We start from the raw sequence: 72,089 nt of genomic DNA, 5'->3' as shown, positions 1-72,089 counted from the left end.
TTGCAATTATAAAATAGAATTGTCAGACTTTCCTTTGTACATAAATAAAATACAATACTCTTAAAGGAACATCTAATCGTATATTGCGCACCATCTGCGGCAGTAAACTGTGATAGAATAGTGTATTATACCGCGTGGGCTTCCTTGTTGTCCTCGTGTTCTGTCACATAATCATGAAATAGTAGGTATTTCTATGTCTACACTTTACTAAATGTGTATTTATAGCATACTTGGTCCGGTTGGCTAAGACATAAGTATCTATAGTCGGATTTACACATGAGAATATTGGCCTGAAAACTCAAATTATTGGCTCGTTTACCTATCTCAAATGTCACGCTATTCTTATTTTATTACAGCGAAGAGACCCGAATTCTAAATATTACAACTGTCACTATATTTCATGCGTTAGGTCATGGTACCAAGAAATGCAGCTGGCAATGCAATTTAACTACTTTATTTTTACCATGTGGAAACTAAAATGATATAATTAATATAATTTATAATAAACATATACATAAACATTTATGAGTTTATTTCATTCTGAAAAGAAAGAACAGTAAAATCGAAATAGAATGCGTCTTTATGCCAATGTTTTACAGTATAAACGTTTATTATTTAGAGGCATATATGGGTTTTAATTATGTAACTATTGACATAAAGATCAGAAAGTTCCTTTCTTTAAAAAAAATGGTCTAAATAGCTGGTGGTCTCAATTTCGGGAGTCGTTTAAAATATGATTTTTACTCTACCAACAAGTTTCATTATAGGTTTGCAATTTGCATGCTGTCAAATATTTCATCGAACTCCCTACGAAGACATTTTATATACAAAATGTCAACGATTTCTAAACCTAAATTTAATACAAAAAAAGAAACTTATTCATGTATTGATGAAAGAGTTCGTACTTGATTGTCAGATGCAATATAAGATAAAGATACATGTTGAAATAAATATTTCACAACATAATATCTGTACCAAATAACATACAATTTACATTTTATGTAAAGATTACATATCAAGTGTAAACAAATAAATCCGATTATTTCAACTCGTACCTTGTCTATTTCTCAAGAAAAGTACGCAAGCGCATGTCAAAGGAACATGATGCTTTTCCAATAAACAGTCTGAACAAAGTAATTTAATTTAGAACCACCAAAACAATTTTCACAAGTCAACTGTACGGCGTCAGTTAACATCATCGATAAAGAATGCTATGGTGGTTTTAATATATCTTATGTATGTGACATGTGGGGCATGTTTTAAAAGATTAATACAAACCGCCGTTCAATACCGTCAACGCATCATTCACATGACCTACATACACTCGTCTCTCGGTAACAGGCTCTAGTGGCAGTACACATTCATTAGTCAAATGCCTTTTTTTTTGGCAGGACGGGACTCGATTTTATTTAACAATTCAAAGGGAGAAGATCTGGATATAGATTTTACAGTCATTCGCTACATTCGTTTTTTTTTTTTTAAAGAATTTTCCATTGTCATTGTATATAAGCCAATAGGAGGCTAACAATCGAGTAAAACCCGTTTTTATCTTAATTCTGAGTACATTTTCTTTCTTTTGTATATTTCAATGAGGACTAATTGCCCCAGTTGATGTATATTAGAACATCAGATGGTTAATACATAGACCCTTTGACCACAGTGGAGCTCCTTTAATGTGTAAACTGTCGTTGGTTTTTTGTTCTTGTTTTCTGTGTTGTTTTTATTGTTGATATTTTAGATAAAACGGTATTCTGATAACATAAAAAAGCAGCCCGAAATTACCATCAAAATAGGCATGAAGCAATCTCATCATGTTTAATTTAGAAGGTTTAAAATGTATATATACCGATGTTATTTTCCAGATATGTACGCCAAAAACAGAGAAAAACGATATCCTTAAAAAACGCCTACAACCTTGTATAAATAGAGGCCGTATATATGTATTTATTTATGGCTTCCTTCGTACATAGATAATTGATTTGAAGACATAGTAAGATATAACATCAATAATAAACAGACTTTCCTATGTTATAAATGATGATTGCACAAGCGTAAATGTTGTCTTGAGAAACATACAAACATCGTGTTTAATGTGAGATTTCTTTTAAAGATATACATAGAAGTATAATTTCAAATATGAAAGGAATTAAAATGTGACCTTTTGTAACCCCTATATAAAAATGCAATATCTCAGTCATCAAAAAACCTAATGGTATACGAGTTCTGTTTTATAAGATATTTGCACATAAAGTGACTATCGATTTCTTTGGAGATAAAGATATCATCAGACAATAACCTACAAAGTCAAAATAAGGAAATTAAAGTGATGCTATTTTACTGACAGTCTGCAGTTCTCCCCCTGAAATGATCTCTGATTTTTTCGGACATTTACCATGCTACTTTTTGGTTGTATAAAAGAAATATTGGTCCATTTGAGGGCAAGATGTTTTAAATTTCCAAAACCACGTGCGCATTTAGGTTGTATCTTAATAGACATCAAAAACATTGAAAATACCATTATGACTAACTACAATCGTTAGTGCATGTATACATACAAGAAATACACGAAAAAACATTTACATTTACATTGGTTTAAGAGCTGCTTTTGGAGAGATTGTTATCAATATTTGTAGTATAAGTTAAAATTTATAGGATTTTTCATTCATTTGGGATACTGCAATCCTATTGGACAAAAAAATAATTCCAAACACTAACTTTTTTATGTTTCATCTGAAATACTGCAATTCTGTAAGACATAATTTCAATCACTAAATAATCATTTATAAGATTTATTGTAAGAACAGTCAAAACAAAATACAACCTCAGTACATTCAAGATCAAGACCGGTTCCCTACAGTATCCTTTATAAACGAGTGATTATTTCAGTATAATACAAATTGACATGATCTAGTATTGCTCCCGTGACAGTGATTTATTAAGTGTCGGTTCATTTCCTGTAACTTCCTATTTTAATGAACGATTTCTTTCTCCCAAAGAATAAGTACGTCCGCCAGTAAAAACAAACAATTCTCGTAGAGCGATAGTAATTCCCGTCAAAACACGGTATCAATTTGTAAGGAAGCACGCAGTGATTCGTGCTGTGAATAAACGTGAACATATTGAGTTTATAAAGTAATGGAACATGTTTTCATTGAATACTGATGATTCATTATGCGGTGGTTTTTTCCTAATTCTTCTTCCTCTCTTTATTTGTCATATTCGATGTCGTTGTGCAGCCACTAAATCTGGACAAAAAATGGAAATTAAGTTTAAAGACCATTTGGTTGGAGCCATTAGCAATTCCTGTAAAGAATTGTTGTCAATAGTTAAGGTTGATGTGCAGCAACCAAACAAATAAAAAAAAACTAAGGAAATGAAATCTTAAGACCATACTTTTGGAGCCGTTAACTGTTCCTAAAATAAATTTAGTCTCTAAATATTAAATAATCATTTCATTTCTTCTTTCGTTTCGTCTTGCAATACAGTTTGAAGGCGTGCGAAGGGGGAATTTGACAAAAGATGTCAGAAATATAGTAATACTATTTTGCTGAGTAAAACTCCGCAAGTTTCCTTTTATATACCTAGAATTATTTTTTCAAGAAATGCATTAAGTCCCTTAATCAAAGTCATCAGGTAATGTGAAAACTCTTTAGCTTTACTGGTAGATAAAGACCACAGGTGCGGCTCCGTGTATTATTAAGGCACGAGCGTGCATCTGTGTAGAACCACCCCGAGGTTTTGTAATCTTACTTGATAGCTTTCTCACATGAAACAACTCTTAAGTCCTTGGTGGGATCGAATCCACAGCGTAGAAGGGCAAACGGTTTGAAGTCAACGACCTTAACCACTAGACCACAAACAGATCTGTGCCATACCAGTAATCAAAGTCCACATTGACTTATATTTCCACCAGCTACTGTGTGTGGGCAATATTAATATCTGGGCGGGGAAATGAAATTGCCTATGAACTTATGCCAATCCTAATAAAATAGTAATCTTCACCAAAAGCAGACACGTTTATGCCAACATTATTATAGTTCAATATAAAGTTTACGTCACATCAGGAAAATATATTGTCGAGAATCTAAGTGCAATCCACAAAATCATTTGTCTTTAATATACATCATGACACGTTCTACGTCTGTTAATGTTATTTAAGGCATTAAAACAAGCAAGGAATGGCGAGCTTTGGTAGAACCGAAGTCAATTAATATCAGACAACATTTCAGTAAAGGATTATCGAAAGAACTTTTGTCAGAAAACATTCCGGATAGGGAACAAGTGTACCGTATAATCAGAGTACATTGTTTATTAAGGATTTATTTTAGTTCGATTGTGTAGGAAGCTATAAGCTTGTTTGCATACTTTCGAATCTGTTCCTGGAACCATTCATTACTGGGCAATCAGTGTAATGTTTCTTGCTCAAGGAATCAACGACTTGCCTCTGACGGGTTTGAAACCCAAGCAGCTAGCAGTCATTAGACTACTAGTCTTGGACTTTAACCACTCGGGCATGCCGCCACTTAGTTCATTGTAGGGTATTGTACAATACTTGCCAAGAATTAACGCAAGATAGAGGACAAAGGGGGCTGAACAATTGTTTGCAGTGAACACCATAGTCAATTGCTTTTACATCTTACAGCTGGTAATAAAGCACTTGATTGCAAGAGAATATAAGGGCAGTGAACAACGTGTTTGTGAGATTTCGTGGTCAGGGAGCATCATGGCACAGGAAAACCTTTCTCGGGGAAACTTGCAGTTAGGTAGGGAAGGCCCTGGTCATCTCCTTTACATCTAAAGACTAGTACTTGAACTTATTCCGCTGCGGTCATATATAACGCATGCAGGAACAGCTCTCTCCATTATTTCAGTCTAATATCAGGAGCAAACTGGACACTAGTTTGAATTACTGGTTATTGATAAGCGCTAAAGTATTAACACTTTTAACGTAAAGTCAATAAATAATTGAATCAATTGTACTATTAATTGTAGCTATGCTATTTAGTAGTGCCACCAATATTTACACAACCATACACTTCTGATCCATTAAACACTTGCAATCAAGTGCTACAGAGTAGTAACATCACACACTTTAAACAAAATACCAGTACATGTATATCGATTAGAGTAACTTTCAATTTGCTAAGCTAAGCTTTCGATTATTTTAAGAATTATGTACAGTTACGCATTATTTCAATGAAATGATAGCTTAACAGGAAAAAGTGATTATTTTATCTTAGAGCAAATGAGATATCAAAATGAACATAGTACGGCACATTAAAAACAAATTTACGTGGTATATGACATCAATTCTCAGGTACCGCGGCACCATTGTATTTGCCTCGATATGGAAAAGAAACCCCCTTCAAATTTTTGATTTCTTCATCAAATATCTACAGTCTACAAATACACAATCCCCTAAAAATTGCTTCAGTCCTGAATATTTTTTTACAAAACAAATCATCTCATAACATGCGAACTTTACATGAGAATGGAATGTCGTCTGCTAATTCTAGCCATTGAGTTCCTTTCATCTGCCAAGTTTTCTGCAGATACGTTCAATCTCAGCAACATTCTGATCTTTTAATTAATAACTAATATCAGAAATATAGATATTTGTCTTAATATAGCTTCCAGCATACGATACTTTGAGCATACGATAACCCTAAAGACGTCTGCTAATACTCTTACACTGCTTTACTAATTTCACATCTGTGCTGATCTCACATCGCAATCATATTGGTTACTTGCCGCCTGGAATAAAAGTAATCCTTGTGCCTAATACAAACTGACATTATGTATCATTAATCTACTACTAGAGATTTATTATAAGCCGTCTTTGTCCCGCCGTGTCTGATGTTTAATGAACTAATTCTTTCTGGCCATTGTTGTTCCTCAAACACGTCAAGTTATGTCTTTCTCATTCCCCGTTATTGGTGTACCAATTTATTTAACAGTATAACAAAAAATATGGTTACTTTTTATGTTGAAGATTTGTTTTGACAATGGCTGTTTGTTTAAGTCATTATGACATTGTAGATTTGTCATTTAGTGATTAATTTTAGAAAGCGTTTACCTTTTCAGTTTCATTGATTCAACAAATTTGTTTGCAGTAGGAAGTCGCCATTCAAAACGAAAAGAAAATTTTGAATGGGAAAAATCTCTGGGAAAAAAATGGAAAACTTTTAAAAAATTAGAGTGGGACTTTTTGTTAAAAAATCAAACAAAAATTGAATTTGTTCAAAAAAAAAGGTTATTAGTGGGTTTTTGTCTTCTGGTTTCATCCCAATAATTATGTGGCTGACTCCGATAATTTCACAAATTACTAAAATAATAAGACTTTGTCCTGTTGCTGTATTTAACCATAGAATTAAATTGCAAGAACCAACTTATATTTTGAATGCAAGTTAATTTGTTGTTTCTATTATAACAGTTCTGTTCAAAATGCAAATGGCGAAAATATGGAACATGGAAAATATTTACTCTTACTATATATAGAGAGAAGAGCAAATCTAGTCTGACTCAGACCTGAAACATTCAAATGGTATCTGTGCAAAATTTTAAAGATATGTACTTAATGAATTGCAAACAGTGACGGCTATGACCAGACTGCACAGAGAAAACGTCTGATGTTGGTTAGCAAGATATCGCATCTGTTGCTGACTGCAGACTGAGAAAATAATAAAAGAACAATAAGTACAATATACACCGGCGACAACTAACAGTTAATTGTAACTATAGCAATTCAAACTGATTAAATTTTCTCAGCTTATGTACACAAAAATGTATCCTACTTGTAACTTTTAACAGTAAAACTTTTTCTAGCCATTTTGCTGTACACAGGCAAAACGCTTCCATCATCAGTCCTGAAGTCAATGGTTAAGCAATAAATTACTTTGATAAATATATTAAAATAACCTCCTTGAATTATAATGTTAGTATTGATAAATGTGTCATATTGATATATAATGTAGATAATGATAAAATGTGTTGTGAAACATCCAGTACGAATGATAAATTTCTATGGATGAGCATCCTTTACAAATAAAATTAGGTTTTCAGCCATTTCTTTAATCAGCATTTTGAAATATCAACCGCCTTTGTCGAATTTATAATAACACTACAGTTTGTCCTAAGGTTAAATCAGAAATCAACAGACTTTCCAAATACGAGATAACTTAAAATCAAGTATGAGGACTAAAACCTTATTGAAAGTAATGCATTGATTTTATAAGCTCATGCATCGTCACAAAAAACACGTATACAACATGTTCCGGAATTTAGTTCCGTGCAGTCATCAATTCTAATACAAACCGACATTATCTAGCGTTCATCTATTTGACATGGATTTATCGGGCGTTCATCAATTTTACATGGATTTATCAGGCGATGGGTTTGCATACTGTAATTGCGTTTAATTAACCAGTTTTCCACGCTTTATGCTATATAATTACTGGTGAGTACAATGCTTTACTATCGATATTTTGAGATATGACAAATATCACATTCAGTTCACAGAGAAACATGGTGGGATTCGATATGATAAATGTAACATATTTGTCATACCGCGTAAAATGAAACAAGGCGACTTTTTGATCATATCAAACCTGTATTTACAACATTGCTTCCAGTATTAAAACGAAAGGTTTTGAAAAGCAATAATATAAAAAATGTATATCTAAAGCAGATAAAAAGGTTTTGGGAGTCACATTTCAAATTTAATGTCCGTTTTAAGAGAGTTAGAAACTTTATTTTTCTATAATAAGTATGAATTAAAGGAAATAGAAAATCCCATGTTAAACGCAAAAATATCACAAAAGTTTAGCTGTATTTTAAACGAAAACAATGAATTTGTATGTTTGTTGAAATTTGCTTAAGGGTATGGACAATAGATTGTAGTCACGAACAGGCTTAATCAAACCGAGCCTGCAACCTTTTAAATTTTATCTTTTTCCTTAACTTTGTAGGGTATTAGACACAATCTGATGCATATTTATGAGTTTTCTACATTTAAATGTTTCTTAAAATATATGTTCAGCAATTCGTTATCGTTTCCACATTGAATTGCAACAGCAACCTTACAACTGAAGTATAATGTAGATAGTTCCATCGATAAATGAACATTGCAGCTTCAATCGACGTCGTCAAACCTCTCATATCGAGATTATTTCTGAGATTTTTCGAGTAACAATTCAGATAGAAATGTCATTCATATTGTTTTTGTTTTCTGAACATTTATGACAGTTGTCATTTGCAAAAGCTGTTAGGAATTGGTAAGTTGACTTTGATCTCCTTATAACACCTCTTGAGTGGTTTAGGTGACACGTTGATGGCATACCATTGTCATTTTACCATATGAGAGTGAATGTGACTCGTATATTTGTTTCAGAATATTGAATCATCATACGAAATAATAAAGAAATTGAGGGAGAAAAAACAACACAATAACAACAAAGATTACAATTATAAAATAGCATTGTCAGACTTTCCTTTGTACATATATAAAAAACAATACTCTTAAAGGAACATCTAATCGTATATTGCGCACCATATGCGGCAGTAAACTGTGATAGAATAGTGTATTATACCGCGCGGGCTTCCTTGTTGTCCCCGTGTTCTGTCACATAATCGTGAAATACTAGGCATTTCTATGTCTACACTTTATTTAATACTTATTTATAGCATACTTGGTCCGGTTGGCTAAGACATAAGTATCTATAGCCGGATTTACACATGAGAATATTGGCCTGAAAATTCAAATTATTGGCTCGTTTACCTATCTTAAATGTCACGCTATTCTTATTTTATTACAGCGAAGAGACCCCGATTCTAAATATTACAACTGTCACTATATTTCATGCGTTAGGTCATGGTACCAAGAGATGCAGGTGGCAATGCAATTTAACTACTTTATTTTTACCATGTGGAAACCGAATTATTTTTTCAGACGGTCAACACAGATAAATCAATCATTGAGCTGATGACTCAAATGGTATAATATATATAATGATAATAAACGTATACATAAACATTTATGAGTTTATTTCATTCTGAAAAGAAACAACAGTAAAATCGAAATAGAGTGCGTCTTTATGCCAATGCTTTACAGTATAAACGTTTATTATTTAGAAGCATATATGGGTTTTTATTATGTAACCATTGACATAAAGAACAGAAAGTTCCTTTCTTTAAAAAAATGGTCTAAATAGCTGGTGGTCTCAATTTCGGGAGTCGTTTAAAATATGATTTTTACTCCACCAACAATTTTCATTATAGGTTTGAAATTTGCATGCTGTCAAATATTTCATCGAACTCCCTACGAAGACATTTTATATACAAATGTCAACGATTTCTAAACTTAAATTTAATGCAAAAAAAGTTATTCATGTATTGATGAAAGAGTTCGTACTTGATTGTCAAATGACTTATAAGATATAGATACAAGTTGAATGAATATATCAATATATCACAACATGATATCTGTACAATATATTTTTTTAAGATAACACATCAATAAATCCGATTATTTCAACTCGTTCCTTGTCTATTTCTCACGAAAAGTACGCAAGCGCATGTCAAAGGAACATGATGCTTTTCCAATAAACAGTCTGAGCAAAGTAATTTAATTTAGAACCACCAAAACAATTTTCACAAGTCAACTGTACGGCGTCAGTTAACATCATCGATAAAGAATGCTATGGTGGTTTTAATATATCTTATGTATGTGACATGTGGGGCATGTTTTAAAAGATTAATACAAACCGTTCAATATCGACAACGCATCATTCACATGACCTACATAAACTCGTCTCTCGGTATGGCAGTACACATTCATTAGTCAAATGCCATTTTTTTGGCAGGACGGGACTCGATTTTATTAACAATTCAAAGGGAGAAGATCTGGATATAAATTTTACAGTCATTCGCTACATTCGTTTTTTTTTTTTAAAGAATTTTCCTTTTTCATTGTATATAAGCCAATAGGAGGCTAACAATCGAGTAAAACCCGTTTTTATCTTAATTCTGAGTACATTTTCTTTCTTTTGTATATTTCAATGAGGACTAATTGCTCCAGTTGATGTATATAAGAATATCAGATGGTTAATACATATACCCTTTGACCACAGTGGAGCTCCTTTAATGTGTAAACTGTCGTTGGTTTTTTGTTCTTGTTTTCTGTGTTGTTGTTATTGTTGTTATTTTAGATACAACGGTATTCTGATAACATAAAAAAGCAGCCCGAAATTACCATAAAATAGGCATGAAGAAATCTTATCATGTTTAAAGGCACAGTATGCCTCAGACATCCTTTTTTATTAAATATCTTAGAAATGTAAAACACATGTTTAATAATGTTTTAATAATGGATTTAGAACATGTAAGATATTTAACAGCTGAAGAAAGTAGTGCTGAATGTGCAGTAATGTGTCGTACAGGTAGCAAAATGTTAACAAATAGTATTTTGACTTCCATACAAAATACTAATTCATTATAATTATACCAATTGCCAGCATAGCAAAAGATGCAAAGATAGTTCATTTATATGGCAAATAAGTATTTTTTGTGGAATTTGTAACAAGACACCAAATATTTAAAAATTTGAGAAATAAAAATGATAGCATTTCTGACGCATAATGTGCCTTTAATTTAGAAGGTTTAAAATGTATATATACCGATGTTATTTTCCAGATATGTACGCCAAAAACAGAGAAAACGATATCCTTAAAAAACGCCTACAACCTTGTATAAATAGAGGCCGTATATATGTATTTATTTATGGCTTCCTTCGTACATAGATAATTGATTTGAAGACATAGTAAGATATAACATCAATTATGAACAGACTTTCCTATGTTATAAATGATGATTGCACAAGCGTAAAATGTGTCTTGAGAAACATACAAACATCATTCTTTTATAGATATACACAGAAGTATAATTTGAAATATGAAAGGAAACAAAATGTGACCTTGTGTAACCCCTTTATAAAAATGCAATATCTCAGTCATCAAAAACCTAATGGTATACGAGTTCTGATTCATAAGATATTTGCACATAAAGTGACTATCGATTTCTTCGGAGATAAAGATATCAGACAATAACCTACAAAGTCAAAATAAGGAAATGAAAGTGATGCTATTTTACTGACAGTCTGCCGTTCTCCCCCTGAAATGATCTCTGATTTTATCGGACATTTACGATACTATTTTGGGTGGTATAAAAAAATTGGTCCGTTTGAGGGGAAGATGTTTTCAAATTACAACAAAACACGATGCACGTTCACATTGAGAGCGTATCTTTATAAACATCAAATGTCTTGTACAATAACATCATGACACTGCAATTGTAAGTACATGTATACATACAAGAAATACACAAAAAAGCATATACTGTATGTACATTGGTTTCATTGCTTCTTTTGGAGTGTTTGTTATCTGTATTTGTACTATTAGTTAAAATGTCTTGAGTTTGAAGTATTAATATTTTCACTTGCAGTTGATATGTTTATGTTTTCTAATTAAATTAAGCAGACAAAAACTTGTTGCATTCTTCAGTCTAATACAACTATCCCTTTCCGATCGTGGGACATGACTAAAACAGGTGATAAAAATCGGCATTTAAACCAAACCAAACCTTCCTATATTCAATGTAAAATAATGTGTTCAGATATTACAAACTGATGCTGTTTCAGAACCTCGTATTTCTTTTTGTTTAACTGAGAGACAGGTTTACGAACATCTGTCAGTGGATCATGGTATTCGTCTCATAAATTTCACAAAAGTAATTAAATCAACTGAAACAAAACATTCGTTTGAAACTTTGTATGCTGCCTTAAATAAATGGTGTCAATGAAATGTTGAACACCTCAAATTTTGAAACATAGAAGTATAGATAACAATATTGACTAGCACAAACTTACAACGATAAAAATACATTTTTTACTGCTCGTGATAAGCTAATCACAAGCATATTTTATCATTTTTTGACGTGCTATTCACGCATGTTTAAACTATATTTAAATTTTAAACAGCAAAAGGTCATATTTCATATCATTTATAATGGATACATTTACGAAAATTGATCTTTGGCTTTTAATATTTGTTGCCGAGTGGGCAATCTTTTGTTCTAATACATATGATATTATCTTGATTCGATCACATGACATCGATACATCACAAGGCGACATACGGTTTGTTGTAGAGGATGTTTAATGAAACAGTTCCTGCCAAGACTAAAATGTAATGCCAGATCAAGACAAATATATACAATCATCGTCCGTCCTTTTGTGTTTTTTTCGTACAATGCAACACGACAATAATTGTAAAACTTCGCGCCAAAAATGGTCATTTTTCTTTATTGGTAGTAGCAGATATTGATGAATTCATCTTGTTAGCGTCGAATTTAAACGGTAAAACAGAAATCTAATAGTAAATTGAATTATGAATGACTGGATATAATTCACATTCAGTAAAACTAAATTGATCAAAATAAACAAGGTACGAGGCTTAAATATTTTAGCTTAATAGTTATATTTAACACATTTGTCAAACATTAGTCCTCCCTTTTGACTGATGGGCTGCCTTAAGGGTTGAGGCATAATAATTGCCTACGTGATCGTAAGAGGCGACGTAAGGGCTTTGAATGCCTGGGGTTTATGCATCTCTTAGCTCCAGCATGTGAGATGGTTTTGACCCCTGGTGTTGCTATGAAATTGTAACACACGAGTTTAGCCAAATTTTTCTTGAAAATTCCTGTTTTTGCGACATATGACCTTAACTGCGTTGGTTCGCCGTAACAAACAAACAGGCAAAACAACACATAAGTAAGTTCAATAACAGAAATGTGGATAAAATAGAATTACATGTATATTAAGTTTTTCCCTATATTGTAAAATAAAAAGGGAAAATCAAAACGTGTTTACTAATAAAAAGTTTATATATTGTTATCTGATAAATGTTATTTACATTTATTCGCCAAAAACTAGATTGTTGTCAATAGATAACAAATACAAATCTGGTATGTCACCATTCGATCAATTTGAGCCTCAAATTGTGTCCATAGAATCACGTGCAATCAACAAGTATTCCTCTGCAATGTTAATGATTAATAGACAGATAATTATCGGCTCATTGTTAAAACAACAATACAAACAAATTCAAGTACGTGTTTGTACTTTTATAGCAAAGCTGCACGCAATGATAGCTGTAGAAGCTGCTTGTTATCTGAGGACATGGTGTAGATAAACCATTTACGTCTTCTTCGGTTGTTGTTGAATCTCAAAGTGAATTATATTTATCGTACTCAGTTTTGCAGACAATTCTTGATTGAATAGCGATACTAAATGAATAGTGATACTTAATTGTTTAAGATTATTTTGTTGTTTTAATTAACGAGACATTCCAGTAAGGAATGAAATACAAATAGTTTATCTATTGTTATTTTGCTAATTGGGTTTACACTTACAATAGAATGAATAAGGTCAATGCATTGACCTTACATGGCCCTTATTTGTTCATTTTGAATAATAAGCGGATTACACTAAGAATTTCACCTCAAATATTTCCTAACACAAGAACAATTGTCAATGTTTATGGTTAAACATAATAAATTATTGTTATTAAAATAAACGGCCAGATAAAGGATTTATCAATCAAAATGTGTCTTCAACGTTTTCAAGTTTGCTGGGTTACTTTTTGCGTTCTTACGGGATAACGTTACTTTTCTATCAGGCTTTAAAATACCTTACAAAATAGCATTTTGATCAATGGATTTATCGAGGTTTTCAACAAGAACATTTTGGCACCATTTCTCAACAAAGAGCAATTTTGATTATTGCCGTCTGATAAACCAATGGTATGTCGCCAAACACAAGAGTGATTTCATGATGTTGTAGTGGAATGTAAAGTCTATCTTCATAAATCAAACAGGGAAAGAAGAACTTGATAGTAATGGTATCAAATCTTCTATTGTGTATGCAATCATTGTGTCTGAAATACATTGATGCTATCTTGACTTTAATCAAATGTTGGCGGTAGATCACAATGCGCAATCTGTTGCACTGCGAACAATTGTAAAACGCACTAGTTTCTAAACTTTCGTCATTGTTATGAATAAGCCTCCATTATAGTACCATAAAATAAGCTAGTTTATAATTTAACACGCAATTACGGGAGGAACACTAACAAGTCATTTCACTAAACTACGAGTAATTGTGGTGCTTAGAAGATAAATTCCAGGTTATATAATCTTAAAGAAAAGTATTTAAACAAGGACATAAAGTCCTTCTGGTGTTTTCATTCACAAATAATATTTATTTGTATTATAACTCCTCCCTGCAAAGCTAGGAGTTATTCTTATTGTCAATTCAAGTATACCATGTGACTCAAAATTTTGTATTGTAACATAGGTAACAGTATATTTTATCACAGGCAAATCTGAAAAAATAAAAACCTATAGAAAAAGTGTCCCAATGAAGAATTTGTTATGGGTAATAAAATAAATAACACATAGGGTTGTGAGTACAGCAAAAATCATCCATCGTTATTGTTATCTTCGGGTAACAGTATTTTCCTCGGGATGATATTTTTAGTGTGTGTTATTTATGTATTGTACTGAAATGGCTATAGGTAATTCATCTGGAAGACAAAATATCAAATATTCATTATTGGTGTAAATATACGAAAAAATCAACGAAGGCAAGACACCCAGGGAATCTTTTTTAATGTATTTAATACAATTTTGTGTTTTTAATTTTCATTTGAATCTACATTTTTTGGAGGTTGTAACAAATGGGTTAATATATGCTTTTGCACAAATACTTGTCATGATCATATTTAACATCGCTTATGTCTGTCGGATATTCGTGTATCGGGAAAATTTTTTATCAAACTCGTTGTCGAAATTGATGTAAATATCAATAATAAACAATTCTCTAGACACATAGAATGGATAAATAATTTATGTAACACCTAATTGTTTTAAACTTTTATATATATGAGCTATATTTTCTGTTCATTTATATCTCGAATTGTTGCTCCCGTGGGTTACATCTCATTGTTTCACCAATAAAAAGGTATTTCATTATTGTTAAGATAATGTTTCAGCCCAAGAAATTATCTTCACTGTAAAGTTTGCGTGCTCATATTTCTAAATACAAAAGGTATTGATGTTTTATTTTCCGTGGTTTATCTTGCACGGTAGATAAGTCTCCCTATAGAGCTCATTATCTTGATATATATGTTAGATGACCAGAACAAATGCCGTATAAGAAATCGGGAACAGTTATGTTAAATGTGATATTTCAAACAATAACACAATACATGAAAAACAAGATTAACAAGGAAGGGCGACATTAAATGAACACATCCCTCAACACAGGACCACCTGCATGGCGCCTAGCGTGACACCAAACATGACAAGGCACAAGTGCAAAAAATGGACGGTCATTATACAGCCTGTGAAAAGAAATATCTTTTTAGCGTTTTAAGTGGATTGATAGAATCAATATTATAAATGGGCTGTAAATACAAAATGCATTATAATTAATCCATTATAGTTTCTTAGTGATCACATGTATTTATGAAAATAATCGGAAAGAAATGTTTATATTTATATATTAATAAAATATTGGTTAGAAATGAGTGACTGCATAAACACGACACACATATGGTTAAAATAAGTTTTTCGCTTTTTAATCATACTGTAATCTTCAATAACATTTATTACGTCAATTACTGATATTTAGATTAAAGCAAAGCCAACTTTGCAAATATAATTGACGGTAAATAACTTCGTCCTAATCATAACATATCTAATTTTGCAGATTTCGAATGTAAATCGATGTAATTTCCAAGATATCTACGACAAAAAGTGTGTTTACAGAAGCCGTTCATATTATATATTAATGGTTGCCTTAATACATAGATAATTGATTTGAAGACGTAGATGTAATATCACCAATATACAGACGGTGTTCATGAAATAGATGATGATTGCAGTGGAGAAAGCGATGTACAGAAAACACGTTTATCATATTAAATATCGCCAGATAGCTTGATAGATATATACAGACGCTTGGGAAAGCAAACGTCCGGTATTATGGTGGAATTACACCAAAGAAATAAAAATAGGCAACACTTTCACTTGAATAAACCATGAAGGTACATTTTAAAATAGCAACATCTATAATTCTATTTAGTATCCATATCTAATTTAACTGCCCATACAATGCTTTAATTATTTCTCATCAATGGTATATTGTAAATTAAGAATAACTTAATATTAAAATGTATATCGCTGTAACTCTTGCAGTATGAGGTAGAAATTGACAATTAAGGAAATTAATTTAACATTCATCCAGTTTATACGGAACTGTTTTATATTTCGATTGTCTTTCGAAATCCGTTCCTAGATGTATACAGTAATGCGAAATTAATATCAAGTTTTTTGCTCAAAGAGACAACGGCTTGCTACTAACGGGGTTTGAACCGACGCAGCTACCGATCTTTAGGTAACTAATGCGACGCATTAACTTATCGGCTTTCGTTGAGCCTTTATTTGAAATTCAACGAGAGCAACGTATTAGGACAACAAACATAAAAAAGTGCGATGGAAGTTTATCATAGGGTGTATTTGCTCAACTTATAAGAGAGTGTATTAAATAAATTATATTTTACACATAACCGAATCATATTATCAACGTAACTATATGAAACTCATATGGGCAGCAATGCGACACACACGTACATCCATGTAAAAACGAATGACTGATTAAAACTATAGGTTAAAATTAAAAGACGAATTTTTTTTTCAACGAAAAACAACTGGTGACAGAAATCAGAAATTGTAACATTTGTTACCATTCCTTCTTTAAGTTATATGTTTACATCTTGCTTATTTTGATAGGATCTATAGGAAATCAGATTCATGGGATATTTGCATTTCAGTGACAATCGATTTCTTCAAGGAAAATGCTATTGTCAGAGATACCATAAAAGTCATAATAAGGAAATGAAAGTGTTTCTCTATAACCTACAGTCTACTGTTTGCTTTCTGTAATGTACACATATTTTTCCTTATAGTTATTTTAGAACTTTAATTAATTTATACATGTAATTATACAAGAGGTTTATTATCATTTAAAGCCTACATTTTAAAACTATATATACTGATATTTCATTATTGTAAAATCCTTTGACCAAACCATTATGTATATTATATGAAAGATTGAATAACATGATATTAGTGTGGATTAAGTAACATTTAATAGTTCTTATTGTACCCTCATTTGATTTGTCAATATTGAAAATATTACAGATATAGTCTAAAATAATGTTAAATCAAATGCAGTCATCTTGAACTTTTCTTTATAGCATCTATGCAATCAATCTGTCAGAAGTCCTCTTTTTAGCATCCTTGTTTAATCTTTAGTTGCATCATGGTCGCACAAACCGTATAATTGCACGATACTGTATGCCATTCCATTATTCGATGTCATACTAATCAATATCTTAGACAATAAAAATATCTCAGAAACTTGTATTCCGTTTTGTTTAATTTACACAAGTTTACGAACTCTTTACGATCATGGCTCTCTTCATAAAATGTCAGAAAAGTAATTAAACTTACTGAAACAAAACGCTCGTTGACAAATTTGATACGTTAGCTTCAGTTTCAATAAAATGTTAAATACATTCTGGCTGATAAAAAAATTGTTTCTAAATAAAACAAGAAACAATATAGATTAAAACCTTGAAAAAATAAGTTACTACGTTTAAACTTTACACAGATGAAATTGAATGGCATTTCTGGAAAAGTAACTAAAGGAATTGACCATGAGTCTATGACACAATTATTCCATTATTCAAAATCAGTTATGTGACGACTTTTTAAGATTAAGTTTAAAAGACTGAACTTTTAACGTTTTGATACAAATGACACGCATTTGTGTAGTTATTTTGTGACATCATACCATACTTAATGTACTTGTTAGACTAGATTTAATTTTAAAATTATAACAAAATGAATTCCTTTTTTTCATATGATCAATGCTTTTTTAATCTATCGAACTCTTTTTTTTACTTCATATAATTTACTTCATTTATAACGGATCGACTTACAACAAATGATTTATATCTTTTAATATTTCTTTCCAAGTAGGCAATCTTCTGTTCTAATTCTTTCTAAATTATCTTTGATCAATCACGTGACATCGATATATCACAAGGCGACGTTCTATTTGATGTCGCGGATGTTTAATGAAACATTTCCTTCCAAGACACCAATGTAATGCCAGATCAAGACAAATATCTGTAATTATTGTTTGACCTTTTGTGCTTTTTTTAACACGACAAGCGTTGTATAACATCGTGCCAAGAATTGTTATTTTTCCTTCATTGGTAGTAGCAGTTATTGATGAATTGATCTTGTTAGATTTGACTTAATTCATAAAACACTTGCAAAAATGCAGACATCCGAGAGAAAATTGCATTATGTATGACAGAAGAAACTTCAAAATCAAATAAAACTTCATTCATGATAAGAAAAGAAGTACAAAGCGGAAAAGAGCATCTATACGTATTTGCAAATGATTTTCAGACATTTAGGTAATACTTATTTACAACAATTCAACAACAGGTATTATATCCGTTAAGTAATCGAAAAGTAAAAAATGAACACAAATGTATGTAACCATCCGTTCGATATAATCATGACTCTTAAATTGTGATCGCAAACTCTTGTGAATTCAACAACACAAATTCTTCCGGTGAGACATAATTAAAAGGCAGATTATCATTGGCTCAATGATAAACTAACAGTTCAACTAATGGAAGTGCTTGTAAGTACTGTTGCAGCAACGCTGCATTCTATGCTGTTTGTTATCTAAGGGCATTGAGTATACAAGTTTCTCAAAGTGATTTATGCGTACGGTATTAAGTCTTGCAGGACAACTTTAACTAAAATAATGATTAAATTATTAATTGTAAAAGACTTTCTATAATTCAAATGATAGAAAGTATACGAGCACAGAAGCGGAAGATAATAATAAATTCGAATGGAAAAGTGGTAGTCGTAGAAGTATTTTTCTGCGTAATGCTAATTTTGAAATTTAATTGATCTTAAAATAAGCTGTACAGATAGTTGTTAGGAAGATTGTAGAAAAAAACCCATTCAAATGAAATTAGTTAAAGAAACCAACAAATAGCACCCAACGTTTTTTTTAAATACATGTACTTGTCAGTAGTTCTTGTCATCTTAAAACATTAAAACGCTGAGTATAGAAAACGCGAGCTTTGTTTTCAATAAGTACAATCTGCCAGACTAAAGATTTCAAGAACTGTTTTGACAACTTGTTAGACAAATATATTTGTTACATCTGGAAGACGTCAAGTCAATTCACCAGTATCTGAAATATAGTGTCTAACTGTAATTTCAATTTAATTTCGTTTGTATCTAAAAGTTAAAGAAACAAAATATGATAAACAAGATCAACAAGGAAAGGCGGCGTTCAATGAACGCAAACAATGTTTTGAAAAAACAGATGTTTTAAAGATTAGTCACCTAGGAATAACAAATATAGATGGCTGGTAGAAATTTTGTACTGGCTTAGGTGTTAATTAATGTTCGAGTGCAATAAACAAACTGGTTTTACAGCTAACAGTACGTACATCAAATTACCATTCTGTCCTTCTATTATTCAACACTGTTTTAATGATGTGTACAAGTCATGTACAATTACAAGACAACCTTGTATCCGCATAGACTAATAAATCGGACTTACGACCGACATGTTTATAGCGCACAAATACGTTTTTATACTGATGCTGACAATACCTAGAGATAGTTATAAGCTAAAGATTAAAAACAGTAAATTGTATTTGTTGGCTATTTTCAGCCTGATTTAAGTCTAAAGCATTGCAAACTTTTCAATTTTGGATAATTTTGAACAATTAAAATAATTATTCTGCAAAAAAAAAGGTGAGCAAATGATCTGAATTTTTTCACATACTTTATTGGTAAAGACATACATAAAACGGTAATCTATTTCAGTCCAATCATGTCAAGCAACCTCGGATGAGTCACTTTTATATATTTATGTAATATTATGTAGTTTTATCCGATATTCGTTATGCTTATATCTAACATCGTGTAATTCATCTCGCATAAATAATTAAATGAATACATTGTCAGAATTTGCGTCAACTATTCAATCAATTCAAAATTCTATGTATCAAATGTAAAAACATGTATTAGATTTTCTGCAAATTGCAGAATGTCGACAAAAAATTAATAAGTATTTATGTTTGTTGTTATGTTATATTTTCCTTACATTGACAGTTCATATTGCTGCTCCAAAGGATTCTGTTTCTTTTGTTTGCGGATACGACGATAAAAATACATTTTTTCTGCTCTTGATTAGCTAATCACAAGCATGTTTTGTCATTTTTTGACGAGCTATTCACGCATGTTTAAAGTATATTTAATTTTTAAACAACAAATGTAATTTCTATTGCAATATGATCAATACAACATTCCTTCAAATCGAGTTCATATTTCATATTATTTATAATGGATACAGTTACAAAAAATGGTCTTTAGCTTTTAATATTTGTCTCCGAGTAGGCAATCTTTTGTTCTAATACAATGTGATATTATCTTGATTCAATCACATTACATCGATACATCACAAGGCGACATACGGTTTGTTGTAGAGGATGTTTAATGAAACAGCTCCTGCCAAGACTAAAATATAATGCCAGATCAAGACAAATATATACAATCATCGTCCTTCCTTTTGTGTTTTTTCGTACAATCCAACACGACAATATTTGTAAAACTTCGTGCCAAGAATGGTCATTTTTCTGTATTGGTAGTAGCAGATATTGATGAATTCATCTTGTTAGCGTCGAATTCAAATGGTAAAACAGAAATCTAATAGCAAATTGAATTATGAATGACTGGATATAACTCAAATTCAGTAAAAATGCATTGATCAAAATAAACAAGGTACGAGGCTTAAATAGTGTAGCTTAAAAAGTTATATTAAACACATTTGTAAAACATAAGTCCTCCATTGTGGCTGAGGAGTTGCCTTAAAGCATAATAATTGCAACCACCTATGAAACATGTGATCGTAAGTGGTGACATAATGGGATTTGAATGCCTGGGGTATATGCATCTCTTAGCTCCATTATGTGAGATGATGTCGCTTTAAGTTTGTTATACACGAGTACAGCCAATGTTTTCTTGAAAATTCCTGTTTTGGCGCTATATGACCTAAACTGCGTAAGTTCGCCGTTACAAACAAAACAAGCAAAATAGAATATAAGTTCAATAACAGAAATGTGAGAAAACGAAAATATATAAAAAAACATTCCATATATATTGAAATAAAAAGGGGAAAAACAAAACGTGTAAAGTAATAAAAAAGTTTATAAATTGTTATCTGATAAATGTTATCTACATGTATTCACCAAAAACAAAAAATAAATTGTTGTCAATAGATAACAGAAAAGACTAGAACATTCGATCAATTTTAGTCTCAAAATGTGTCCATATAATCACGTGTTATCAACGACACGAATTCTTCTTCAATGCTTATGATGAATAGACAGATAATTATCGGCTCATTGTTAAAACAACAATACAAACTAATTCCAGTACGTGTTTGTACTTTTATAGCAAAGCTGCACGCAATGATAGCTGTAGTAGTTGTTTGTGGCGTATATAAACCATTAACGTCGTCTTGAAGTGTGTGGTCGCTGTTGAATCGCAAAATAAATTATATTCATCGAATTCAATTTTGCAGCTCAATTCTTGATTGAATAGTGATACTAAATGAATAGTGATACTTAATTGTTTAAGACAATTGTTTTGTTTAAATTAACGAGACATTCCAACAAGGAATAGACTACAAAGAGTAAATCTATTATTATTTGACTAATTGGGTTTACACTTACAATACAATGAGTAGGATCAATGCATTGATATTTATATTACCCTTATTTGTTCATTTTGAATAACACGACTAGTGCATTACAATAATAATTTCACCACAAAATATATCCTAACAAATGAACAACTGTCAATGTTTGTGGTTTTCAAATTAAATGTCAGAGTAAGGGACCAAGTCTACAGCATTTTCAATTTTAACATAATTATTTGGGCGTTATTGAGGGGTTCACATATTTCTCCATTAGACTTAAAAATATACGTATAAAAAGTAGCTTGCTATCATTTCAATTTTAATTGATTATTCGCGGTTTTCAACAAGGACATTTTGGCACCATTTCTCAACAAAGAGCAACTTTGATTATTGCTGAATAAGCAAGGGTATGTCGCCAAACACAAGAGTGATTTCATGATGTTGTAGTCGAATGTAAAGTCTATCTTCATAAATCAAACAGGGAAAGAAGAACTTGATAGTAATGGTATCAAATCTTCTATTGTGTATGCAATCATTGTGTCTGAAATACATTGATGCTATCTTGATTTTATTCAAATGTTGGCGGTAGATCACAATGCGCAATCTGTTGCACTTCGAACAAAATTGTAAAACGCACTAGTTTCTAAACTTTCGTCGTTGTTACGAATAAGCCTCCATTATGGTACCATAAAATAAGCTAGTTTATAATTTAACACGCAATTATGGGAGGAACACTAACAAGTCATTTCACTAAACTACGAGTAATTGTGGTGCTTAGTAGATAAATTCCAGGTTATATAATCTTAAAGAAAAGTATTTAAACAAGGACATAAAGTCCTTTTGGTGTTTTCATTCACAAATAATATTTATTTGTATTATAACTCCTCCCTGCAAAGCTAGGAGTTATTCTTATTGTCAATTCAAGTATACCATGTGACTCAATATTTTGTATTATTACCCCTCACTTTTTTGTAATGCTAATTTCCCATAGGCCTCTGGGAGTTATTTTTACTGTTAATGCAAGTGTACCACGTGACTAAGAATTTTGTACTGTTACATAGGTAACAGTATTTTTTAACGGTATAAAATCTGGTCACGTGGTCTATTTTCTAAATAAAATGAAATAAAATGGCCGCCATTTTTTTTCTCGATTCATTATTATTTTCGACGTTAAACACCGATAGGCATCAATTTCTTCTCAAGAGAAACTATGACACTCATAAAATTTAGTTGTTCGCACCCTGGCGTGCTTTTCGCGTAATAAATATCTTTTTGTTGAATAGTCAAAACGTGAACATCCGATTCAACGGAAGTAATTGCAATGTAAATAATTATGTGTCAAACTGGAATATGCAGACGATTTAAGGTAGCTCGCTACTTTCAGACCAAAATTTGACAATATCTCAGATCTTGATTATTTTTGGTATACAGACATGTAGATATGTAAGCTTTACTTCTGCAGCATTATTATATAAATAAACAGCGTTACTATGACGTCAAAGCGCCCTCTATCGGTGGCGGCGAAATTGCGTCTTTTTATCAATAAACCGGTCTGTTCTTATCAATTTTCATCCGATTTCATTCATTTTAGTTTTATAATGTTCAGTAAATGTATGTCTTTGTTATGGTGTCTTTCTTTAACATTTACTTAATAGTCTACGATTTTACGTCATTTTTCTCTACGTTCTGACGTCCATATTTGATGCAAATATCGCGCGAATCGCAATAAAGATTGTGAAATAATAAAAAATCAACACGGTGAATTTTGCTATAATTTTTTTAACATGTAGTGAAGTCATTAATGAAAATATGTATGCAATAAAAATATAGGGTCAACGCGTAAGATATTTTGCTATTACTATTTGAATATAAAATAAAGGGTGAGTAAAACGTAATGATTTTGGTGACGTCAAATATTTTTCTCAAGGAAATTTTCATGATTTTTTCGATAAATATCATACTGACAGGAATAAAAATATGTGAAAACCATCAACAACAATAGTATAAAGACATGTTCCGTAAAAATGTTTTTTTAAAAGTCCTGTCAGATGCCTGCATTTCGATGAATATATTCAATTATATACATGTACAACAAATCAGGGTATAACTGTTATCAATCTCTGAAAATATACAACGAATGGATATAAATACCTCGAGGACTGAAAGACAATTCAGAATATTGAAAGATATAATTAACAGGCCACCTGAGTGGAAATTATAAAAACATAAATTTTGCAAAGAATGTCAGAAAAAAAGAATGAAAAGGCTGGTGCAGTCGCAATGTCATCATGTTATGTGTATCTCGGTACAACATAAACTTCCATGTTATCATATGTAAAAATTTGAATTGTTTTTTTCATTTAGTAGAACAAGACTTAGATAAACATTTCGGTAGGAAATGAAATAAAAATTACTTTTCAAAAAATATGCCCAAACTGGAAGTAGCAACATTTGTACGTAAGCGGGATTCATTGGTAGTTTTAATTAATTAATTAAAAAATTCTAGGGGGAAAAAATTTAAATTTCAAAAACACAGTATGAAAAAAAATTTTATTAAAACCCACAGTTTTTCATTCTCTCCCGAAAAACCCCGCCCAAGCGTGAGACTCAGTTTTTTAACCCCCAAAAAAAAAATCCCCCCTCTTGCTATGTTTTAAAATTTTCTCAGGGTTTTTCCCACTTTTAATTACAGGAATTTTTATTTATTTTTAAACTCCCTGATCGGGGGAAAGCTTTTACTAGGCATTTTTGGGGGGGCGACCTGAACCCCGCGATTTTTCTCGAAAAAGGCGAAAGATCCGTTGATTATTTTGAGTATGTTCATTTTGCATATTAAATATAGATTCCCATGTATTGAAGGCGATTATGTAGGATTCTCAATTGTGTGATTTATGGTTGTGGGAGAAGCTCGTTTTTTGTCTGCACATAATGCAGTGCTATGTAGAGCCTATGAAAATAATGAACTATGCATTTTTGTGTTTTATATCTTCTTATTTTTTTAATGTTGGGTTTAACGCCGCTTTCAACATTATTTCACAATTATAGCGGAGGGAATTTAACGAAACCAGTATTTCTCACAGTATCAACTTTTCTTTGGAAATGAATGACAGGAGTCCGAGGTGGACCTTGAAACATTTCATACACAGTAAACAATCTAAAGGACAATACGCGATCGTGTCTCGAATCCATGCCTTCCGAATTCAGCGTAAGACCCACTTTACGATTACAACGTGGCAACAGAAGAATAATCAAAGTTAAAAAACTTGATTATGATCTCCCTTAATAAGGGAGAAGTCCATTTTATTGTTTACATCATAAACAAGTGTTTTTGGTGTGTGTTTTGAGGGTTTTTTTCTTGTTTTTTTTTTATTTTTATATGTTTGTTTTAAAGCAAACTGTATTGTATTAAAAAATGAACAAGATAACGTCAACATAATACATTATTCGTATTCGGTGGTAACAAAAGTTGCACAAGTTATCTAATAATTATATTTTGTATTTAATTAAAATATACAGTATAACCTTTACAGAGAAATGCCTTTTGTTGCCTAGAGTGGTTGCTCTACAGAGGTAAAATGTAGTGGAACTCTTTAGAAATAAATAATATTTTGAGGGCCGCTATGTTATACTGTAATGAAAAAGCGGTAATGAATTCGAGTTGAGTAATGGTTATATTGGGTGTTTTACATTCGAGTCTGCAGTTGCGAATATGCTTATATATTTTTTTATTCAGTATGATTTTGCTTCCAAAATAGTTTATAGTTTGTCACATAAGTGCTCATTTTCTAATTATCATGACATTTTAATTAGATTATAATTGTATAATCTATGTATTGCACATACTTAAAAATGGTAAGCAAAAATAAAAATAAAATAAAGGTTTTTGTTTCTTGTACAGTTTGTTTTTAAATGTTCTTAAAGGGACTCCACTGAAATTGAAAAGCCAAACACATAGCATTTGAATTTCTTACATAAATGAGCTGGGGCACTTTAAACAGAAATATATGCGAAGATAGTTAAGAAATATACTTTGAAATTAATTTGTTAGCCCGATTTGGGTGAAAAGCGTTTAAACGCTTTTCATTTTGAATAATTATTCTGGAAAAACGAAGTGCGCGAATGCTCTGAAATTTTGCACAAAGATTAATTGTCTAAACCTACATCAGGTACATTTATCTGGAAAAAATATTTTCAGTTCCATCATGTCAAAAAACCTCAGTGGAGTCCCTTTAACATATTTGAATATTATTTCTGAATTTTATTTATCACTTATTTCGGCACATTTGTATGCATATTTATATATCTATTTTATATCTATTTTAATTGTATTTTTACGTTGTGTTTTGACACCGAGGCTCGTCTGCCTTTATGCGATTTTATGAAAGTGTTTAAAGACTGAATGTAACGTAAAATAAATATTCTACGGGTATAAGCTAAGCGACCTAATATTCTTACTTCATTCATAAAGCAATATGTGAATCTGAAACTAGTTAATTCATATAATAATATAACACTTTAACAACATCACAAATATAAAATTAGAATTAAAAGATGTATGAGACTGTGTCCTGCAAATTAGGAAAGCATTTAAAAAGGGATTGTCGGATTAAACATTGTAAATGTGCTCATCTAGCGCATGCTTTCAATGAGAAAATAATCGACAATTTAAAAAATATACATTCCATCAAGTCCCTGTGTTGTTTATACTTACTATCGTAATGTTTGACGTAAGAAAACTGTTATTTGGTATTATTCTTTGAACGCCAACATCTATTAACGTCACCAAAATCATTACGTTTAACTCACCCTTTATTTTATTTTAAAACAGTAATAGCAAAATATCTTTCGCGTTGACCCTATATTTTTATTGCATAAATATTTTCCTTCACTATCTCACTACACGCTCGGAAAATTATAGCAAAATTCACCGTGTTGATTTTTTATTATTTCACAATCTTTATTGCGATATCGCGCGATATTTGCATCAAATATGGACGTCAGAACGTAGAGAAAAATAACGTAAAATTGCAGACTATTAAGTAAATGTTAAAGAAAGACACCATAATAAAGACATACATTTACTGAACATTATAAAATTAAAATGAATGAAATCGGATGAAAATTGATAAGAACAGACCGGTTTATTGATAAAAAAGACGCAATTTCGCCGCCACCGATAGAGGGCGCTTTGACGTCATAGTAACGCTGTTTATTTATAAAATAATGCTGCAGAAGTAAAGCTCACATATTTATATGTTTGCATATCAAAAATCATCAAGATCTGAGATGCTGTCATATTTCGGTCGGAAAGTAGCGAGCTACCTTGAGCATGCAACAAAGGATTATTTTACAATTTTAATCAGTGAAACGTTACAGATATGGTGGACAGACATACGATATCATCGTTATTTTATCAAAACCATGCTAAGAATATTCTGGAAACAGAAGGATCAGATTTCACAGATCATAACCGTGTAAATGGGTTAGTGTTTTGTTTTCTAAATAAAACCTAGCTTATTGTATGTTTATGATTTGTAGATATCATCTCTTGCTTAAAGAATAAGAGAAAAAGAAAAATTCTCAAGTAGGCCTAAAGTACACTTAAAACTTAAAAGGTAAGGACAGTTTAGTTATTGTTACTCTTTGTTTATTTTTGTTACAGTTAGATTTAGTTGACAATCTCAGATCATCACAGTATTTTTGTTCAGGGTAATAAAATAAATAACACATGAGTTTGTGAGTAACAGTAAAAATATCATCCCTCGTAAAAATACTGTCACCCTCGGCTACGCCTCGGGTAACAGTATTTTCCTCGGGATGATATTTTTACTGTTACCCACAAACCCATGTGTTATTTATATATTGTAACATAGGTAACAGTAGATTTTATCACAGGCAAATCTGAAAAAAATAAAAGCCTATAGAGAAAGTGTCCCAATGAAGAATTTGTTATGGGTAATAAAATAAATAACACATAGGGTTGTGAGTACAGCAAAAATCATCCATCGTTATTGTTATCGATGTTACGGCTACGCCTCGGGTAACAGTATTTTCCTCGGGATGATATTTTTACTGTTATCCACAAACCCATGTGTTATTTATATATTGTAACATAGGTAACAGTAGATTTTATCACAGGCAAATCTGAAAAAAATAAAAGCCTATAGAGAAAGTGTCCCAATGAAGAATTTGTTATGGGTAATAAAATAAATAACACATAGGGTTGTGAGTACAGCAAAAATCATTCATCGTTATTGTTATCGCTTTTGGTAATAGTATTTTCCCCGAGATGATATTTTAAGTGTGTGTTATTTATGTATTGTTCTGAAATTGCTATAGGTAATTCATCTGGCAGAAAAAATATCAAACATTCATTATTGGTGTAAATATACGAAAAAGTCAACGAAGGCAAGACACCCAGGAAATCTTTTTTAATTAATTTGATACAATTTGTTGTTTTTAATTTTCATTTGAATCTACATTTTTGGAGGTTGTAACAAATGGGTGAATATATGCTTTTTAACAAATACTTGTCATGATCATATTTAACATCGCTTATTTCTGTCTAGGGAAAATTTATCAAACTCGTTGTCGAAATTGATGTAAATATCAATAACAAACAATTCTGTAGACACATAGAATGGATAAATAATGTATGTAACACCTAATTGTTTTAAACCTTTATATATATGAGCTATATTTTCCGTTCATTTATATCTCGAATTGTTGCTCCCGTGGGTTCCGTCTCATTGATTCACGGATTAAAGGTATTTCATTATTGTTAAGATAATGTTTCAGCTAAAGACATTATCATCTCTGTAAAGTTTGCGTGCTCATATTTCTAAATACAAAAGGTATTGATGTTTTATTTTCCGTGGTTTATCTTGCATGGTAGATAAGTCTCCCTAAAGAGCTCATTATCTTGATATATATGTTAGATAACCAGAACAAATGCCGCATAAGAAAATGGGAACGATTATGTTAAATGTGATATTCCAAAAAATAACACACTACATGAAAAACAAGATTAACAAGGAAGGGCGACATTAAATGAACGCATCCCTCAACACAGGACCTCCTGCATGACGCCTAGCGTGACACCAAACATGACAAGGCACAAGGGCAAAAAATGAACGGTCATTATACAGCCCGTGAAAAGAAATATATTTTCAGTGTTTAAAGTGTATTGATAGAATAAATATGGTTATAATAAATACAAAATACATTATATTTATTCCATTGTAGTTTCTTAGTGATGAAATGTACTTATGAAAGTAATTCAAGTGAATTTTTTATATCTCTATATTAATGAAATATTGGATAGATGCAAATGAATGTATATACACACATATGATTAAACTAAGTGTTTCGCTTTTTAATCACAAGTAATTTTCAATAACATCTATTACGTCAATTACTGATATTTAGATGAAAGCAAAGACAACCTTGCAAATATACATTGACGGTAAATAACTTCGTCCTAATCATAACATATCTAATTTTGCAGATTTCGAATGTAAATCGATTTAATTTCCCAGATATCTACGATAAAAAGGGTGTTTACAGAAGCCGTTCATATTATATATTAATGGTTGCCTTGATACATAGATAATTGATTTGAAGACGTAGATGTAATATCACCAATTTACAGACGGTGTTCATGTAATAGATGATGATTGCAGTGGAGAAAGCGTTGTACAAAACATGTTTATCATATTAAATATCGCCAGATAGCTTGATAGATATATACAGACGCTTGGGAAAGCAAACGTCCGGTATTATGGTGGAATTACGCCAAAGAAATAAAAATTGGCAAAACTTTCACTTGAGGTACATTTTAAAATAGCAACATCTATAATTCTATATAGTATCCATATCTAATTTAACTGACCATAGAATACTTTAATTCTTTCTTATCAATGTTATATGGTAAATTAAGAATAACTTAATATTAGAATGTATATCGCTGTAACTCTTGCAGTATGAGGTAGAAATTGACAATTAAGGAAATTAAGTTAACATTCATCCAGTTTATACGGAACTGTTTTATATGTCGACTGTCTTTCGAAACCCGTTCCTAGACATATACAGTAATGCGAAATTAATATTAAGGTTTATGCTCAAAGAGACACGGCATGCTACTAACGGGGTTTGAACCGAGGCAGCTTCCGATCTTTAGGTAACTAATTCGACGCAATAACTTACCGGCTTTTCGTTGAGCCTTTATTTGAAATTCAACGAGAGCAACGTATTAGATCATTTTTCCATGACAACAAACATAAAAAAGTGCGATGGAAGTTTATCATAGGGTGTATTTGCTCAACTTATAAGAGAGTGTATCAAATAAATTATATTTTACACATAACAGAATCATACTATCAACGTATATGAAACTCATATGGGCAGCAATGCGACACACACGTACATCCATGTGAAAACGAATGACTGATTAAAACTAAGATCTAAGATAAAAGACGAATTTTTTTCAACAAAATTGGTGACAAAAATCAGAAATTGTAACATTTGTTACCATTCCTACTTTAAGTTATATGTTTACATCTTGCTTATTTTGATAGGATCAATAGGAAATCAGATTCATGGGACATTTGCATATCAGTGATTATCGATTTCTTTAAGAAAAATGATATTGTCAGAGATATCATAAAATTTGTAATAAGGAAATGAAAGTGTTTCTTTATTGACGACAGTCTACCGTTTGCTTTATGTCATGCACAGAGATTTTCCCTAATAGTTATAACATAACTTTTATTGATTAATTTATACATGTAATTATACAAGAGGTTTATGTTCATTTACAGCCCATATTTTAATACAATATATACTTATATTTCATTATTTTAAAGTCATTTTTACCAAACCGTCTTGTGTATTATATGAAAGATTGAATAACATGATATTAGTGTGAATTAAATAACATTTAATAGTTCTTATTGTAGCCTCATTAGATCTGTCAATATTGATAGTTTTATGGAATAGTCTAGAAAAATGTTAAATCAAATGCAGTCATCTTAAACTTTTTTTATAGCACCAATGCAATCAATCTGTTAGAAGTCTCCCGTTTTGCATCCTTGTTTAATCATTAGTTGCATCATAGTCGCACAAACCGTATCATTACACGATACTGTATGTCATTCCATTACTCGATATCATACTAATCAATATTTTAAATGATAAAAATATCTCAGAAACTTGTATACCGTTTTGTTTAACTTAGACAAGTTTACGAACTCTTGCCACTTGATCATGACTTCATAAAATGTCAGAAAAGTAATTAAATGTACTGATACAAAACGCTCGTTGACAAATTTGATACGATAGCTTAAGTTTCAATAAAATGTCAAATACATTCTGGCTAATAAAAAATTTCTTTCTAAATAAAACAAGAAACAATATAGATAAAAACATTTAAATAATAGGTTACTACGTTTAAACTTTACAAAGATGAAATTGTTTTTTAAAATAAAACAATAAAATCATATTCGTTATACATGTAGCTTTTTATTTCTAAAAAAGAACAAACAAAAAAATGAACAAAATTGTACTTAATCATACAACAAATGTGTACATGGAGTTTTCATTAACTGCATTTATGTTAGAAAGATCTCAAACAGTTTTTACCTTTAAGTTAATAATTTTGTCGCTTGTTTATTTTCTGGCATTTTAACTTATTTCAACACATTATTTGGTCATATTGCGAATGATTCATTAAACAGGCATTTCTGAAAAAATAACGTAAGGAATTGACTATGAGTCTTTGACACAATTATTCCATTATTCAACATCAAGTCATGTCACGATTTTTTAAAGATTTAGTTTAAAATACTGAACTTTAAACGTTTTGATATAAATGACACGCATTTTGTGTAGTTTATTTTGACATCGTACTAAATGTTCCTGTTCACCAACTTCTGAGACTAGATTTAATTGTAAAATTATAACAAAATGAATTCCTTTTTTTCATATGGCCAATGCTATTTTAATCTATCGAACTCCTTTTTTTTACTTCATTTGATTTACTTCATTTATAACGGATCGACTTACAACAAATGATTTATATCTTTTAATATTTCTTTCCAAGTAGGCAATCTTCTGTTCTAATTCACCCTAAATTATCTTTGATCAATCACATGACATCGATATATCACAAGGCGACGTACTATTTGATGTCGCGGATGTTTAATGAAACATTTCCTTCCAAGACACCAATGTAATGCCAGATCAAGACAAATATCTGTAATTATTGTTTGACCTTTTGTGCTATTTTTAACACGACAAGCGTTGTATAACTTCGTGCCAAGAATGGTTATTTTTTCCTTTATTGGTAGAAGCAGTTATTGTTAGCTTTGGCTTAATTCATAAAACACTTGCAAAAATGCAGACATCCGAGAGAAAATTGCATTATGTATGACAAGACAAACTTCAAAATCAAATAAAACTTCATACATGATTAGAAATGTATTACAAAGTTTGAAAGAGCATCTATACGTTTTTGTAAATGATTTTCAGTCATTTAGATAAATTAAATGTTTATTTACAACAATACAACAAATAAGAAGTTTTTTAAAAGATACTCGGCCGAAGTCAAACTTGTAAACTTGCATAAGATAAGCTACTACTAACCATGCTAACCGTAAACAAAACATTTTGTTCGTCCTCAATAGTTGAATTTCAGTTTATTTTTACCTACTACGTTTTTCCACATTCATTGTCATCTTAGATTTAAACAATATTACTTATATTATTTGATTTTAATCAAAATGGAATTTGATTTGAATAAGAATTTATATTAAAACAAAGATTTAGTAGATACTGTACACTAATTCCACGGAAAATTTTGCAACTGTAAATTAGTCGAAAGTTCGTTTCAATCGTCTAATGCTCGGTTCGAGAAGAGTATATAATGACTAGAACAGCTTAGAAGAGAAACCCAATCGAACGCAAAAGTATCAAAAATGTTATCTGTCATATTTAATTTCATATATTTATTGAAAAGCTGTTTAAAAAATCTAGAATATATCATTATTGTGTTTTTATATTTATTCTGACTTTATATCTTTTTCCAACACTTCTTGCCATCGCGCAATCGAACAGACCTCTACCTATAACGGAAGCTCTTCTAAAGTACCAATCGAACAGGCTATTAGTGTTAAAATGACCAATGAAAATTCTGCCTATATTCATTTCTTTACAGTTAATTTTAGCGGAGGTCAATGTGAAATCAGACGACCTTCGGCAGAAAATGTATTCTATATTTTAAGTAATCGAAAGGTAAATAATGAACACAGATGTATGTAACCATCCGTTCAATATAATCATTATCCTTATATTGTGATCGCAAAATATTGTGAATTCAACAGCACAAATTCTTCCGGTGAGACATAATTAAAAGGCAGATAATTATTGGTTCATTGATAAAACATCAATTCAACTAATGCAAGTACTTGTAAGTGCTGTTGCAGCAACGCTGCACTCAATGTTGTTTGTTATCTAAGGACATTGAGTAAATAAGCATCTCAAAGTGAAGTATGCTTACGGTATTCAGTCTTTAACTAAACTATTGATTAATTATTAATTGTAAAAGACTTTCTATATATTCCAATAATAGAAAGTATACGAGCATAATACACATAACACAGAAGCGGAATATAATAATAAATTCGTATGAAAAAGTTGTCGTGGAAGTATTTCTCTGCATAATGCTAATTTTCAAATTTAATTGATCTTAAAATAAGCTGTACATGAAGTTGTTAGGAAGATTGGAGAAAAAACCCAATTCAAATGAAATTAGGTAAAGAAACCAACAAATAACAGCCAATTTTTTTAAATACATGTGCTTGTCAATAATTCTTGTCATCCTAAAACGCTGAGTATAGAAAACGCCAGCTTTGTTTTAAATAAGTACAATCTGCCAGACTAAAGATATATCAAATTATTGCAAGAACTGTTTTAACAACTTGTTAGACAAATATATTTGTTACATCTGGAAGACGTCAAGTAAATTCACCAGTATCTGAAATATAGTGTCTAACTGTAATTTCAATTTAATTTTGTTTGTCTCGAAGAGTTAAAGAAACAATTATTTGTACAAAGAGATATTTAGTCACCTAAAACAAATAATGACATTTTCCTTTTTGTAATGGTTTTGGTGATTAATGAAATACAAGTTCATTGTAATAAAACAAACTGGTGTTACAGCTAACAGTACGGACATCAAATTAACACACTGTCCTTCTATTATCCAACACTGTTTTAATGATGCGTACAAGTTATGTACAATTACAAGACAACTTTGTATCACAGAATCCACATAGACTAATAAATCGGACTTACGACCGACATGTTAATAGCACACAAATACGTTTTATACTGATGTTGACAATACCAAGAGATAGTTGGTAAATATCCATTTAATTCTTCTATACTTCTATTCTTCTATGTAATTGTCGTCAGTAGTTTAAGTAACAGAATAAATATACAAAACGCTTTGAGTGCAAAACGGTAAATATGTGTGATGTTAAATGCAAGAGAACCTAAAACTTTTATTTAAATAACACAATTTTGTGATAATTCTTCTTTTTTCATATGAAATCGTTTCCGATTGCGAGTAAATTTAAAGAAATTCACTGAGATGGAAATGCCTAAAAACATAAACTTTGATTTTCTCACATAGTTTAGCTCGGGCATATAGAACAGAAGGATATACAAAGATTAAAAAAGAAAATACACAGCAATAAGTTGAAAATTGTATTTTTGTGCTTTTTTCAGCCCGATTTGATTCAAAAGTGTTGCAACGCTTCCCAATTTTGGGGAAAAAAAATTATTTTGCAAAAAAAAGTGTGAATAAATTATCTGAAATTTGTCACACACTCAGTTGGTCTAGACATACATAAAATGGAATATAAATTATACAAAAGTATTTCCAGTCCGATCATGTAAAAACATTAAAAACTACCCTTTTATATATGAGTTATTGGTCACGATTATATGTGACATCGTGCTATTCATTTGGCATTAAATAATATATAAATGTACTGTCAGAATTTGCGTCAACTTATCAATCTTTACAAATTTCAATGTATTAAATGTCAGATTTTCTAGAAATTGCAGGAGGACGACAAATAAAATTATATAAATAAATAATGAAAATTTCGTTTATTGTTATGTTATATGTTTCCTTTCACAAACAGTTCACATTGCTGCTCAAAAGGCCTCTTTGTATCTTTTGTTTGCGGATAAAAAGATAATACATTACTGTTCAGATTATGTAACAGCCAACGAAAGAATCACCCTAATTCATCATATAATTCGAGTGCTCATATTTCTAAAACAAATGGTATAAATGTGTTTTTCTTCTTCAGTGTCTCATCTAGCATGGTAGATAAATCTCTCTATGGAGGTCATTATATAAATTCTTTGTATTGTTATATAACAAGAATAAATGTGCATAAAACATGCAGTAAGTTCATGTTTTAAGTGATAACTATTCTATGTAACACCAACATCCGTGGAAACATATATCTCTGAAGCATATAGGATGATTGTTGTGAATAAAGGGGGTTTTAAATAAGTAAAGAATATACATCAGAATGTTCCTTGAAAGTTTCTTATAGGTAAAATACATTAACGCTGCATGTACCAGTGTAATAATGAATATATGTTTCACGACATGGCGCTTATAAATTTATTTTGTCACATTATAATTATAAAAAACAACCTCTGGATTAAAATAATATTCTTCTATTTTTGAGATTGTAATTAAACCGAGACCTTTTACATTTTAACCTCAGTAAGTGATATAGAAAATAGGACAGAAACACTTACAATATAATTGCAACTACTTATCAATTATTAAAATGGTGTCATTTTGGCCAGAAGAAAACCCGCATTATCAAATTTTTTACTTGTAAAGTGTTGAAAATAAAAAATACAAATAAATATCACTGTCATTTGCCATGCATAAGCAAAAATTGAACCCTTTAAACTTAAATTAAATTTTTTCTTTCGCTTTTCTCTTTTTCTGTATATAATGCTCGTTGTTGTGGTGTTTCTATTTTTCTTTTTTGCTTTGTTTTGTTGCGTCCAAATGTCTAAAAACCAAATATGTTTGAGTCATATGAAGAAAATAACATGTTGATGGCCGCATTCACACATTTTTGCATCCAAATGAATTCGCGGTCGCCATTATTATTTAAATAAATCAAGAGAAACATGTTTTCAATACGACATATTTGACGCCAGATCATCAGTTAAGCGTTCCTGCTTTTAATGGTATTTACTCATGCTTCTTATGTGTTAAACAAGATGAGAAAGTCCTACGGGAAATAAAAATCTCCCGTCTCTCCTTATTCTTTCCGATTTGTCGTCACTTCAATGCAGTAACGGGATAACTCCTACTGAATTATATAAGAAGTTAACCTGTTGTTGCACTAAGGTTGTGATATATACAAACTAATTTCTCCTGAGTTTACAGATGCTATACCAGGAAAGAACATCTAAAACAATTTAATTATTCCACACGTTTCTCTCATTTAAGGGCTTTAAATGCGAATATAACCTGTTTAACTATTACTTTTTTTTCCTTGGGTGCTCTGAAAAAAGAGCAGTTTTACAGGAAAATAAATGCCTTTAATCAAGTAATTCGTCGGGCAAACATCATTTTCTAATGTTTTATATATCTATATTTATAGAAAACGAAATAAATATCACTTCCATTATGACTGTCAGACAGGATAAAATGAAGTTGTTGTGCTAAATAATGCAAAGTTATTTACCTAAAATATTAACAACTGAGTATTTGCAAGCTATTTATGTTATATATGACTTGTAAATTCAACAGAAATGAGCATATATTTTGACAAAAAACACCAACAACTCAATAAAATATTTCAACAAATATTAATATTTGGGCAAAATAACATTAATTTTGTATATTGGGTTTATATAATACATCTGAAACTTTTCCACACGACAACCATAGAAAAAAAAAATAACTAAGTAGTTTTTAATTGCTTTACTTTGATTAAAATTAAAGAAGCAATTTATCTAGAAAAATTAAATCATGGCGAACCATATTTTGAATAAAACAATGGCATAAATATATCTCTCTAGGAACAAAGCCGGAACAATGAAACAACAAGTAGATTCTTTCGTAGTCTAGCAAACAAGAAAAAAGTTATCTTTCCTTGTCTACTGTCTGTTATTATATTACAACTTTTCATTTTATAAGTTATAGCTCACGATGACTGTCGTCTGGCATTAAATATAAATAGTATCAAATACACGCTTCATACTTGATTTCTCTCGAGTGTTCTTAGGAAGTTCTTGCTTGTAATTCATGCAGACAGAATACATTCTAAAGTGTAAATTAACCGAAGTAAAACAACCAAAATAATAATCGTGACTGAGAATGTAATTCATTGAACATATTAACTTATATTGCCAGAAAACCTTGTATGATAATAATTATTAATTGCATTTAGTGTATTTAAAGAACAAATCAAATTCATTATTTGCAAAGAGTGAATATAATGAGAACAGAAAAGAATTACGCCAAGGAAAAGTAATTCAAATAACAGTAAAAATGAATAAATATAGAATTTGTTTGAATGATTGTATTTTTTTTCAAAGCATTACATCAGGAATTCTGCAATAACAAAATGGTTGTTTATTCAGCCCTTTTGCCATGAATTTCAGTTAAATTACAAAATATATGATGCAGTTGCATACAATATTTATAAAACCTATTTATCATTTTAAAACGTTTGTCTAATGTACTGAACTTATGTCAATACAAATTGCTTAAATATTGACTAAAATACATTTCAATTAATTGTTAATTACTTTTAATTTCAAATACAAATGTTTTGTGTTTCAAAAGCACCATTGTATGAAGTATTAATGGATACAAATAATAAACCTAATGAATTGCATCACGCTTTTAAACATGTCAACTGTTTTGAAAATGTTCAAATAGGCTGGCAAACAATATTCACTAGAGATTGTTAATAATGTAGTTTTCTTATGACACAAATAGAAAAAAATCAAAATATCGTGACACTCCTTTTTTTGCAACTCAAAAAAGAAAATATGAAAAATTCTCGTTATCCCTTATACAACTTGGAGCATTTTTTCCTGTGATAAATGAAATACAACAATCCACTGACGTAAGATGTCTAAAGACACATCGACTAACTACAAATGTAGCTGGGGGGAATATTAGCTTTTTGTTCATACCGACTTTTTATCAATCAATAAGTTAAAAGTACAAACATTGTTACAAATAAAACACACATATTTCTTTCTGAATCTTTATAAAAGCTCCTTAACCCCTAACCTACTGGCAGCAGTTGATCCTACCCATGCTGCCAGTGTAGACCTTAATCAGCTAGTGCATTTTTATTGTCTGATCATGGTCTGAAATGTTATTCAATCAGTTAGTCTTATCATGGTCTGAAATGTTATTCAATCAGTAAAATTACTACACTGGATTACTGAAAAAAAAACATCTACACTTTTTAAAGGATGCTGAAATAGAAAAATAAAACCTATACTTGTTTGTAAATAACTATAAGATATTGAGGTGATATTAATGACCTTTAATTCACCTGTTCCCATCAAATTTCCCCAAAAAATACACTTTCTACAAATAAGTATGACACCACCCATCCAATATAATTATGATATGATTCACCTCAAATAATGCGCATAAAATCTCCTGGGTCTATCATGTTTTCTTCAATGACAACTCATTTAGAAACATGCAATTAGCTCATTGTTAAAACAACTGGTAAACCTTAATGACTTTTATAGCAAGACAGCAAGCAATACTGCTAGAAATCGTTGTTTTCTTCTTACGGACTGAATGTATATAAACTATTAACTTCTTCCAAACAGTTTTATTTACGAAAGCGTACATTTAGTATAAATTAATTGAAATGCAAACAAAATTGCAAAATGTCTGCCATTATTCCGGGAAAATCAAACAGTTACAACATAATTTTGAAAGTATGAAAGACTTGGACTTCATTTAATTTAAAAACAAGAGTGAGACAGCTTGCCAGACTCAAGATAAAAGATACCCTTAAGATCAGCTGAAACAAATTTATAGCCAAACCTACATCTGGTAGATGTTAAATAAAAAAGATTAAAATATCAAGCCTCAAAGCGTGTCTGATATTGAATGCTTTTCTGTGACTTCAATTGAATTTACTTAGTCTCAAAATGTTTAAGAAAAACGAATCGTTTCAGAAAATCGTTTTGTGTATTTATGTAATCTATTTAAAGAAAACCGTTATGTGTATTTATGTAATATTTTTCAAGAAACATTCAGGCTTCTTGGGTTATATTTACGGTAATAGGAATTATGTCTCAGCATTATAATGATTCATTCCATGTTATTGTATTTTTTTTATATAAAAATCATTTATTTATTTTTATTTATTCATCTATTTTCTATGTATTATAAACGTGATGCGAATCGATATTTGTTAGATTTTTATTTAATTCAAACAATTTAGTAGGTTCAATAAAATACCACAAACAACATATGCCAAAAACAAAATAAATATACCATTCTATTTGCAAAACAAAAGAAATAAATAAAGTTGCTCTATGTTCCACACGCGTCTTAAAATGCATTTTAGACATTAAACAAGATTAAATTGACAAGCCTCTAACCATGTCTGATATTTAATGTCTTTTTGTAATATCAGTCGTTTTGTTTGGCCTCCAGGCGTTTTAAGAAACCCATTATGTGTATATATGCATTTTAGCACCGCACAAAGAGAAATAAGAAATGCTTACGTGTGGAACAAAATACTTACATATATATTAGGTCATAATATTTATATACATGTAATGTTCATGTTCAAAGTGATACATAATGATTTCCAATCTGTAATGCACACTTTTCCAACCAGAGGAACTTTTTATATTAGGCGGCATGGCACTTATGCAATTATTTTGTCACATAGGTTAAAAAAACTTAAGTAATTAGATGATATAACAAATGAAAAAAATGAAATTTATCATTTCTAAAAATATAAAATTTTGTCGTTTTATTTTTTGTTTGTTCTATGAATAAATAAATGGAAACCTTTGAAGTTGTATGCATATTGACAAGTTACTCGATGTTAAAGTACCAACCATTCTCATTAGTTTTTTATATAAATAGTCCATCAGCTCTGGAGAAATTTATTACTTTTCTTTTCGTTTTTTTTTTGTTCTGTTTTGACAAGCATTTCACTAATTTCCACAATTCTTTTACATAATTATGTGTGTATTGTATTTTTATTTACGTCCTAAGTTATCTTCCGAACGTGCATTTTTTAAATGTAGTTTACAATAACAAAATCCTTCTGTGTTAAAGCTACTTTATCAATATACTAATATGTTCTTGTTTAACTATTCCTTAATTGATCATACAATGTTTGTGTGACATTCCTTTATTTTATTATTCGTCTATTTTGAGCTTTTTATTTAACAGAGACGTTTGACATTTTAAAGACGTTATATTTTTATCTCCGGGAAATGTGATCTCATCACTTATCACTAACACTATAATTGATACTGTTTATCACTAATAGAAATGATACATTATAGTTTACTGTGTATGATTCAAGAATAACGAGTTCCTTAAGTGATACATAAGCACGCCAACTGCATGTTAAATAATAAAAACATATGATATTGTATGATACTGAAACATACACTAATCTTTACTTTGGCTTCTGATGTTTCTTTGTTTTTTTCATTCGTTCTATTCTTTTGTAGTAGCTGTTGTTTGTTACTTGCCTTAATGTGTTTTCTTTTTATCAATATTCTGATTTTTCCTTCTTTTATTTATTTCTTATTATATTGTTTTTTTTTGTTTTTTTTTTTTTAATTTTGTTTAAAATAATTTGCATCAAAATGTCTTAAAACTGATTTCTTAAAATTTTAAGACAATACAAATGTTGTTTCTTTCATTCTTAATTGATTATTTACACAAAAATGTATTCGAATGATCACGGTGTCGCCATTATTATTTAAACAAATCAAGAGAAATATGTTTTCAAGACGACATATTTGACGCCAGATCATCAGTTAAGCGTTCCTGCTTTTAATGGTATTTACTCATGCTTCCTTTGTGCTTTACAAGATGAGAGAGTCCTACGGGAAATAGAATTCTCATGTCTTCCACTACCATTTTTCATCTTAGTAATAAAAAGGGTTAAATTCTATTGTTTTTTAAGCAGTTAACTTTACTCACTTAGTGTATAATACAAACTAATTTCTCCCAGTTTACAAATTTTTACCCGAAAGAAATTTTTCCAAAAAACAAAATAAACAAATTAATTATTCGACACGTTTCTCTCATTTAAGGGCATTAAATGCTGAGGCAACCTGTTTAACTACTACAAATTCTTTCTCATCGTACGCGCGGAAGAAAAGTAGCGGTTCCGCAGGAAAGTAGATGCCTCTATTCGACCATGATAAGTTGGGAAATAAGCATTGTCTAATGTTTAATATATCTATATTTTAGAGTTAAATACATAAATGTAATTTCCATTATGATTGTCAAACAGGATAAAATAAATTCTATTCAGCCCCTTTGTCATGAAAAATTCAATTAAATTGTAAAATATGTACCAATTTCATGCAATATTTATACAACATATATATCATTACTAGATACTTAACTTATATCAATACAAATTGCTTAAGTGTTGACTTTCAAATATCTTTCAATTTATTATTAACGACTTTTCATTTTAAAAACAGATATTAATTGTGTTTCAAAAGCAACATTTTATGCAGTATTAATGGATACAAATAAACTATATGAATTGCATCACGCTTTCAAATGTGTCAACTATTTTGAAAATGTTCAAATAGGCTGGCAAACAATATTCATTAGGGATTGTTGTTGATGTTGTTTCCGGATTACACAAATAGAAAAAAAAATAATCGTGACACGTCTTTTTTCTGACACAAGAACGAAAATGAGAATTATCATTATTCATTTAAAAATTGATGCATTTTTTTCTGATGACAAATGAAGTACAACCAGCCACTAACGTAAGACGTCTAAAGAGATTTCCACTAGCAAAAATTGTAGTTGGGGAATATTGGCTCTTTGTTAATACCAACATGTAGTGAATCAGTGAAAAGTACAACCTTTATTTCTCAACAAAATAAATTAAATATGACACAGATCAAGCTTTCTGTATCTTTATAGAAACTCCTGACAGATAAAGTTTAACTTTTTACCTTTTGGTGGCAATTAATTCTATCCATGCGACAAGTGCAGACTTAAATCAGTTGGCTCATCTCTATCGACTGAACATGGTCGCCACTGGTCGGCATTTAATAACTATACGTATGAATATTTTTTTCAAAATTAAAATTTTGAACGGTATATTTATCAATAATATATTTAGCCTGGTAAGATTTTAAGTGAATTTCTGTTTTCGGTCGTTTGATCACATCATATTGAACTATTGTACGTTCATTTGTTTCCATTGCATTTATTTGTTATTTTTTGGAAATGGATAAAAAATCATGAGATTAAAAGATAAATTTCACATTGTTTTTTTTATGAATCATTACGAAAAAAACTTTGTATGCACATGTTTTGTTTTGTTTTGTACATATATATATACAATCATTACGTATGAAAAACATTGGTGTTATCTTGACTTAATCAAACACTTGTGGCTGAACAAAAGGCTCCATATGTTGCATGGTTTACAATGTAAAATGAACATAGTCTAGTTCTTTTAACTTTTGTTGTGCTATGACGAAGCAAGTATACTATTAACATTATATAATTTATAACTTAACATGTAATAACAAATAGGTACACACTAGTTTGCGGACAAGTGGAATATAATATGATTCGAAAGATCTATAACCTTACCATTAATGAATGTGCCAATCTTCTCCTGTCAAACTAGAGGTTATGCAATTCAAGAAACATATTATATTTGTTTACAAACAAAACAATGAAAATGTACAAAAATGTTCAAATATGTGCTATGAATCAGACAAAAACTGTAAATAGTAAAAGGTTCCCCTGTAATAGCTGTCCATACCATATATAAATTCTGTGTAAAGACACCTAAAATTCATTTATTATCATGATATCAGAACAGGGTGTTAAACTTTATGATATCGAATAGTCAAAAAAGTAGTTGGAACAATTTACTTGAGAGATAAATATTTTGAAAACGGCTAGCAAATTTAACCGTGTCTGGTTTTAAGCAACTAAATATATTTTCAATTTATATTTATTTGTCTCAAGTTATCGTTGGTTAATTTGAAATAGAAATTGACAGATTTTAAGATGTTTTTTTCAAGCTAAATAAAATTATATTTAAATTTTTAACATATCAATGTTGACAGGCACAACACATTTCACATCGCTGTAATAGACGATCGTAGTTCAAATGTTAAAAAATGAAAGCAACCCCTTCTTTCTGTGTAATCAAACAAAAGAAAATATGTCTCTGTATCGAATTCATATTTCATAATATCACTAATATAAGAGATTGAGAAACAATAGATGATATATAGCTTTTCATGTTTCTCTCCGAGTAGGCAATCTTTTGTTCTTATACAATGTGATATTATCTTGATTGAATCACGTGACATCGATATATCACAAGGCGACGCACTACTATTTGTTGGCGCGGATGTATAATGAAATAGTTCCTACCAAGATATAAATGTAATGCTATATCAAGACATATATCTGTAATTATTGTTCGACCTTTCGTGGTACATTTATTACGTTACATGACATAATTGTTAGCCTTTGTGCTAGATATGGTCATTTTCGTTTAATGGTTGTAACAGATATTGATGAATTCATTTTGTTAGCTCCGAATTCAAACTGTTTAATGGACAATAACTTGTTTATTTACGTTCGGAAAAATGCAGTCAAATATTTGTCGTTTGAAATATTTGCGACAAGAGATTCTTAAAAATCAAGTTACAGAATACATTCAAGTAGTCATAAGAAACAAAATAATAAAACCACTTTTTCGTTACTTGAAGATATTTCGAAATGCTGGTATTCTGTTTGTCAAACACTACATTTATAGAACTACAATATCAGTAATATGAATGATTTAAAGTAAATATTGAAAGCCTTCACTTATTACTTAATACCGATCAATTTAAATTAAATTTTAGAAACAAAACAGCTCAATCGTTATTTTGTTGCCATTGAATACCGTACAAAGGTACATTCCGTTCAAATAAGTATATAACCGTCTCTCTAATATGATCATAAAAAAAATAATTCACCTCAAACTCTGACCATAAAATATCGTGGGTTCAACACATTGGCAAATATTTTCTTCAATAAGAAATAATTTAGAGACAGATAATTATCTACTCATTGTTAAAACAACAATTGAACTAATTTCAGTACCTTAACACATTTTTATAGCAAGACAGCACGCAATGTTGTTGCTTTCTTTAAACATTTTGTTTTATAAACTATTAAAGACGACCAGTCTACAATCGGAATTAATTAACAGTCTTTGTGACTAAACAAAAGGCTTCATCTGTGTTGCTTGGCTTACAATGTGAAATGATCTAGTTCTGTTCACCTTTGCTGATGAATGACGAAGCAAGTATACCATTTACATAATATAATTTATAACTAAACTTGTATTACCAAATAGGTGCAAACTATTATTCAGACAAGACAATCTTTCAGACTGGAATATAATATGATTTGAAAGTTTTATAACCTTACCAGTAATTAATGCCAATTTCCAATGTTGAACACGTGGTTATGCTATACATGAAACAAATTCGTTCACAATAACAAAATGATTTGAATGTGTAAAGAATGTACAAAGAATCAGATATATACATAAATAAACAAATGCTGTTTAAGTTTAAAAAACACCTATGGTTAAAATTCATTCATTATCATGATACAAGAACAAAGTATTAATCTTTAATATATCGAATATTCTAAAAGTAGTTGGAATAATTTACTAGACAGATACTTATTTTTAAAACGTCTAGCAAATTTAAATTTAAGTAACTAAATATATTTTCAATTTGTATTTATTTGTCTAAAATTATCGTTGGTTAATTTTTGTAATGTAAAATAGAAATTGACAGATTTTAAGATGTTTCTTTTATTAAAAAAATAAACAAAAACAAAATAAAATCATATTAAATTGAAAACACAACATTTTTGACAGGCGCAACAAATTTCACAGCGATGTAATTGACGATCTTGGTTCAGATGCTGAATAATGAAAGTAACTCCTGCTTTCTTTATAATCAAACAAAATGAAAATATGTCTCTGTATCGAATTCATATTTCATAATATCATTTATATACGAGATAGAGAAACAATAGATGATATATAGCTTTTCATATTTCTTTTCGAGTAGGCAATCTTTTGTTCTAATACAATGTGATTTTATCTTGTATCAATCACGTGACATCCATATATATCACAAGGTGACGCACTACTTGTTGTCGCGGTGGTATAATGAAACAATTTTTGCCAAGACATCAATGCAATGCCAGATTAAGATATATATCTTTGATTATTGTTCGACCTTTCGTGGAACATTTATTACATTTCATGATATAATTATAAGCCTTTGTGCTAAATATGGTCATTTTCGATATCATTTTAATTATAGTAACAGATATTGATGAATTCATTTTGTTAACTTCGTATTCAAACTGTTTAACCCTTTCCCTCATGAGCATATTGGGAAAAATGGCCGTTTTCACTGAAAAGCCTCCTGTTACAAGTTCAAACTGCTATGAAACTATGAAAAATGCTTGAATACTAATCAAACTTGGCACAAATGTTGACTGGACCATTGCCTTTGTAAAGACATGCTCAGTCTCAAAATTGCCGAAAATTACTATTTTGCCTCGATTTTTTCCATCAAAATTTATTTCAAAGTGCTGCAACTTCTCAAGGGATTGAGATAGAGTCAAATGGTTTTCAGAGTTGGTTACACGTTACCATATGATCGACCTGGGGTCATTTTTAGCCTCTCACAAGTCCAAAATTTTCTTAGCGATGAGGGGGACTCCGCCCCTCCGCCTTCAAACCCCAAAACAGAATGGGCACATCCCCCTTCCGGCAACCTCCTGAATAATCTTTTTGATGGGGGCGGCGCCGAAAAAAATGCTTACTTTTTTAGCAACATTTCTCAAACAAATAGAACATTTTTTCACTATTTCAGGCCTAAAAAAGGGGGGGGGTCGAAAGTGCGTTGTTTCGCGTATATATGAGGTAAAGGGTTAACAGACAACAACTTGTTCATAAACGTTCGGAAATATGAGGTTAATTTCTACTTAATTAGATATTTGCGACAAGAGATTCTTCAAAATCAAGTAACACTATACAAGTATTCTAAAGAAACAAAATGATAAAACCACATTTACAATACTGTAAGATATTCTGCATATGAGATATTGAATAAAATCATGTACTTACATATGAAGTACAGAAAAACCGACCCTTAATCTATATGCTATGACTTACAACAAAAATTACAAAATATAAGTCTTACCTGAAGTTTGTAAGTTGAAATTCACAGGATATGAAAATAGACAAAAAAGAAAGAAATAAGCTGTTTTCAAACCTTCACAAGATTTTCCTTAACAAATTAATGAAATATCTAGCATATATTAAGTGCATCAACATATGTGTGTTTTGCTAATTTATGTAATTTAAGTAACCATGGCATATGTAAAATATATAGAAACGGACTATAATACATGTAATAAACATACGTGTATAAAACTTTAATTTGTATTATTCCTAACACATCAAATATGTGCTTTATCTAGAATTATATGAAGTTTGTGCATGAAAGTCAAAATATAAACATGTTAAATAAAGAATATGTTATTCGGCTACTCCGATTCAGCTTGGATGTTTTCTTTTCTAAATATTCTAAACAGCGTTGGTACGTTTGTGACTTATGACGATGATAGATATAGATTGAATGATTTCATTGAAAACTGACAAACAGAAGACTAACATATAAACGAGAAAAGAAGATAGTCATGGACATACATCAGTATTTACTACCAATAGTTGATATACACATTATTTTTATCATTAAATAAGTTTGCTCTATAGCATGATGATAACATTCCTCAATGTAAAAGAACATTGATATTTGCAGTCTGATAAGCCTAGACATGTCGCCAAATACGGAAATAAAATTGTTGGTTTGCATTTAAAAGCATTGCCTATCTTTATAATATATCAAGAGAAAGAGAGGAGTTGATATCTACAGAATCTATCATGGTGTTTGAATCACAATGATGTTATTTTGATTTATTCAAATGTTTGCAGCTGATCAAAATGCACCATCTGTAGCACTACTTTACTAAGCCAAGTTAATACAAATGTACGAATTACCTTTAGTATCGTCATTAAGCCGGTCGTTATTTTATAACCATTTAAGGACCTATATAGGATTGTCATAATTGAGAAGGATAGGACAAGCAACTTATATAGTATAATTGTATATACGCATTCATACGTTATATTTTTGTAATAATTCAAATTATGCCTTTTCTTACAAGCATACATTGTCTAAGTAATGCAAGGAATAGGTTTATTAAATGAATCGAGAAGAAATGTGCAAGACACTCGCCAATGACCAATTTTATATTTATGTTACAGGTTCAGAACAATTATTATATGAATTGCCGTTTAAAGACATTTAATATAACAAAAGTCAAGACTTCATTAAAAGTAAGGACAATATCTCCAAGAACACCTTAAAGACAAATATTTATCTGGAAGATGTCAAGCAAACAACATTAAATTTACAAGCCTCTAACAATTTCGGATATTCAATGCCTTTCTGTAATTTCAACTGGATTTTGCTTGTCTCGAAGCGTTTAGGAAAACCGTTATATGTACTGTTGTAATGTATTGCCATAGACGTTTTAGCAACTAGAGAGATAAGAAATATGTATAGTATAATGCACTTATTTGATTATTATACATTGTAATACTAATAAAAGATTTCTTGTAATAAATGCATTATTAAAATCATTATTCTGTCTGCTATTTACTTAAGTGTGAGAACTGTAAAATGTTCTTTTATCAGAATTATGTTCAGCTTTAGTAAAATATCAGAGAAATATATAAATATCAGAGAAATATATAAATTTTAGTCTAAGAGCAAGTCATCTAGAAGAAATATTTTAAAGAATAAGAATGTTTTGCGATGTGCTTTTTCATATGAAATAATCTAAATTTTGCAAGTCTTTAACAGACACTGGTTTAATAAATACTTTGACCACCAATTTCATAGCCAAATTTAGATATGCTTACATGTAAATTTACAACTGTCAGTATTTCACCTACAAGAAGTTAAATATATCAATATATATATATGTATATGATAAAGTGTTATAAAAAAATACAAAATTTCGACAAGTAGTACAAATAAATAAAATATGTAACGTCCATTTACGCACAACTGCTTTATATGTTGCATTTTTTTAAAGATCTTTAATGCTGATTAAATATATACCTTTGCAGCCAATACAAATGTCATAGTTGGCATCGCATTTTGCGGTCAGTAATTCGACTAGCATAAACTAAAACGTTGTCATATTGGTGTACAAATAAGTAATAAAGTGTTCTGTGAATTGTAAGAGCTCAATAAAAAGAATTTATATCTAAATTGCGTAGCCCAGCTGCAGTTACTTGATGCATGCACGTATGAAAAGGATATATAACACATATAGCAATATGTGTTATATTTCCTTTACATTAATATTTCAAATTGCTATTCCTGAGGAGTCTCTCCTATTTGTTCAGAGAATTAAAAGGATATACATTATTGTTAAGATAATGTAATAGCCTAAGACACAATCTTTCACTGTATAATTTGCGTGTTCAAATTTCAAAATACAAAAGGTATTGATGTTTTATGTTTACAGTGTTTTATATTGCATGGTAGATAAAACTCTCTGTGGAGTTTATTATCTTGATATATATGTTAGATAACGAGAACATACGTCCTATGAGAAATGTAGAGCACTCATGTTGAAAGTGATTAATATTCCGTAAAACAGCAAAACCTGTGAAAAACAAATAACTTTGAAGCATTATTATAGATTGTTACGTTCACTTAAAGTTGAAAATGGATTTGCAATATTCATAATTCAACTACTTATCGGTGAAATACACTTATGTAACGAGATGATTTTTGAAAACCTGTTAGAATACATTGCGCATAAGCATTTTATATTAAACCCTTCACAAGATCATTCTCAGCAATTAATGAAATATCTAGCATATATTAGGTGTATCAACATATGTGTGTTTTGCTAATTTATGTAACCATAACATATGTAAGATATACAGAAACGGACCATAATAATAAACATACGTGTATTAAACTTTAATTGGTATTATTCCTAACACATCAAATATGTGCTTTATCTAGAATTATATGAAGTTTGTGCACGAAAGTCAAGATATAAACATGATATTAAATAAATAAAAAAACACACGGTTTTTAGCTTCTCCGTTTCAGCCTGGATGTTTTCTTTTCTAAATACTCTAGATAACGATGGTACGTGTGTTACTTATAACGATGACATGTATAAATTTAATGATTTCATTGAAAACTGACAAATAGAAGACTAACAAATAAACGAGAAAAGAAGAATACATCAGTTTTTACTACCATTAATTGATGTATACATTACTTATATCATTAAATAAGTTTGCTCTATAGTATGATGATAAAATTCCTCAATGTAAAAGAACATTGATGTTTTCCGTCTGATAAGCCCAGACATGTCGCCAAATACAAATATAAAACCGTCGGTTTGCATTTAAAAGCATTGCCTATCTTTATATTATATCAGGAGAAAGAGAGTAGTTGATATCTACACAATCGTAGCATGGTGCCTGAATCACAAAATTCATGTTATCGTTACTTTTTCAAATGTTTGTAGCTAATCAAAATACAACATCTGTTGCACTGCTTTTCAAAGTAAATGCAAATGCACAAATTACTTATTGTCATTGTCATCAAGCCAGTCATAATTATATAAACATTAAATGACCCATATAGTACTGACATAAATGACAAGAAAAGACAAGCAACTTATATAGTATAATTATATATACTCATTGAATATGTTATACTTTTGTGACATTTCAAATGTGCCTTTTCTTACAAGCATACATTTGTCTAAGTAATGCAAGGAATATGTTTCTGAACAAAAACACTAAAAGTCGAGGCGAAATGTGCAAATCACATGCCAATTTGATATATATGTTACAGGTTCAGAATATAGAAATTGCCGTTTAAAGACATTTAATATAACAAAAGTCAAGACTTTATTAAAACTAAGGACAACCTGCCAGACTAAAGATAACAAATATCTTCAAGAACACCTAAAACAACTTTAAAGACAAACAGTTATCTGGAAGACTGTCAAGTAAACAACATTAAATTTACAAGCCTCTAACAATTTCTGATATTTAATGCCTTTCTGTAATTTTAACTGTATTTTGCATGTCTCGGAGCGTTTAAGAATTTGAAACCGTTATATGTACTGTTGTAATGTATTAAAATAGACGTTTTAGCATCTAGAGAATTAATTATAAATATTTAATAGAATAATGCACTTATATGATTATAATACATTGTATGACTTATGAAAGGTTTCTTGCAATAAATGCATTATTAGAATCGTTATTCTGTCTGATATTTATTGCCTTTCTGCAGTTGCAATTAGATTTTCTTTGTCCTAACACTGAAGTGTTAAAAAACAAAGACTTTCAGAAAACTGTTTCTCGTGTTTTTGTAATCTGTCCAAAGGGGCCTTAACACATTCAGGGAAATAATAATTATTTTCGGTGAAATGAAATTATTTACTAAATTAATAATAATCCAAAAATTCCTTGTGATAAATACAAGAGTAGAATTTATATTTGTTTGATTTTTATCAAAACTTAAGTGTGAGAACTGTAAAATATTGTTCTAACAGAAATATGTAAAATTTGGTTAAATTATCAGTGAAATATATACATTATAATGTAAGAGCAAGCAATCTTGAATAAATACTTTAATGAAATAAGTAAGATTATTTTGCGTTGTATTTTTTTCATCTGAAATTATCTAGGTTTAAAAATTGTGCAAGTCTTTAATTAACTAACGTTGGTTTTATATTTAATTTGACCACCAATTCAGATATGCATACATGTAACAACTTTCAGTATTTCACCTACAATTAGTTAAATGTATCATAAATGTATTCACGTAAAAAAGTGTTATAAAAATTGCAAAATTCCGACAAGTAGTACAAATAAATAAAATATGTAACCCCCATTTACGCACAACTGTTTTATATGTTACAGTTTTCTTTAGATCTTAATGTTGATCAAATATACACCTTTGCAGCCAATGCAATGATGAAAGTTGGAATCGCATTTGGCTGTCAGTAATTCGACCAACACAAAATAATACGTTTTCAGAATTGGTGAAAACATAAAGTGTTCTGTGAATTGCAAGAGCTCATTAAAAATAATGTATAACTATATTACCTAATGCCAAGCTGCAGTTACTTGATACATGTACCAATTACTACTATACGTATGTGTTATATTTTCCTTACATCAATACTACAAATTGCTGCTCCTGGGGAATCTCTCCTATTTGTTCAGAGAATTTAAAGGATATACATTATTGTTAAGATAATGTAATAGCCTAAGACACAATCTTTCACTGTATAATTTGCGTGCTCATATTTCTAAATACAAAAGGTATTGATGTTTTATGTTAACAGTGTTTTATCTTGCATGGTAGATAAAACTCTCTATGGAGTTTATTATCTTGATTTGTATGTTAGATAACAAGAACATACCTCCTATGAGAAATATAGAACGTTCATGTTAAAAGCGATTAATATTCCGTAAAATAGCAAAACCTGTGAAAACAAATAACTTTGAAGCGTTATTATAGATTGTTACTTTTACTTAAAGTTAAAAATGGATTTGCAGTATACATTATTCAACTACTTATCGGTGAAATACAATTATGCAACGAGAGGATTTTTGAAAACCTGTTAGAATACATTGTGCATAAGCATTTATTTCTTCTCAAAATTGAATGTATTGCATCATTTTAAAGCAATATTGTTTAAACATAATACAATGTTTAAAATTACGATTATTTTATATTATGATCAGGCATTTAAAACACAAATATTTCCTGCCGATATATAAATTAAAAAAGTAACCTCCTGGCGTCGATTATAAACACATCACTAACAGTAATTACTAGGTACTTCGATGTTAAGGTCGGTCCCATACTTATTTGTATCATTTTGCCTTTTTACTTAATATATTTCTGATCAATATATACGGACATTTCAACTGCCTTCAGTCATTTTAAATGAACTATACTTAGAGAAATGTGTACATAATTGTTTAAGGCTTATATCAATCATTTTTAATTTTCAATACGCATTTTACTAACTATAACACAAGGGTAAGTCCTTAAACATAGTTTCAATTTCCCTTATAATAACACTTTATAAAAGCTCTTCCATTAACACTTTTCAACGGCTTCCTGCTCCTGTAAATCATTTCATGTCAGTAGATTGTTATTTTTTGTATGTTTAACTTTCCGTTAAGCGCTTTGACATTTAATTTATTTGTGTGTCACTCTTTTATTATTGTTCTATTTTGCGCCGGCAATTTAAACAATACGGTTGACATTTTAAATACAATATTTTACCTCCGGATATTCAATAAAATCACTTTCAATTTCATTTAAACTGCTGATCACTTGCAGAAATAGTGTTATGAATATATGACGTTATGTGATGTATAAAATAAAACAAATGCTATCTTGGCAAGTTACACATATGCTTGTACGCGCGTATAACATACAGAAAGACATGCATACATCTTATTCCAATCAAATAAGGCTTATAAGCCCATGATGACATAATTACAGCATATTTACAAGATAACGAACAGTGCGTATGTTAACATACAAAGCATTATCACAATATAATTATGACTTGACTTTATTGTTAACGACTGTGCTCGTCCTTTTTCTTTTAAAAAAGTGCGTTTTTTAACATTTTTATTACTTGTTAGATGATTGTGACTGTGATCTTTCAGACACTGTCACTCTATTCGAATGCTAAAAGTTTGGCATCCGCAAAATAACTTGTAATGCCAACAGTGAAAATTCGCAAAAAATACGAAGATGAATATTTTGTTGTTGTTGTCGTTGTTTTTGTTGTTGTTATTGTGTATATATTGTTTTGTTGTAGTTGTTGTTCTTTGTTCTTTTAGTTAAACAAATGTCAGAATTGAAAGTTATTCAGATACATTTAAACATAATAAAAATGATAGCTCTATTATTCTGAATATATTATTTACAAATTTATGCATTCGAATGACTCTGAGGCCAACATGATATCTAACAAAGAGAAAAGTGTATTCAATATTAAATAATTGATGCCAGTTTCATAGTTTAATGGTATTTACTCATGCATGTTTTGTGTTCGACGAGACAAACGGGCCCTTCGGTACACATTATTCTCTTCTTTCCTTTCGCTCTATCCGATTTGTATACAAACTAATTCCTCCCGAGTTCACATAAGCCATAATATGAAGACACAAGTTTCAAGAATAAAAGAAAGAAATTAATTATACCACACGTGTTTCTAATTTAAATACATTAACGGCTGCGACAACCTGCTTAACCTATTTCTAGTTATTTCTCCCCGCAAATTAGAAAAGTGTCATTTTTATAGGAAGAATGAATGCCTATACGCAATAAGTGACATATCAATATTTCTTTATGTAAAAAAAGCAAAAACGTGAAGGCTCTCCAAAGAGGTTCTTAATATATAAAATTGGATTTTAAATTCTCATAAACCTAAAATCGATTTTATGCGAATTCAGAATAATTACAGATAAAAGCTTTTTTTGTTGTTTTTGTTTTCCCTTTCATGTTTGGTAATTGTGTACAATTGGCACACCAATATAATCAAGATCATATGGCACCGAAACAAAAAAAGATGTTTTTGGCTTACTTCGGATGTTACTTACTAAAAAGCAACGCGAGGGGTCAAACCCACTTTCAATGCGAGCAAATATAAATGTCATTTGATACGAACGGAGTTGAATATAAGACAATTAAAAAATTGCGTGAATATCTAGGTTTTGATATATACAAGTTAAAAAGCGAGATGATGTAGATACTTGTCAGTAGGAAACAGCGAAAAAATCGTCACCTTACTGCCTAACGGGTTAACACCTTACGTCATTTAATAGGAATTTACCCATTAAGCATTAAGGTGACAAGATATAGATTATATTAAAGTTTATCCATTTTATACAATCAGAAAACAGACAATTACAAGTAAACATATTATAAAAAATGCAAGGTTGAGCCTTTCCGTTTGTCATACATTAACCTGGCCTGTAAATTTTCATATGTTCATTTTTATTAGGTAAAAACAATGTTAAGCTCAATTCCCTTTTGAAACTTTCAATTTTACGGATTTTTCGAAACAGATGAGCTAACAACGTCACTCTTTTTCACTTTTTCATTCCAACAATAACATAGTCTGGTTAACTTTCAAATTTAGAGTTATGTCAAAAAAAATAAGTTAACAACCAGAAGATTGAATTGTCTAGCGATCTAAATAATATTTTTTCTCATAGTCAGTTGTCTGTAATTCTACACAACAACTTTTCATTTTATATATTTTAAGGCACAGATGGCCGTCGTCTGGCATAAAATATAAAGGGTATCAAATAAACGCTTCATACTGAATTTCTCTCGAGTGTTGTTTGGATGTTCTTAGTTGCAATTCGTGCAGACAGAAAACATTCTAAAGTGTAAGTTTATTGCAGTACAACAACCAATTTAATTACTGACTGAGAAGAGATATATTTGCTTTAATTATTACTATTATATAGATCTTATGACTATTTACAGTTGACAGATGATTTATAAAGTATTAATTTTTCATATTTGATTCAAGATATAAAACAAATTTCCATGCATCATAAGGACAGAAATCGAAATACATGTAAACGTTATCCAAATTGACGTTTAAAGGCAGCATGCCTCGATTAAAGATAATTTTCACGAAAAATAATAAAATATATATAAAAGTAAAATATTGGTAAGTGAACAAAGAAACTTATTTACAAGAGCGCGTGAAATTCAGAAAGTTAAGTTTAATGTTTGATATTTTGCCAGCATCAATAGTTTTCAACACTACTAAATGTTGGAATCAATGATTTATTTTCTAACAATAAAAATTCTAAATGCATAATTCAACTATATTCCATTTCTGTACACTTGTCAAGGCATTAAATTGGAAATTATTCATTTGCGAAATTATTGTTCATTCAGTTCGCTAGGCATGACAATATTTCAATTCATTTGAAATGATAAATATTCCAGTTGCATGCAATATTTATGAAACTAAACATTAAGTCACAATGTTTGCTAGGCATACTAACTGTATATCAATAACAACTGTTGGGTGTATAGACTGTGATATATATTCTTATAAATAGTTAACGACTTTCCCATTTCAAAAACAAATAGTTCCTTTGTTTCAAAAAGCAATATTTTATACACTATTAATGCTAGCAGATAATAAACTAAATGAGTTGCATGCACAATTTAATTTTTTTAAATGTGTAACCATGGAGACAAACTGTATACACAAGAGACTGTCAGTAACTGATGTTTCTTGGCGACAATAATAGAAGATATTAATGATCCTCTTTTTTCAATTTGAAAAAAAGACAATTAACACTTTCCTTTACAAAAATAATTCTTTTTTTTTTCTTTTGATACTTTCTCTTGATTCTGCGAGGACTTTGGCTTTTTGTTCAAACCAAACTGTAAAAATTCAATAAGTAAGAGTACAAACATTGTAAATCAATAAAAACTGTGGTACATGCATTGCAAAAATTGCAAAGCATTCTTTATCTTAGTTAATACGAATTAATTTTAGCTCATTTGTTAGTTTTTTGAAGCTACAAGCTGATTTTTACACTCGAATCCGTTCTTGGAACCAACCAGTACTGAACAATAAATGTAAAGTTTCTTGCTCACGGAAATAACTGATTGCCCCTAACGTAGCTTAAACTCACGCGGAGTTTAACAAATTGTATCAGAAAGTGTAATTATATTTTGTTTTATATATCTTCATTAAATAATAAAGGTAATACAGCCATTTTAGAAGCAACATCTAGCCGTTGAAGGATTCAACACAGCACTATAAATATTTCAACATATTGAATCAACTAGTGTGTACCAACACCTTAATATTACCACACCACATACACACTGAATGCAATGGGAGATATCAGTTTAAGAGCAACTTACCCCCAGAATTATGTTATTTTAGAAAGCTTCTTATGCGACCATTAGTCGAGTGTACATGTACACACGAAGTATCAAAATGTAGCCTAAGATACTTTTAAGATTATTCTAAAGTACCTTTAACCTTTTTAAGATAATTAACTTTCCGTTTCTCAATTAGTAACAGGGAAGATTAGACTTTTGTAAAGCAGATTAAAACAATCACATTTTGAGTAATACATTCCAAATGCTACCTGGATTGTGATCGGAAACTAAATATTTCTTCTGAAGTTTAATTTTCTTTAAAAAATAAATTAACCTAATCGTCTTGGTAAGTCATTTTAGATTGAAAGATGCACATTTGGAAACAAACTTGCCTTGAAAAATACCACGGACATTATAATAACGTTTCATTTTTTTTAATTAGTCTTATCGTCTGAAGGCATGTCACTTAAAAATGGAAAGATGCACACTTTGAAACTAGCTTGTCTTGCGTAATACCAAGCATTTTATGATTATAAAAATGAAATTGATGTATTGCGGCGGGACATATTGCCATTACCATGTTTATTGTGTCGTCAGTCAAATGAATTCAATCAAGGAAACCGGCAGCGATGACTTTTACGAAGGCTATTACAAGTAAAATACGTCTGTAAATGGTTAATTAGTCTGGTATCGGCGTGTAAGGTGAACCAATAATGTTATATCCCCATGATTAAATATGTATGCATAACATAAATGGGATGTTTCTTATTGTGAAAATATAAAAATAATATGAATGGAAACAAACACGTAAGTCGTTCTTGTATATCGTCACCTTAGTGCAATAACGGATTAATTCATACAATAATTTTAAAGGAGTTAATCCGTTACTGCGCATAGGTAACGAGGTAACGATATGTTTCTCTCGATGCTATTTATTTTAATTTCGTAAAACTTGAATGTCTTTATTTCAACTAATAGGGCACCAACAAGTCTGTCATATGTCACAGTAATATATTATATAGGTATCACCGTAATTTGCTTTGGCTTTCGGATGGACATAATTTAAATATGCGAGTGTACTAGATTTAATTCGGACAAACAATGGACAGTTATTCCGATTTTAGTTATTCTAAAAAAAGAACAGATTTTCTTTCAAGAAATTAATTTTGATCGATTATTTTTTTTTTTGCAATGCTACAAAGTTTTGTAATTTCAAGAGAATTTTATCAGGATGGTTCATCTGTGGTGCCAAACATGTAGAAAATTGCATAAAACAAGACCGAAACACCAATACAAATTATCATAATGATTCTGCTTTATTGAGTGAAGCATACATTCAAACCCTAGTTTTAACATTACTTTTGAGAATCAGATCGAATAAATGCTAGATAAGCGGTTGCACAAATATATTACTTTACAAAATCAACATGTTGCTAAAGCTACCATAATCAGTTAATCAGCACAGTTCGCCGGGATTTTCTTTATACATGTATCACTTATAACATAATGGTTCACTTGTTCACAATTTGTTCTGGAGGGCCTTAGAACGGAAATTAGGGGCAATTGTAGGAGATTTTGACAAGGTGCACGGTTATCATACTGACATCTCAATTAGTTTGTTCAGTCACAAACAAATTAACAGTTTTGCCAATTATGTCTTTATTGAACAGAAAAAAACAACAGCAACTGTTTAACTGTTTCGCACGTTCTATACTGTAATGACATTATAACTATACTCTGCTCAAATTTGATATTAATTTCTACACAGTTTCTTTGTAAATATGAAATAAAAATATTTTGACTTCACACGAAGTAGATATGTAATAATTATTAAAAATTCTAAACACTACAGATGAGTATAATGTGGCACTAAAAAACTGGCAATTTTTTTAATAAAGGATCAACTTTACTTTATATGTGATAGGTAAAGCAGCTTTCCATACATAATTTATTCATTCTTTTATTTCGATGAACCATTTTAGTAAAGATTTTTATAGATTTCAATATATTTCTGTGATTAAGATATTTTACCCAAGGATGAGCATAGTATATCTTTAACTAAAACATAAAAATTTAATTTCATTAACAATAAATGTAGCATATAAATAAAAGTCTTTCAGCTAATATATTAATAATCTCTTATAATTTTCTAGACACTAATAATTTGCATGAATATAAATTTTAAAAGGTCATATTTTATCGGGCAAACTTCGTATTATAGATATAAAATGCAAAGTTGAACCGTCTTAATCTAATGTATCTTTTTACATTCTGTAATACTCAAATATTGAAGCTATGTGGGATTCATTTTCGCTGGCAAGTTAAAAAGTTGAATTAACAGTGCGACGTTTGTAGAACGGCCTTTTATTTATCTCCAAACGTTGAATTTACATTGCATTGTCTGCAAAGCGGGCCAAAGGCTTTCAATATCAAAACGTTTGGTTTACATTGCAACCTATGAGAGCCGGCCATTTATGTATCTCTGAACGATAGATTTACAGTTTCACGTCTGCCGAGCTGGCCCTTTATAAAATAATTGCCTCTTAACAGCAACAGTTTCAATTTCCCCCCAAGGTCAGTCTTCATTATTACCTTAATTTCTCTTGAGAAACAACTCTTAAAATCTTTGTCTGCAAAAGTTAGTTGCTCCACAGACTGTATTAATAAAATTGTGTTATCTACAAGTTGTTATACCTTGGTGGGTAATTTAAATAAAATAACACGTAATTAAAATTTACAGTATTCTTAATTCGTCAATAAGGTTTACAAACAGATGACATTGACATCATCAATCTTGCATGAACTGCATTTGTTGAATAACCCCTAAAGCTACCATTACTCTTTTTCATTGTTCCTCATTGCTCAACACGCTGGTATTGCGTTACACTCTAGTAACACATTATTTATATTTTAATCATCAAATGTTGAAAATGTCTGTTCAATGTCCTAATATCAAATGTACACGGTCACATTAACGCATTGGAACACGCATTATCACATTTATTTATAGAATGAATGTACAAAATACCAGATTTAAATCAAATTTCATTAAATTTAAAACTTGTTCAAGAAAGTAACAAAAGTTGTCAAACATGCAGATAAAGTGATTTCACCTAGCCAAAGGAATTAACCATCACATTTTTTTTCTTCAGTTAAATGATACATTTTACTTATCTGGAAGTGACTGTTCATGGAAATGTTGTTGTCTTATATAGCAAATGTCTTAAAAGAAGAAATGGTTTAATTTATTCATTGCTCAAAAGGACTTCGAACATACTTTATATTGCAATATTATATGCCAAATATATGCTACTCTTAAGCGGCTCGCCCCCAGATTAGTAAAACTTTAAGTCAAAAATGTCGAACAAAGAAAAATATGATACTGTTTAAAAATGTATAAATATTCATTATTCTGCTGAAAACTGTACAAGCATTTTGCAAAATGTAACAAGTTTCTTTTAGTTTTTTTTTTTCAGCAAAATTCGACTCGATTTTAATGGATAAATCCATGATAAATTATCTTGCTAACATCATTTCAGGCTGTCAGAATTCAAAAACTCTTACTTGTTATGAAGATTATTTACTGTTGTTTGATACATAGTATATTTCCCATCTTCAATAAATTGAATTTTCTTTTCTATCCATATGTGACAATACGTTGGAATCGTTTACATTTAAAGTAGTTTTTCTCAACGTAAGACCGACATTAAGATGACATCAATGTCCTCTTAAACGCCAAAGTGTTGATTCGAATTCCTCTTGAAATCATTTTCTTACGACTGGGCAATTTATCTTAAGCTATCTGTTTGAAGTATAAAGAAAAAACTGCCAATCTTATAAACAAGTCATCAATTATTTTTTGCCAGACTAATTATATCTCATCAAAATAAAAAAAATCGAGAAAGACAGAAAAAAGAAACAAGAAGAAAAAATTAACACACACATTGGCAGTGTAGGAGTAACAGAAACGATTAAGTGTTCCTGCTTAAGGAAAACTTGACTTTTACAGCAAAACAGTGCTTTCTAATTAAAAACAGAACCAACATCATTCTCGGTTAGTCCAAACAATTTAAGGTTTGGTAAGTATAAGGTATTTGATTAAAAAATATACTGTAAGAAAATATTGAATATTGCTACACAGTGTTTTTGTGAATATAAAATAAACATGATTTGACTCCACATGAAGTGAAAATGTTATGTTGAAAAACTCTACACTATGAATATATAGAGTAATTAAAAAAAAAACTTGCAATTCTCTAAAGAAAGGGCAACATTGACTTTACCCGTATTAAGGAACGTAGCTTAACATACATAATTTATTTATTCTTTAATTCAAATAAAACATAATCAGTAATAATTTTACAGACTTCATTAAATTTCTGAAATTTAAATATTTTACTCAATGATGAACATAATATATCTTTAAAAAAACGAAAAAAATCCGTTCCCGGTTTGTTAAAAACATTTTAAGCTTTCGTAAGTATCAGGTATTTGAATAGTTTGCCAAAGCGAGGTTACATATTTAGTAGGCTAAAGAATAGTTAGCCTCTCAGGCAGTTGATTAGATTAATCATGAGGTTAGATTAATCATGAGCCTCGTGGATGTAAATTATACGTTATTTGACAAGACATAGTCTCGCTAAGCCATAATTTCAGCTTAATATAGTCTATTACATACGTAATTAACCTTGGACAATATCACCGTGAGATTCCGGACTATAATGGTCTTCAATCAAATCAAAATGTATCCAGCAATGAATAGACGAATTTAGGTGTAATTCATTGTACTAAAATGTCACAATTTATTCCCGTCGTCTGCTCAAGGTTATTATGATCAAACTAAAACTAACAGGTCGTACATTTTATCAACTATGGTTCGGAAATGGCTTTCATTTGCGTCATTTTTTTTGTTTAGTTTTTCTTTCTTTCATGTTTTATTAATTATTCTTACATGTCTAGATTTTGTAATTACAACATGTCTAATTTACTGCAGATTCTAAAAATATTTACGAACTTCAATCAAAAAACCCAAATGTGTTACATATAAATTGTTGGATTGATAATTTCTAAGTAGTCTTTTTATAACGCAAACTAATTGTTCAGTTGTGGTAAACAATTATGTTAATTAATTGTTAATTATAAAACAAAAAAACAAACAATTTAATGAACTAAATTTTATCCTTCTTTGCCTTCTTTGTCGTGACGTTTGTAGAAATCTGCCAATGTCACGTATCAGTTAATTTACAAACTAGATCTGTTTCTAATAAGACCAACTACTGCCTGTTGACACCATGTTGCATGTAGTTTAAAAAAAACATGTCTCTTGTTTAGTGACCAGACAAACATTTGTAACATTCGAACAAGTATCAAACAAGTAAGTCATTTTGTGTCACAATCCCTCAGATTCTTTTTTATTTTGTACTTCTTAACATTGTATATGAAACTGCATAATTTACACTCTAGGCACTTTCTAATACATACATATTAAAATTCAAAATACCACCAACTAACAAAAAATATTAATACGACGTGATACAATGAAAGAACGCAGACAGAAGAATTTATGTTTCACGCCCACAGACACGAACAAGTCAACGGTAATGCCGTCTGCTTATTGCAAACACCTCATTTGGAATTCATGGAATTTAGATGTGGTAGAACAAGTAGATTTATATTAGAAAGTCAGAACAAAAAGTAGCATACACGCTGGTTTTGTAAAGGTTTGCTTCTAAACATGTTTATTTGTCTTTACAAAACATTTGACACATCACGTCTTATGTTTCGTACTATTTGCTCATGTAGAATTTGTTAAAATACAGAAAAAAATGTAAAGAACCATCAAGAGCAATGACATAAATATATTCTATTTAAAAATATATAGAAATGAAAAAGATAATCAAGATAATTAAGAAGATGCTTTCAGATGCTTTTAAACGTGCTTTTAAGCATGAATTGTGTGTATGTGCTTTAATAAACCTTTCATAAGAGTATACACAAATTATTTCGTGAATTGAAAAAATCGAAAACATTCTTTAATAAATGAGCTCCTACTTTCAGTGCTTTCTGTAAATTAATTTTCGTTTTAAGTAATACGTAATATAAAGAAAGTGTCAAGTTGAAAACCATTTAATTTTGTATGCCCATGTTATTTCAACGTCTTGAGAATGAACGGTTATAAACAAACTGAACATGATAATATCACCACGTGTTTTACAAGTAAGATAAAAGTCTATAGGGAATAGTATAATATTTCTGCTAAATGTAAAACGTCAATAACAAAATCTTTAGGTTTGTCCAAAAAATGGATATATGAATCGTAATTTGTTTTGACAAGGTCATATTGTTTTAATTCTACAGCTTCAAAAAAGTGTATTTTACACACATTAAAGTGACATTATGTTCATTTTCCAAGTTGAGCTGAATTGACTGTACTGTATTCAAAATTAATAATTGTGATTGACTTTATTTGAAAATGTTTAGAATAAAATATAAATCCGCCTAAAGCGCAAAAGACTGTACTACTCGTGTTCATTAATTGAACGATAAAGTTTATTCCTACAATTGTTTTAATGTGTTTTTTTATTTGAATCTTTAAAAGTATTAATAAAATAAACATGTGACCAATCGCAAAAAATCATCATCTTAAAAGGAAAGTTTATATAAACTCATCTGCACGAGTTCATGCTTTAAGCGGCAAGACCTTACGATTTCAGCGCCAAGAATTTATCTTTCAAGTGGAAAGAGTACAGGCTTTTCAGCAGACTAATTTCTTAATAAATGTTTATATCTAAAACAAATCCATTTAACATTTGGAATGTTTCCTATTCATAGAGCATCAGACATATTACTTTGAAATGAAATTATAAATAACGATTTTCTTTATCATTTATCATTACTATGTATCGAGAATAATAATGCATCAATAAAGTGCCGATAAAAGCTTTTGTTAAATCAACAAAAATTAATAATGATCATTTGTGTATATTCCATACATATAATAACACATATTTCTTAGCGTTTTGGAATTCTACGTCACACCGACACAGTTTTGGTCATATGGCGACGTTCCAGCTTTACAGGTGGAGGAAGACCTCGGGTGCCCTTTCGTGAATTATTTCAGGCACGAACCGGCACATGGGTAAAACCGCCGACGTTCCGTAAGCTAGCTGGATAGCTTCCTCACATGAAAGAATCCAAAGTCCCTGTTTAGATTTGAACCTACAGCGGTGAGGGGCAAGTGGTTTGATTTTAATGATCGGAGACACTCCGCCATGGACGCCTCTGATAAGTATTGCAAAGACAGAAAACACATCAAATGATCGGCAAGTTCAAGATTTCATAACATCATAATGATGGTATATGAAAAGTCAAACTGCTAGCTTTTCTCTTTAACATCAGAAAAAAAACGACTGATTTTAAACATCACCTATTTTAAATGCAAAAGCTGAAGCTGAAAATTAGGCTGCAATTAAGGTGTTAAGAAATTAAAAAAAACTTTTTGCGTTTTGATTGTATATTTCAATAGTTTGTCTCAATCTAAGAGTATTCACGTGCTTTAATATTATATATGTTTTTGTCCAATCAAATATACAGGATTTTAAAGCCATAAACATGGCTATTTTTTATGAAATCTTACTTTAAGTTTATGAAAATAAGTGTAACCATGAGATAGGTTAGCAAGTCAACAAGAGCTGTATGTAGGACAGCACGCTCAACTATTTTCAGTGCTTGCTAGGAAAACAAGAACCTGGATTATGCAAGAATTAACAAGAGGAAAATTTCATTTTTCACTCTTAAGAAAGCATCTATATGTCCTCTTAATTGACAATAAACCATTTCTTCCTTCTTTTAATTATAAAGTGCACTTATAAATCATGTCTATTATGAGAATTTACGAGATGATAAAAGAAGTAGAGTGTACTTTACAATTTACATCTTAAAACCAGTGCATTGTTAATAGAATCATTATCATAAAACAAGATTACAGTGACTGGCACGAAGATTTCATAATAACCTTCTTATGATGTTTCTGAATTCACATTTTATCCTATAATGTTTCTATATTGAATTTTACTTAAGACGGTGTCAGGGGGGTATATACGATGGCTTGCCCTTACAACCACCGTCCATAAACGGGTCGTTAAAACCAGCACGAAATATTTTAAATTGTGCCGTATTGAGCAATCTTTAGTGACCATCTTCCTCTCTATTTTGTGTCAATACAATAGAAGAAACAGAATCCCTAAAGAACGTAAGAAAAGGCAAAAAAAAAACACACACACAAAAAAACCCCACCCCTAAAAATATTGAAAATGTTGCAGGCACGTTTTGATTCAGGTTGCAGGCACGTTTTGATTCAGCCTGTTTATGAATGGTGGTGGTAAGTGCTAGCCGCCGTATTCGCCCCCTAACACCGTCTTAAGCAGAAATCAACATTTTAGAATCATTACAGTATTGAACAAATGTATTAAGAAAAGGTATACAAACTACAATTATCGTGTAGAAAAATCAATATTTAATCAGCCAGAGAGCATATTAATATTATTTTACAATCTATAAAAGTCATATTTGTAATGACACATACGTAACAAATTGACATTAGTGTTGCTTTTAGATAGACAGAAAATAAATGAGGGAGGCGTTGTGAATCCATATAAATTATTAACAATTATATAAGATTAGATTATTGATAATAACAATATTATTATACAGACTTAAACATTTTCTTGAAATTCTGAATCTTTCAAAGCACATTTCTTTTCACCTGCTTATTCGTGTTGTATTTGGTAGATTTGTTAGAAATTTATTTTTTTTATTAATATTAATCAACATGTTATGTGGTGTCAGTTAAATTACATATCTACCTAACAAATATTAAAAATGCCTTTAATTAGATTGAGTCCTATCCCGTCATTACAAAAGTGAAAATGTACCAGGCTCGGTTTTTCTTAGCCTAAGCAATGAGTGCAAGTTACAGCGTAAGCACCCTAGCACCGGTTTAAGCAGAATTTCACCATTCATACATACAAACAGGTTGCTTTGCCTTTAAGTTTGTTTCTAAAAATTAAAATATCGAAAAAAATATGATTTCTCTGATTCACTATACTATTTTTTTCTCTTTTTTTTGATTGTTGTTTTTTGTTGTTGTTTTTCTGACAGATTTATTGACGTAGTTTCGCTTTATGTTTAAAGGTAATATACTAATAGTACACGTGTATCTGTTTCCTTTCGCCGATATCTCGCGAGAATTTTACGAGAACGGAATAAAGTAAAGGTCTAGGACATTGTTCATGGAACACATGAATCTTTAATAGAACACCGCAGGGCATTTACAATGGTTCTGGCACTATGTATTAACTGATACAAACAAATCATGCAAATAAAATGAATCTTGTTTTATAGATTGTTACAAACCAATGACTGCCACATTATTTTAGATATATTGGCTTACGTTGCCATTAAATGTTTGTTTTCTGAATGCCTTTTTTTAATTAATCAGCTAAAAGGAAAAAGCAATGCAATGAGCATATTCTTTTTTAATTTCTATACTTCACATATCTTTCTTAAAAACCTGATAAACTAAAATAATCTATTAATAGGACAAATTTTAAATTTAACATATTGTGACAACAGAAACAATAATTTGTTCTGAACCAAAACTGTAATGTTTGTAAGCCAAAACTGTCATTGTGTATTTCAAAACATTTAGTACAACGGAAAAGTATCATAATGTTTCATGGCCATATATCTAACTTCTTGACAATATGATATTGATTTAAATAATCCGTATTGTTATCATCCACATGTCGGTAGAAAATCTTCAATGCACGATCAAATTCCTTTAACAAAATAAACAGCTGTTTTATTCACTTTCCGTTTTGTTCACTTAAGCGCACTGTATAAAAAGTTTGATTTCTGGTTACAAAGCAATCTACGGAGATTTACATTGAAAAGAATACATGCTGCATGTGTATACAATTATTGATTGTTGATGGTAAATGATGCGGCGTTTTAAAGTAATTCAAGTAGATTCATGCAAAGAAATATGCGCCCCAGGGACTACTGCAGTATGTTTGCAATACAAACTCGGAATGGACAGATCTGAAGGTCTAGCAACAGTCAAACGAAACCATCCGCGTTGAATGACCAAATAAACTTCTGAAAGTATTTCATTAAAATAACTGACCTTTTTGAATTATAAACCATGAACATTGTATTTGTTTTGGTTATTTCTTTGTGTAAAATACACAAAATACATAAGAATTTTTACAGATCAAAAGAAAGAACATACTTTACAAAAAAAATCAACGAAAAAAAGTAGCACAAAATTAACCTGAGCGAAAAGAAAACTATTAGCATAACACGTCAGTCTTTGAATCAAATATTTCTAAGTAATATTAAATCGCCTTTGATGTGATTATAAATGTATCAAATCATTTATAGAAGATAACATTTGATTCAGTCATACACGTATATTTATGTACATGAACATATATGTTCATGCTTTTCCCTTCGTTTTTAGTGTTTTTAGTTGTCATAATAATTTGTTGACAGAAAGTTATGTAACTGTGGCAGAAAAAATAGACTAATATGTTATCAATATATGCTTTCAATTTTATAAGGTATCCGTTCGCATTTATTTTCAAAACTAAATAGAACTGAGAGTTTTACATCTTCACATTCCATTAAATCTTAATTATTTTCATATGTAAGGCGATCAAAAGAAATATGTACAATTTATGTAGCCTTTTAGTTATTCCATATAGAAACTCGAAACACTGATTTGTTACCCTATAAAGTGATACATTACTATGGCTTCAATTATAAAATTATTTTGCAGAAATTTTAAATCACTTTTAAATATTCGGGAATCCGTCAACCCATAGAAAGTTTATATAGGCTGTTGACTGTTATATTTATGGAATTTTATACGCCTAACACATATAAAGACATAACCTAAGTGTTAAATATCATGTGACTGTATATATAAACTGTAACTTATTATTTCTTAGCATTTATTTGTCGTTTTTCATACTTTTTAAATCGGTTTAATGTTGAATATTTGTCCAGCATATATCATAGATGTCCAGCATATATCATAGATGTGGCATTAGTTGATAGAGTCCAGCTATCTTACGAACTCTCTTTAGTTTAAAAATATTGACATATACTTTTGTTAGTTGGTGTTAGGTCATATGATGACATTCTAGCTTTTTCGGCAGATGACGACCTCAGGAACCTCTCCGAGCATTATTTCTAGCATGGACTGACACCTGATTAGAACTACCGAGGTTCCGTAGGCTAGCTGAATAGCTTCTTCGCATGAACAGTTCTAAAGTCGTTGGCGGGATTCGAACCCACAGCTTTTAGGAGCAAATGGATTGAAAACGACGATCTTAACCACACGGTGATGGACAAACATGCAGTTTTCACTTTTCGTGTTGTAATTTTCGCGCATCTTCAAAGTATGACGGAAACTTGATTCCGTAGTTTTTTCTTTATTATTTGTATTTCATTTACATGCATGGTAAACTGGCACAGGGTTCATTATTCTTTATCCATCATTATTTATTATCATTATTAATAATCAAATGAACAAACAAACAAACAAAAATACATTATTGATAAGATCACCGTAAATTAAATCATACGCTCGCCTTCGGCATAATTATCACACTAATAATTAATGCGATGAAATCGTTATTTCTAAAAGGTATTGATCAGACCTTTTTTAATGTATTTATTCGCAGAATCATGAAATAATTTAAGCTAAAACTAAGAGTTATGTCAGTCAAAATGCATCAATGAAATTATTTCCCAGAGGCTAGCAAAATCAACGAATCAGTGATTGACACCTATCTAAAATAAATATTAAATATTCATCTACTTTATTTTGCACAAATATGATATATCAATCTTAACGGTTTGAAATTTGAATTCATCAGTTTTATATTTGATTAAATCTTTCAGAATCATCGATGTTAATGGTTCGCCTGCTCCCAGAGAGGTTCATAAAATCAGGTTAGAATGCAAATAAGTCATTTTGAAAAGGACAATAATCTTTAAAAAAAATGTTTTCAAATGGTTCGATTCTATTTAGATTATAGACAAGCATGCATGGAAAATGGTTATGGCAAGTTGTTCTCTTTATAAGAATACAATACAAAACAATGTTTTTCTACGACGTGATGAATCATTATCCACGTACAAAATCTGCCAAATCAGTTACAAAGCATAGTATCACCATTTCACTATTAGAATGGAACTCTTATAATAACGATAGATAAATGATCAATTCTTCATTTCAACTCTATATTCCTATCTTTCTTCATGGAAATGCCAACAAAGCTAACAAAACCTTGAACAATTTTGCTTTTATAGCCCGCTAGATTGCGTTACCTTTTCGCGATCTCTCTCTCTCTCGCAGAAAAGCACCAGGTTTGTTTACTAATAAATCCACAAGGAATTGTATTAATTGAATCACGGTTAATAGGGGCATAATGCATGCATTTATAATAGCAAAAGTCGATGCATATCAAATGAATAAAAGTGTCTGCAAATATAGAATGAGAAAGATGAGAAATGAGCAGTCTCTCTTGGCCATGAGTCAAAGTACAATATCATAAAGTAAAGTGAGCTTTATGTCATATTATGAAGAAATATAAGACGCAACGATGTTCTATCGAAACAGTATGGTGGCTGATGTGTGCCATGTCATATGTTTGCTTCTACGGAGCACCAGCCGAGACATTGAGCAGCGAAACAGCATTTCATGTATGAAGTGAAATGATATTGATTCCATAATGCCAAACTGTAAACTTATTCCATGTACGAATAATGTCTATAGGATGTATTCTATAGATGGCAATTGATATTGAAACAAAATACTGACTAATAATTGTTTACTTGAGCGTTTTTTATATTAGATATTTTCTTTTCTTTTATTAATATACATTTGTATATATCTTATATCTAATATAAAACGCTCAAGTAAACAATTATTAGTCAGTATATTGTTTCAATATCAATAAATATTAATAAAAGAAAAACATTCGTGATTAAAAAGTTCGATAATAATATATTTTAAATAAACGAAATAAATAAATTTTTATTCATTTCTAAATATTAGTAATACTTATGAAGAAATGTATAATAAGAAAATACAGAATACAATGTACATGCACTATGCATCTGTTCGGTTTTTAAAAGTGAAATCAAAAACAAACGTTTAATTTTGGATATAAAACTGTCCCTTTACTTAAAGCACACGATGACAGATAACGTTATATCAACATAATTTACTTGTGTGAAACAAAATTACATTTTAATCAATAATATATCATAATTATAATGATTTGGTTATAACAAATAATAAATAAATAAATAAATACATAAATAACAGGAAAAAAAACAACAACAAAAAGTATAAATACATAAACAACACAACTTCTTCAAGACTATCCAATGCTAACTTAATAAATTTGAAAATTTAAACATGAAAAAAATAAAATAAAACGCAGGAGTTACGTAAACAATTTACATCAGATATGGGTCATACAAAATCTATTTTAGTTCCATGGTGTATGAAGCCATAAACTTATGGACACATCTTCAAATTTGTTTCTGTAACAAACAAGTACTGAGCAAAGAGTGTAAAGTTTCTTGCTCAAGGAAACAAGGACTTGCCACTGACGGGGTTTGAGCCCACGCGGTTAGCGATGGTTAGATTACTAGTCTGACGCGATATCCGCTCGGCTATGCCAGATTTGTCGAGTTCAATGACCGATATGATATAACTAAGGAAAGAAATAGAATAAGAATAAATATACGATTTGTCCCCAATCAGGTTAAAATTACAAAAGTTGTTGATTTACTACTAAATCTCATTCAATTAAAATAAGTATGTTCATACTAAAACAACTTTACACTTTACGCAATAAAATGTAAAATATTTCTTCAGAGTACATGCCCCACGATTATCTTTAACACTGAATTTTGCAAGCGCAGTAAAACACAAGTCTAATAATGTTTTTAAAATGATTAGAAATGTTCACGACTGGATTGATTACCATATCGTAACTATAGGAACTGCCGAAGATCTTGATTTACCTATTCAAATTGTCGCGTTTCCTTGGAATTTATAGCTAACTTGCCGTCTTTTATTTCTTTACACTTTACTTAATTAAGCGGGAACTATTTTGTACTACCGATACAAAAATATGAAATCCGAGACATCTGGCATTTCAGATTTTAATATTACCTGACGGATTAATAACAATGTACATACAATATTGAAATACAGAAAGGAAGACGGTTTCATATATCATGTCTCTGGATATATTTTCAGACTTGATATATAATTTTACAGGAACGACACAATGCGAACCACCAGATGTTTTAATCAGTAAAATAGGTTTCCTTGTAAATCATTTGTATCAATAGATGTTAATTTTCGACGATAAGAAACAGATGATCACGTTGAAGGTGTTATTGTTGAAATAACAAAATTTAAACTTATGTATAATTCTACAAAAAATATCATATTTAAAAAATGGTAGCTTTTTCATACACTAAATATTTTTGGTTTTACGGTGCATTAACACACTTTAGGTCATATGGCGCCGAAACAGGAAAGATGATTTTTGCTTACCTCGGGTGCTGCAAACTTAAAGCAACACCAGCGGTAAAAACCACTTCACCTGCTGGGACTAATAGATGCAAAGAATTCAGTAGTTCGTACCTAAGTAGTCGCCTCTTTCGATCACAGGCTGCAATTCTAAAGGCATTCCCTAAGCTACAAAGGAATCATATATTTGATAAAACTAATAGCAAATATCATTCTTTGATTTAGTTTGCGAAGCGGAAAGATTTTTCTTTCATATATTATGGCCGTAATTAATCTTTACGATGATTGTAATGATCAATCTGCACACATACAGTTTAGAAATGTCTGCCTTCATAGGTGGTACAAACTTCAATAAATTGTAAAACCTAATCTGTTACATACTTGCGTGCAAAGAAATGCAAATAAGACAGGAATGGAAATATTGATATTTATAATCATCGAATATTCTTACTGACATTTGTCTGTCTAAATCAGCCATGAAATATGTCTTAATTGCACATCTATTTATTGCATCTTCATCTTCACCAGTGCCATTATGATATATGTAGATCTATGTAAATATCTTGTCCTTCCAAATGCTGATGTAGAACATGCAAAGTTGTTACGGGAGATCAATTCGACATTCAGATTATATTATGCCTGATTCAAGACAAGGACATAAACGATAAAATGACTGGAAACAACAATAACGGTGCAAAAATGATGTACTTTATCTATGCTCGTGCAGACAGATTTTTTTAATAAAAAAATGTTTGTCATTTGGAAACCGTATAATATCGAACTATTTACATGATTTCAATTATGTTTACCTATATATAGCTTTACCGGATAATTGGAAATCGTGCGTTTACAAAGCGCATCTTTGGGTTCTTTATTGTAGTTATTGCAGAAATTAAGATCATTTTGTTAAATTTTTCTGCCCAAAGAATAAGAAGATCGTATCTGTATTTACAAAGTTGCCTTACTTACTTATAATTTATCTTCAGTCTGTGTTTTTTTTAAAGTTGCATTACTTATAATTTATATAGATTATTTGTTTGATTTACACACCGACTTCAACATGTTTTGGTTTATATATCGGCGGTAGGTCCATATTATCGACTTCCCTAGATAAGTAACCAGCTATTATCAATTTCTCTGCAAGTTCCCGCC

The sequence above is a fragment of the Ruditapes philippinarum genome, unplaced genomic scaffold (genome assembly GCF_026571515.1).
Source record: "Ruditapes philippinarum isolate M1 unplaced genomic scaffold, ASM2657151v2 ctg20_1_1_1_1, whole genome shotgun sequence".
Classification (NCBI taxonomy): Eukaryota; Metazoa; Mollusca; class Bivalvia; order Venerida; family Veneridae; genus Ruditapes; species Ruditapes philippinarum.
The sequence above is the reverse complement of the archived record's forward strand: the minus strand, read 5'-3'. Positions refer to the sequence as shown.